Source organism: Zootoca vivipara, chromosome 13 (genome assembly GCF_963506605.1).
Source record: "Zootoca vivipara chromosome 13, rZooViv1.1, whole genome shotgun sequence".
In the NCBI taxonomy this organism is placed as follows: Eukaryota; Metazoa; Chordata; class Lepidosauria; order Squamata; family Lacertidae; genus Zootoca; species Zootoca vivipara.
The window spans coordinates 53,763,198-53,824,145 of NC_083288.1; the positions used below are offsets into that span (position 1 = coordinate 53,763,198).

Below are 60,948 nucleotides of genomic sequence, written 5' to 3' on the forward strand. Positions count from 1 at the left end.
AGAGGTGTGTTCGGGGACCCGCCTTAGAGACCCCTCTGGGCTTCCTCCAGTCCCACGGCCGCCGGGGGCCAAATGAGACCCTGATCAGGGCCATTCTCCCACACTTTTGCTTTGCTGACTAGCAGCTCCACACACAGAGTGCAGGATCCTTGAAGACACAGAAGTTTTCACTCTTTCCTCCAATGTCCTTTTCCTGATCCAAATACCCCCCTCCCAAATTCTGCAAGGAGGCCAAACAGTTATAGCCTCCTTGACTTTTTTTTCCTTTTGGGGAAGAGGGATTAAGTACTTGCAAATGGGAACTTAGGTGCTCTTCCTCAGCCTTCCTCCCGATTGGTGCTGCTAATTAGCAAAACCATCTCCTTGGGGGCAGCTCATTGCAGAACCTCCCTGGCCTCCCCCTTAGCCAAGGCTTCATTTCCAGAAAAAGAGCAGCTGGGACCCAATTCTGCTCACGCAAAGCTATCTCATCTGCAAGCTCTTCCCCTGCTCCAGTTCTTGCTGTGGCTTCTCAGGGGTGCTGAGAGAAGTGCACTCTGCACTTGCTCAGGGGCCCTTGAATCTTATCATTACATTTTAAAAAATAAATAAATTGGAAATGGGGGGGACCATGGAGAAAGACCACAGTACAAAACAGGGAAAGTGAAGAGGCCTCTAAACAAGCAGCACAAATCATTTTTATTTGATTTTACAAATATGAATTTATAAACATACCAAATACACATCCATGTAGAGAGACCACTCTGAATCTCAGGTCTCCCCCTCCCCTTCATGCATCCTGTTGTCAACATTTTCAACTGCATATTATTCCGTAATCTCTATTTTATGTCTATCCATATTGTCCATAGTATTTGTTACATTAGAAGTGAGATTAAAATCCTGCCAATGTTTTCACCTGCTTACAGTGGTCTCCTAAATTAAATATTAATTTTCCCCATTCTTTCTTGAATTTCTTGTCTTCTTGGTCTCTGAGTTTTCCGGCCAATTTCGCCATTCTGGCGTAGTCTTAACAGCTTGGTTTGCCATTCCTCTGGGACTCTTCCTTCTTTCCATCTCTGGGCTAGTAGCATCCATGCTGCTATTGTCGCATATATAAAGAGTCTTTTCCGTTGCTTTGGGATGTCAATACCTATAGTTCCTAATAGAAAGGCCTCTTGGGGTTTTTCCCCCCACGAACGTTATTTTAAACATTTTTTTTCCAGTTCATGATATATCATTTCCCAGAAAGCCTTTATTCCCTTACATGACCACCACAGGCATCTAAACAAACCAGCACCTCTAATTCTACAAATGGACACAGACCCTCCAAGTGTCCCAGTTTTCCAGGGACAGTCCCAGAATTACAAAACCCATTCCAGCTTCTGATGCGATTCCAGAATGTCCCTATTTCCTTGCAATAGTCTCCCAAACAGAGATAGTAATCTAAACTTCAGTTAAATACCCCTCCAAGAAGACAGAGAACAGGTTGACGACACTTTATTCTGACAGTTTTGTTTTCTCACTTGGTGAACGGAGAAGAAATTTCATGACTTCTGGTTTGCCGTGGACTGCATTGTAGTGCGGGTGTAGTCCTCCAGGAAAGACCCGATCTTCTGAAGGCTATAGGCCGGGGGGGGATGCAAGGGCGCTATGTACCCCTGTAAAAGGCTCAAAAGGATATTTTGAGCCCCTAGATCTGGCTGCTGTAGTCAGCAGACTCTCCCAGCCTGAACCACACTGCAAAGAGTGGAGGAGAGGTGGGATTGAGTCGCGAGCCCTGGGATCTGCTTGCTTCCCTCGGAAGAGAAGCCTCAAGCTTCGAGTGGATAAAGCAGCAAATTTTCCATGAAATATGTAAAAATGCTGAAGGAACTATTGGAAATTTGGATTACAATTTGGACTAAAATTGGCGTTGAAGACAGGATGAATAAAGGAAGTCCGTCCCGGCTGTGGTGAGCTTTAAATTGCATTGGGACATTCTACAAGTGCTAACGGTTCTTTTCCTTTTTTTTCTTTTGACTTTGCCTACGCTGCCAAATAACTTATCCTATACATGGTGAATTAAGGGATGTGAACCTCTCACCTGTGCATTGGGGGGGGGGCACCCATTTGGGAATCAACCCACCAATTGCACTGTGCATCCAACCTGTGATTCATCTCAGAAGGCAATGCTGTGGGTACAGGTGTGTGGCATCGTGGGGCATCCTTGATGGCACATGTCACAGGCGGTGGTTGCGACTACTCTAGAGTAACGACTCTCCAGACCTTTGCCTTTTCATGCTTTTATTGAGTGCAGGCTATTTACAGTGCTAGAGCTATGCAAGGTACATCCGCTCAGTCTTGCTCAGAACCCTGGAATGGCGCGCTCCGCGTCCTCTTCCAACATAAGAGTTGGGGCACCCCAAATCTCCTCCCGCGTTTCCTCCTGCGTAATTCCGGAACCGGAGGGGAAAAGGGTCTCTTTTCCATGTTTTCCTTCTCCCCCTCTTCCCCCTCTCTCTCTTCCTGTCCCACGTGTAGCAGGGGCTCTCCTATGCTGCTAGAGCCCCGTCTCCTCCTTCCTCCTTCCTCACTGGACTCTTCCCCCTCCCCGCTGACGCTACTGCTGGTGGAAGAGCTACTCCTCAGGATGGGGGGGGCTCTCTGTACCCTTTCCCCCTCACAGTACAGGTGTATCTGGGGCTGGGATGGAAGGGGATGGGGGAGCAGTAGGTTTGTACCAAGAGAAGGAAAAGCCAAGTGGGAGCAGGTTGGGGTTGGGGGGAGGAATCCAGAGCCAAACTGGAGAGAGGCAAAGGGGAAATAAATAGGTTGGTACAGAAAGGGAGAAAGCGATTTCTCCAAAAGTGCTAGCCATGGCCCCCGACCTGCAGAGGCAGGCTCCTCTTGCACCAGCTGGCCTTGGCATCCAGGCAGTCGTCAAAGGCCCCTCGCTTAGGGATGTGATTGTGCAAGTTCAGCCTCAATGGGCAATGCGAATCCTCGGGGGCAGAAGCCCAAATACCCACATGGGCCCTGTTCCTCCTCCACAGCCTCCTTCCAGCATCACCACAAAGAGGCGCCGGCATTCAAGGGGGCAGCAGCACCCCACTCCTGAAGCGTGAGAGTAAGCAGGAAGGCAGCACCGGCATGTCCTGTGGCCCCGTGGCTTCTTCACAGCTGTGCCAAGTGGGGCCGAGCAATCCGTGTCTGCAGCCACAGTACGCAGGGAGAGAAGGAGAAAGCAGGAGGGTGAGGCAGGGTCAGTGGAAATGACATGCACTTTTTGGGAAGAGCCCTACTCAGAGCTAAGGTCCACCTGCAGCAGCATCCGGGTTCCAGCCAGATGCCCAGAAGAAAAGCCCACAAGCAGGAAATGGAGCCAACACCCCTTCCTTGCTGCTGAGGCGGATCCCCTGCCAGCTCCCTGAGCAACTGGCACCCAAAGGTAGACTGCTTCTGATCCTGGAGGCTCCATTTCACTATTCTAACTGGTAGCTTTTAATTGATGGACTTTAGGTCTGCCAAGAATTTGGTCCACCTCTCATGCCACACACATGGTGCCTTTAAAGGTCTCCAGAGGAAGCAGCCTCTGCCCCCTCTTGTGGCAGGGCGTTCCATACGTCAATCATGGCACCAGTGTGAAGAAAGACTCTTTTTCCATTCTGAACCTCCTGCCCTTTGGCTTTGTGGAATGACTTCGTATCATGAGAGGTAAACCTCCTCTTGTCCATTGTCTGCATACCACCCATAATGTTATAAACCGCTCATGCGCTTTTCTTCGTAATTCAAAAAGTCCCTTATTTTCTTTGGGAAAGGGTTTGGCTCTACCCCTGGATTGTTCTGGCTGTGCTTTTCTGCACCGCTTCTAATCCCTGCCTTGTCTCTCAGCTGTGACACACACACCAAACCCTCTTTTCTCCTACCTGCAAGGACGTATCCACTGTGTCCAGGCGTGGTCGGAAGGAGCTGCCGCTGTCACCAGCAAAGGGGTCTTCTGTGCAAAGGGCGAAGGAGGCGGAGGGGAGGGGGAGGGAGCATGTCAGTCATTTTTTTAGATTTGAGCTTCCCTTCGCCCCAGCCCAGCCTCTCCACTTGCCCACCCAGACCTCTTCCAAGAAGGGAGGGAGCCACAGAGCCAGCTAGAACCTGCTTTATTTTTACAAACTGCATTTTCAAAGCTCTGGCAAGCAAAGTGGTCTTCCCTGTTGTGATAATGCAGCCCGTAATCAGGGCTGACGCTCATCCTCCCGCTCAGGTGCCTAGCGCTCCCTTCCAGAATACATGAGACCCCCACATCTTATTTATTTCTATTCCCCCCCCCGCACCTCCTGGATCAGGGCAGGGTGGGGCAGCAGGGCATGGAAAGCCCTTCTGTCTGATTGCAGCTTGGGGACATGCCTGTGTTTGGCCTCCCCTGTTACTCATCACTTCCAATTTCCTATTGCCTTATTTCTGCATGCGTTTCTGTGCAACTTGACCCCCATCTGCAACCCTAGACCGTCTATAATTCCATTGACATATTTTCTTTCATGCATTAACCCGCAGGGCAAGGGAAGAAGGATACTTTGGGGGCCAGCAGTTGACAGGGACACCAAGGCATGCCACCCCCCCACCAAGGCCTCTCCTCCCTGGCCTAGACCTTGCCCCACCCACATACCTCCTGTGGAAGTTGCTGGGGAACTCGGAGCAGAGCGTTCAGGGTGGGACACCCAGTAGGGCCCATTTTCGTACTGCTTCTCATCATCGGGAGGCAAATGCATCAGCCTGGGAGTGGGAGACCAAGAGAGGCCGTCAGGGCAAAGGTCTCTCCTTCAGCCCATTTCTATGGCAGCTTCCAGAGTCAGCGCCAGTTGAAAACAGCAGAGACTGACCTATGGGGGGTGAGGGGGGTGACCAAAATGTGCACCTGCAGCCCCACCACCAGCAGCTGGAAATAGGGCAGAGAATGAGACAGGATAGAGCAGGGCCTCTGAGGTGCTCCATCCGGACACAAACAGCTCGGCTATCCTTTCTGCAATGTGGTTATTATTATTATTAGTAGTAGTAGTAGATCTCAGGGCAATTCACAGAGAATGCCTTTCCAATGCCATAGCACTTTCCCCCCAAGGTGGTCATTGAGAGAAGATGCAAAGCAGGGCAGGTCGGGACATGGAGCTGACCGAGTTGACAAGACTTTGAGTGTGGGCTCAAAGTCTCCTCCTACCTGTGTCCTTTCTCCTTCCAGCAACAGCGCCTCCAGCAGAGAAGCACGACCAAGACCAGGATGATCAGCAGCAGCGCCGCCAGGCCCAGGGCCACCCCCACGGCCACCCCCACCTTGCTGATGCCTTGCTCACAGCGGTGGCCCACGAACCAGTAGGACTCCGACTGCTCACAGCTGTGGGAGGAAAGGCAGCGTCAAAAACCTGCAAGGAGGCAGGTAATGGGGCCCAGGATGCCTGGGTTCTTTACGGGGTGGGGAGCAGGGGGTGTTTCTGATGCTGCGTTACGGGGGGTGGCTGAGGGCCTTAATTCAAGGTGACTGGTGCCCACGGGGAATTGCACCAATTTTCATTCCCCTGTGCCACAGCCCCAGATCCTTTGCCACTACCCACTTCACCCCCTGGCATGCTACTCACTAGCAACTGGGCCCCCCAGGGGTGACATAGCAGTTTCCGTTCACACAGCTGAAGGGGTCGGGGTGCCAAACACTGCAGTTAGAGACACACTGGAGGTTGCCACTGACGTTTCGTGCCGTGTAAAATCGCTGGATGTTTTGTGCCACCACGGAGGAGTTCTTGCATTCTTTTGACAGATCTGGAAAGGGAAAGGGAGGAAGCAGAGTCAGAAATGAGAGAAGAGGAGGCTGCTGCAGGATTAGGTCCAAGGCCCCAAGGGTTCAGTATCCCAGAATGCTCAGCCACTTGTCTCTGGGAAAGGCACCAGCAGAAACACTCTCTGGCTCTGCTTCTCCCAGCAACTTATACTCAGAGTTAGGCTGACCCTGAATATGGAGGTAGTATACAGCCACAAGGAAGCCATGAAATCCTTTTCTCTCATCCTCCTTTGAAGCCATCCAAACTTGTGGCAGAGAATCCCACAGGTTAATTGCACTTGATGGGACAAAGGATTAGCCTCTGTGCATCTCAGTTGTGACTGCACTTGCAGAATCCTGGCAACACCTGCAGTGTCCACACCAGCAATGCAATTTGTTTGCATGTGGTGGTCATGTTTTCTTCCTCATACGGCTCCACCGCCTCCATCCAGACAGCCCACTGCAGCTCTTCAACATTAGGAATGTGTTATGCCACACACCGACCCCCCACCACCACCACCTCAGTCCTCACCTTCAGGGCTCAGGGGCACTGCGGTCACACGAGATGCTCCTTCAGTAAAGCAGAGCTGATCTAAAGGAGACGGGGAAAGCAAAGTTGAGGCTTCTGAAAGGAAGAAATCACTAGGGGTGGAGGGGGGGGCATCCATGGGGAGGGACCTCTTCTTCTGCTCCCGCCCCCACCAGTCATCACTCCCTGCCACTATGCTTGAAGGAAACCCACCTCCTGAAGGAAACTGCCACCCCTCCTACGTTCAGCCAGCCCCCTGACATCTGTCTCTGTGTGCGCATGGCAGAAGCTGTTGGGGTTGGTTGATGTTCAAGGGGCCTGTTACTGGGTTAAGGGAGAGATGGCTTTGCAGCCTCCCCCCTCAGCAAGCAGGGATAACACCAGCTGGCCTCAGATCTGGCATGGATGAAGCTTGCTGCCTGTGAAATGGGCACACTAGGAAGACTACGTTTTTCGCCAGTAAGCTTCCTAGAGAAACAGCATGATTGTTTGGACCAGGGGAGAGGGGGGTGGGCTTGGGCTCAGTGAAGCTGCTCAGATTCTGCAGAGAGGTGGATCCCCATCTGTCTCACTGCTCCGATTGACAAGTAGAGAAGTGGACAAGCTCTTAAGTGCCACTGATGCTGGCAGGATTTACTCCCAAATAAGGAGGGGCCCCTTCATGGATCAATGCCTTGTCGTGGCGAAGGGGCTTGAATAACTCAGAGAAGCTATGAGCTATGCCATGCAGGGCCACCCAAGATGGACAGGTCATAGTGGAGAGTTTTGACTAAACGTGATCCACCTGGAGAAGGAACTGGCAAGCCACTCCAGTATCCCTGCCAAGAAAACTCCATGGACAAAGACAACAGGCATATAAAAGTTATGACGCTGGAAGATGAGCCCCTCAGGTCGGAAGGCGTCCAACATGCTACTGAGGAAGAGCGGAGGACAAGTACAAGTAGATTCAGAGCTGATGAAGCGGCTGGGCCAAAGCCGAAAGGACACTCAGTTGCGGATATGCCTGGAAGCGAAAGGAAAGTCCGATGCTGTAAAGAAGAATATTGCATAGGAACCTGGAATGTAAGAACCATGAGTGGAGGTAAGCTGGATGTGGTCAAAAACGAGATGACAAGAATAAATATCGACATCCTGGGCATCAGTGAACTAAAATGGAAGGGAATGGGCGAATTCAGTTCGGGTGACTATCATATCTACTACTGTGGGCAAGAATCCTGTAGCAGAAATGGAGTGGCCCTCATAGTCAACAAAAGAGTGGCAAAAGCTGTAATGGGATGCAATCTCAAAAATGACAGAATGATCTCGATACGAATCCAAGGCAGACCTTTTAACATCACAGTAATCCAAGTTTATGCACCAACTACCGGTGCTGAAGAAAGTGAAATTGACCAATTCTATGAAGACCTACAACACCTTCTAGAAATGACACCAAAGAAGGATGTTCTTCTCATTACAGGGGATTGGAATGCTAAAGTAGGGAATCAAGAGATAAAAGGAACAACTGGCAAGTTTGGCCTTGGAGTTCAAAATGAAGCAGGGCAAAGGCTAATAGAGTTCTGTCAAGAGAACAAGCTGGTCATCACAAACACTCTCTTCCAACAACACAAGAGACGACTCTACACATGGATATCACCAAATGGGCAGCATCGAAATCAGATTGATTATATTCTCTGCAGCCAAAGATGGAGAAGCTCTATACAGTCAGCAAAAACAAGACCTGGAGCTGACTGTAACTCAGATCATCAGCTTCTTATAGCAAAATTCCAGCTTAAACTGAAGAAAGTAGGAAAAACCACTGGGCCAGTAAGATACAATCTGAATCAAATCCCTTATGAATACACAGTGGAAGTGAGGAACAGGTTTAAGGATTTAGATTTGGTGGACAGAGTGCCTGAAGAACTATGGATGGAGGCTCGTAACATTATACAGGAGGCAGCAACGAAAACCATCCCAAGGAAAAGGAAATGCAAGAAAGCAAAATGGCTATCCAACGAGGCCTTACAAATAGCGGAGGAGAGGAGGCAAGCAAAATGCAAGGGAGATAGGGAAAGATACAGGAAACTGAATGCAGATTTCCAAAAAACAGCAAGGAGAGACAAGAGGGTCTTCTTAAATGAGCAATGCAAAGAAATAGAGGAAAACAATAGAATGGGGAAAACCAGAGATCTGTTCAAGAAAATTGGAGATATGAAAGGAACATTTCGTACAAAGATTACCATAATCAAGGACAAAAGTGGTAAGGACCTAACAGAAGCAGAAGACATCAAGAAGAGGTGGCAAGAATACACAGAGGAATTATACCAGAAAGATATGGAGGTCTCATACACCCCAGGTAGTGTGGTTGCTGACCTTGAGCCAGACATCTTGGAGAGTGAAGTCAAATGGGCCTTAGAAAGCATTGCTAATAACAAGGCCAGTGGAAGTGATGATATTCCAGCTGAACTATTTAAAATTTTAAAAGATGATGCTGTTAAGGTGCTACACCCAATATGCCAGCAAGTTTGGAAAACTCAGCAATGGCCAGAGGATTGGAGAAGATCAGTCTACATCCCAATTCCAAAGAAGGGCAGTGCCAAAGAATGCTCCAACTACCGCACAATTGCGCTCATTTCACACGCTAGCAAGGTTATGCTTAAAATTCTACAAGGCAGGCTTAGGCAGTATGTGGACCGAGAACTCCCAGAAGTGCAAGCTGGATTTCGAAAGGGCAGAGGAACCAGAGACCAAATAGCAAACATGCGCTGGATTATGGAGAAAGCTAGAGAGTTCCAGAAAAACGTCTACTTCTGCTTCATTGACTATGCAAAAGCCTTTGACTGTGTCGACCACAGCAAACTATGGCAAGTTCTTAAAGAAATGGGAGTGCCTGATCACCTCATCTGTCTCCTGAGAAATCTCTATGTGGGACAAGAAGCTACAGTTAGAACTGGATATGGAACAACTGATTGGTTCAAAATTGGGAAAGGAGTACGACAAGGTTGTATATTGTCTCCCTGCTTATTTAACTTATATGCAGAATTCATCATGCGAAAGGCTGGACTAGATGAATCCCAAGCCGGAATTAAGATTGCCGGAAGAAATATCAACAACCTCAGATATGCAGATGACACAACCTTGATGGCAGAAAGCGAGGAGGAATTAAAGAACCTTTTAATGAGGGTGAAAGAGGAGAGCGCAAAATATGGTCTGAAGCTCAACATCAAAAAAACCAAGATCATGGCCACTGGTCCCATCACCTCCTGGCAAATAGAAGGGGAAGAAATGGAGGCAGTGAGAGATTTTACTTTCTTGGGCTCCTTGATCACTGCAGATGGTGACAGCAGTCACGAAATTAAAAGACGCCTGCTTCTTGGGAGAAAAGCAATGACAAACCTAGACAGCATCTTAAAAAGCAGAGACATCACTTTGCCGACAAAGGTCCGTATAGTTAAAGCTATGGTTTTCCCAGTAGTGATGTATGGAAGTGAGAGCTGGACCATAAAGAAGGCTGATCGTCGAAGAATTGATGCTTTTGAATTATGGTGCTGGAGGAGACTCTTGAGAGTCCCATGGACTGCTAGAAGATCAAACCTATCCATTCTTAAGGAAATCAGCCCTGAGTGCTCCCTGGAAGGACAGATCGTGAAGCTGAGGCTCCAATACTTTGGCCACCTCATGAGAAGAGAAGAATCCTTGGAAAAGACCCTGATGTTGGGAAAGAGTGAGGGCACTAGGAGAAGGGGACGACAGAGGACAAGATGGCTGGACAGTGTTCTCGAAGCTACGAACATGAGTTTGACCAAACTGCGGGAGGCAGTGCAAGACAGGAGTGCCTGGCGTGCTATGGTCCATGGGGTCACGAAGAGTCGGACACGACTAAACGACTAAACAACAACAACAAGGAGGGGCAGGATTGCTGCCCTTGGTTGGCAATCTGCTTCCTCGTGACATCTGATCTGGAGACGTCTTGTAAGGAACCTTTTCCTTGCACTCCATAAGCCAGATATGGAACAGGAATGTAGTGGCAAGAGCTGCCCCCGGCGTGGCATGCAAGCAAAGGAAGCCTAATGCCCAGTGGCATGCAAGCAAGGGGAGCCTTTTCGCTCATGTAGCTGTCAGCCAGCCAGTGGTAGCTGCTGCCTCACCTGTTCCATTGAAAGTGCAATTGTTTTGCAGGACCCGGTTAATGTCCCTGAAGGATGCATCATAAGAACCATTGAAGTTCGAGAACGGCTCACGCAGACACACCTCATGGTCCACGATGACACTGCCTTGTCTGGAAGCAAGAAGGACAAATCATTTAGCCCCAGCTGTGAAGGAGCCCCCAGTTCGCCTGTTGTGAGGTGGGTTGACATGGCCTGTTCAGGGAGTGTGGTGTTTTACATCGGGGTCCAAGGAATTTGGTGGAACCCAAAACCACCCTCTCTCCAATGCTTGGTCACCAAACTTATCTATTCTTTGCCTCACCTCAGCCTAATCACATGTACGCTCTGGTACCCAAAAATGCCCGCATAGAAGATGTCCATCTGCAGAGAGAGAGAGAGAAAATCTTAGCTCCGCTGCAGTGACAATGGAATGTGAGGAGCAGCAATGAAGAGCAGGGTCAGGCCAGGAGCAGCAGAGTGACTGCCACTTGGCAGCATCTACAGCCGCCTCCATCAGCTTAGAAGGTGTCCGTGTGAGCAATCCTGCTGGTGCTTACAACACAACGTAATGCTTACAAAAAGGCAATACCAAAAATCAGAAACAACAAAATACTCTACATTTACAAGACACTAGTTTGTTGATCTGAGAAATACCAAACCCCCAATCCCAGCAGATTCTTGGTCCCACTGAGTGCTGAGCAGGGCATCTCTATCCTGCTCTGCTCCTTTAACTCCTCCATACCTTCCAACACACCTTTGGGGTATCTCCTGTGCTGGGCATGGCTAGTCGGCGGCCCCCAGCAGGCAGAATGGGATGATTATAAAGGCTGGAAGATGACCTTTGTCGCTTTAACACTCGTCTTTCAAAAGTGACAATTAGGAAAACGGTTCCTGATGTGTGTATTAGGGTATAAACGATCCGTTCCGAGCTACATATTACAGAAACAGCTTTCTATACTCATCTGAAAGCTCCATTTCCAGGTATTCCAAATGAGGGAAACCTGACTGTGTTTCCAGACTTGCTGTGAATGAGCTTCACCACTGAGAAATGGAGCATGAATGAGGTCTGGACTCAGAAGAGACCATAGTGTTCTGGTGTGAGAATTTCTGGGGGTGTCATCTCTCTGTGCACTCACCTGTTCCACAAAGATCTTCACAAATGTCTTGAAGGCAGAGGAGCCGTAAATCGCCATCTCTGGGCTGAAGTTCCGATTCTTCACTGTTACAGAGACATGGATTGTGGCCTCAACAGTCACTGTGATCAGAAAGCACAGGAGTCATTAAACATGAAGGTACAGCCACAGTTTCAGAGTCCATTTGTGAGGATGAGCACTTCAGGTGTTCATTGAGTCGTAGGAGAATTGCAAGGATCATGGAAACAACAGGAATCACCTATGGATCCACACCAAAGTGTGCAGAGAAAGGGCACTGGTATAGGGTGTGAAATACACTGGAATGTGCGTGTATCAGCTCAGTGTAGTCTACTTTTGCTGACACAAACTCTCCAAGTCCTGAGGCAGGTGACATTCTTGTCCATCTGCTGCTGCTGCTGCTATCAGAAGCTTTTTAAACTGAAGGTGGCAGGGTGGTGCCACAGAAGCAACACACCATTTTGAAGCAAGCAACTTGACCATCTTTCCTTGCAAACCAATTGAGGGCTCATCCACACTGCCCATCCACACCAGTTGAGGGCTCTGCACTTTCCTGCAGAAAGCGGTTTTGTGCTGAATAGGAACAAATGGCAATTGGTTTTTCCACAAAGAGCAGGATTCCCAGGGGAAAACTGTGTAGTAAAGGCAGACCTGCTCAGACCTAGTAAGCATGCCTAGTAAGCACAGGTGAAGAGGAAAACCCCACAGACCCAGGCTTTCTAGGCATGTGGGGGGAAAGCCTGAGTAGATTGTATCTACTCAGTTACAACCAGTTTTATACATGGTTGGTATGGAAGTCATCTGCATCCAGAAAAGGCAACGTTCTACATCAAACCATGTCCAGGGGTGGCTGAAATATTTCACTTCTTTCTCAGTATTCATAGAAGCTTTCAGTCTCTTCATGGGCCGACTTCCCTACACAAGAGTGACAGTGCAGGCAAGGGGAGGTCAGAGGGGTTCCCCAAGTTGGTGCCCTTCAGGTGTTGTTGGGCCAGAATTACAAATCCTCCCTGCCAATTGGCCACACTCACTGAGACAGTGTTCTCGAAGCTACAAACATGAGTTTGACCAAACTGCGGGAGGCAGTGCAAGACAGGAGTGCCTGGCGTGCTCTGGTCCATGGGGTCACGAAGTCGGACACGACTAAACGACTAAACAACAACAACACTGAGACAGATGGGAGGACAACCATTTCTGGAGAGCACAAGGTTAGGGAAGGCTGGCTTGGGTACTCCTGTCTCAAGACTTCAACAGAGGAACATCTAGGTCATCAAAGAAGCAAGATCACGCACAGCAATGTGAAACAAGGTTTTAAGCTGCAAGACCACAAATATCGCCCACCTAGGAAATTACTATACATACCTGGACATTCCTGAGCTTTTGTTTTCAAAGGAAGAGGGGGGGGGGAAGGCTAGTACTAATAATGCTCAGACTTACCCACTTGGACTTCATTCTTTGCCTCTTCGCAACGCTGCCCAATATAGGGAGACGGACAGTGACAACGACCCCCGACTAACACTCCTCCATTAAGGCACCCGAGAGGGACAACTGTGGTGGAAGAAGCTGGATAAGAGGAAGAAAACAGAACATTAACAACATTTAAGAGCAAGCTGACAAAAGAGCCTTCATATATGATGACGATAATACAATAATTTATATGTTGTACACCTTCTAAGTTTATAGTGAGGGTGAAAGAGCAATACATAAAATCAATAAGAATTAATCAGATCTTTAGCTGCTTGCTGAAATCAACAAAGCCTACGCCAAGGGCCTGGAATTCAATAAAGGACGGGCCTCAGCCTGGAAGGAGTTACATGGTGGCTGTAAGTCGTGTGCCTTGACTCATAGAACAACTCCCACAAAGACAGTACTGCTCAAAGAGGAATATAACACATTAATAGGAATTGAATATATTCTGGACTCAAGTATATTAAGGGCATATAAATTAATGCAAGAACTTTGTACTTTGCCAAGAAGCATGATTGCAACAAGTGCAAACCATTAAGTGCTGCATAGGGTGTGCAAGAAGATAAACATCATTTCCATATGAAAAAATAGACCCCTAACAGAGGAATTTAAAGTTCAGAAGGCGTCAAAGTGTGTGAATGGGTAATGGTGTAAGGTGAATATTTTCATACCGGTAGACGTAGATGCAGTTGATATGCTTGTTTCAGGACGCTCTTCTGTGGAACTGGAAGAGGTGGTAGATGGACTGAGCTTTTCAGTCGCACTAGTTGTGCTTAGGATGGCTGTAGTACCCTCACTAAAAGGTGCAGGCAACATGGACAGAGAAGATGTCCCTGCGGTAGAGGGTTCCTCCGAGGTGGAAGAAGCGTAGGACACTGCCTGCGGAGTAGTGTTGTCTGCTGCTGTACTCTGAGTTGAGGATTCAGTCGCAGAGGTCACAGTGGAAGAGGGAGGCAAGGTTGACAGAGGAGAAGATCCTGCGGTGGATGATTCCTCAGAGGTAGAAGAAGCTGAGGTTACTGCCTTCGAGGTATTGGTATCTCCTGCTGTACTCTGAGTTGAGGATTTAGTTGCAGTGGTCACAGTGGAAGAGGGAGGCAAGGTTGAAAGAGGAGAAGATCCTGCGGTGGATGATTCCTCAGAGGTAGAAGAAGGTGATGTCACTCCCTGCGGAGTAGTGGTTTCTCCTGCTGTACTCTGAGTTGAGGATTCAGTCGCAGTGGTCACAGTGGAAGAGGGAGGCAACGTTGACAGAGGAGAAGATCCTGCGGTGGATGATTCCTCAGAGGTAGAAGAAGCTGAGGTTACTGCCTTCGAGGTATTGGTATCTCCTGCTGTACTCTGAGTTGAGGATTTAGTTGCAGTGGTCACAGTGGAAGAGGGAGGCAAGGTTGAAAGAGGAGAAGATCCTGCGGTGGATGATTCCTCAGAGGTAGAAGAAGGTGATGTCACTCCCTGCGGAGTAGTGGTTTCTCCTGCTGTACTCTGAGTTGAGGATTCAGTCGCAGTGGTCACAGTGGAAGAGGGAGGCAAGGTTGACAGAGGAGAAGATCCTGCGGTGGATGATTCCTCAGAGGTAGAAGAAGGTGATGTCACTGCCTGCAGAGTAGTGGTTTCTCCTGCTGTACTCTGAGTTGAGGATTCAGTCGCAGTGGTCACAGTGGAAGAGGGAGGCAAGGTTGACAGAGGAGAAGATCCTGCGGTGGATGATTCCTCAGAGGTAGAAGAAGGTGACGTCACTGCCTGCGGGGCAGTGGTATCTCCTGCTGTACTCTGAGTTGAGGATTTAGTTGCAGTGCTCACAGTGGAAGAGGGAGGCAAGGTTGACAGAGGAGATGTCCCTGTGGTGGAGTGTTGCTCAGAGGTAGAAGACGCGGAGGTCACTCCCTGCGGAGTAGTGGTATCTCCTGCTGTACTCTGAGTTGAGGATTCAGTCGCAGTGGTCACAGTGGAAGAGGGAGGCAAGGTTGACAGAGGAGAAGATCCTGCGGTGGATAATTCCTCAGAGGTAGAAGAAGCTGAGGTCACTGCCTGCAGAGTAGTAGTGTCTGCTGCTGTACTCTGAGTTGAGGATTCAGTTGCAGTGGTCACAGTGGAAGAGGGAGGCAAGGTTGACAGAGGAGAAGATCCTGCGGTGGATGATTCCTCAGAGGTAGAAGAAGGTGACGTCACTGCCTGCAGAGTAGTGGTTTCTCCTGCTGTACTCTGAGTTGAGGATTCAGTCGCAGTGGTCACAGTGGAAGAGGGAGGCAACGTTGACAGAGGAGAAGATCCTGCGGTGGATGATTCCTCAGAGGTAGAAGAAGCTGAGGTTACTGCCTTCGAGGTAGTGGTATCTCCTGCTGTACTCTGAGTTGAGGATTTAGTTGCAGTGGTCACAGTGGAAGAGGGAGGCAAGGTTGAAAGAGGAGAAGATCCTGCGGTGGATGATTCCTCAGAGGTAGAAGAAGGTGACGTCACTCCCTGCGGAGTAGTGGTTTCTCCTGCTGTACTCTGAGTTGAGGATTCAGTTGCAGTGGTCACAGTGGAAGAGGGAGGCAACGTTGACAAAGAAGATGTCCCTGTGGTGGAGTGTTCCTCAGAGGTAGAAGACGCGGAGGTCACTCCCTGCGGAGTAGTGTTGTCTCCTGCTGTACTCTGAGTTGAGGATTCAGTCGCAGTGGTCACAGTGGAAGAGGGAGGCAAGGTTGACAGAGGAGAAGATTCTGCGGTGGATGATTCCTCAGAGGTAGAAGAAGGTGACGTCACTGCCTGCAGAGTAGTGGTTTCTCCTGCTGTACTCTGAGTTGAGGATTCAGTCGCAGTGGTCACAGTGGAAGAGGGAGGCAAGGTTGACAGAGGAGAAGATCCTGCGGTGGATGATTCCTCAGAGGTAGAAGAAGGTGACGTCACTGCCTGCAGAGTAGTGGTTTCTCCTGCTGTACTCTGAGTTGAGGATTCAGTCGCAGTGGTCACAGTGGAAGAGGGAGGCAACGTTGACAGAGGAGAAGATCCTGCGGTGGATGATTCCTCAGAGGTAGAAGAAGCTGAGGTTACTGCCTTCGAGGTAGTGGTATCTCCTGCTGTACTCTGAGTTGAGGATTTAGTTGCAGTGGTCACAGTGGAAGAGGGAGGCAAGGTTGAAAGAGGAGAAGATCCTGCGGTGGATGATTCCTCAGAGGTAGAAGAAGGTGACGTCACTCCCTGCGGAGTAGTGGTTTCTCCTGCTGTACTCTGAGTTGAGGATTCAGTTGCAGTGGTCACAGTGGAAGAGGGAGGCAACGTTGACAAAGAAGATGTCCCTGTGGTGGAGTGTTCCTCAGAGGTAGAAGACGCGGAGGTCACTCCCTGCGGAGTAGTGTTGTCTCCTGCTGTACTCTGAGTTGAGGATTCAGTCGCAGTGGTCACAGTGGAAGAGGGAGGCAAGGTTGACAGAGGAGAAGATTCTGCGGTGGATGATTCCTCAGAGGTAGAAGAAGCTGAGGTCACTGCCTGCGGAGTAGTGGTTTCTCCTGCTGTACTCTGAGTTGAGGATTCAGTCGCAGTGGTCACAGTGGAAGAGGGAGGCAACGTTGACAGAGGAGAAGATCTTGCGGTGGAGTGTTGCTCAGAGGTAGAAGACGCGGAGGTCACTCCCTGCGGAGTAGTGGTATCTCCTGCTGTACTCTGAGTTGAGGATTCAGTCGCAGTGGTCACAGTGGAAGAGGGAGGCAACGTTGACAGAGGAGAAGATCCTGCGGTGGATAATTCCTCAGAGGTAGAAGAAGCTGAGGTCACTGCCTGCAGAGTAGTAGTGTCTGCTGCTGTACTCTGAGTTGAGGATTCAGTTGCAGTGGTCACAGTGGAAGAGGGAGGCAAGGTTGACAGAGGAGAAGATCCTGCGGTGGATGATTCCTCAGAGGTAGAAGAAGGTGACGTCACTGCCTGCAGAGTAGTGGTTTCTCCTGCTGTACTCTGAGTTGAGGATTCAGTCGCAGTGGTCACAGTGGAAGAGGGAGGCAAGGTTGACAGAGGAGAAGATCCTGCGGTGGATGATTCCTCAGAGGTAGAAGAAGCTGAGGTCACTGCCTGCGGAGTAGTGGTATCTCCTGCTGTACTCTGAGTTGAGGATTCAGTCGCAGTGGTCACAGTGGAAGAGGGAGGCAACGTTGACAGAGGAGAAGATCCTGCGGTGGATGATTCCTCAGAGGTAGAAGAAGCTGAGGTCACTGCCTGCAGAGTAGTGGTTTCTCCTGCTGTACTCTGAGTTGAGGATTCAGTCGCAGTGGTCACAGTGGAAGAGGGAGGCAAGGTTGACAGAGGAGAAGATCCTGCGGTGTATGATTCCTCAGAGGTAGAAGAAGCTGAGGTCACTGCCTGCGGGGTAGTGGTATCTCCTGCTGTACTCTGAGTTGAGGATTCAGTCGCAGTGGTCGCAGTGGAAGAGGGAGGCAACGTTGACAGAGGAGAAGATCCTGCGGTGGATGATTCCTCAGAGGTAGAAGAAGCTGAGGTCACTGCCTGCAGAGTAGTGGTTTCTCCTGCTGTACTCTGAGTTGAGGATTCAGTCGCAGTGGTCACAGTGGAAGAGGGAGGCAAGGTTGACAGAGGAGAAGATCCTGCGGTGTATGATTCCTCAGAGGTAGAAGAAGCTGAGGTCACTGCCTGCGGGGTAGTGGTATCTCCTGCTGTACTCTGAGTTGAGGATTCAGTCGCAGTGGTCACAGTGGAAGAGGGAGGCAACGTTGACAGAGGAGAAGATCCTGCGGTGGATAATTCCTCAGAGGTAGAAGAAGCTGAAGTCACTGCCTGCGGGGTAGTGGTATCTCCTGCTGTACTCTGAGTTGAGGGTTCACTTCCAGTGGTCACAGTGGAGGAGGCAGACAACGTTGACGGGGAAGATGTTCCTGCGCTGGATGATTCCTCAGAGGTAGAAGAAGCTGAGGTCACTGCCTGCGGAGTAGTAGTGTCTGCTGCTGTACTCTGAGTTGAGGATTCAGTTGCAGTGGTCACAGTGGAAGAGGGAGGCAAGGTTGACAGAGGAGAAGATCCTGCGGTGGATGATTCCTCAGAGGTAGAAGAAGCTGAGGTCGCTGCCTTCGAGGTAGTGGTATCTCCTGCTGTACTCTGAGTTGAGGATTTAGTTGCAGTGGTCACAGTGGAAGAGGGAGGCAACGTTGACAGAGGAGAAGATCCTGCGGTGGATGATTCCTCAGAGGTAGAAGAAGCTGAGGTCGCTGCCTTCGAGGTAGTGGTATCTCCTGCTGTACTCTGAGTTGAGGATTTAGTTGCAGTGGTCACAGTGGAAGAGGGAGGTAAGGTTGACAGAGGAGAAGATCCTGCGGTGGATGATTCCTCAGAGGTAGAAGAAGCTGAGGTTACTGCCTTCGAGGTAGTGGTATCTCCTGCTGTACTCTGAGTTGAGGATTTAGTTGCAGTGGTCACAGTGGAAGAGGGAGGCAAGGTTGAAAGAGGAGAAGATCCTGCGGTGGATGATTCCTCAGAGGTAGAAGAAGGTGACGTCACTCCCTGCGGAGTAGTGGTTTCTCCTGCTGTACTCTGAGTTGAGGATTCAGTTGCAGTGGTCACAGTGGAAGAGGGAGGCAACGTTGACAAAGAAGATGTCCCTGTGGTGGAGTGTTCCTCAGAGGTAGAAGACGCGGAGGTCACTCCCTGCGGAGTAGTGTTGTCTCCTGCTGTACTCTGAGTTGAGGATTCAGTCGCAGTGGTCACAGTGGAAGAGGGAGGCAAGGTTGACAGAGGAGAAGATCCTGCGGTGGATGATTCCTCAGAGGTAGAAGAAGGTGACGTCACTGCCTGCAGAGTAGTGGTTTCTCCTGCTGTACTCTGAGTTGAGGATTCAGTCGCAGTGGTCACAGTGGAAGAGGGAGGCAACGTTGACAGAGGAGAAGATTCTGCGGTGGATGATTCCTCAGAGGTAGAAGAAGCTGAGGTCGCTGCCTGCGGGGCAGTGGTATCTCCTGCTGTACTCTGAGTTGAGGATTTAGTCGCACTGGTCACAGTGGAAGAGGGAGGCAACGTTGACAGAGGAGAAGATCTTGCGGTGGAGTGTTGCTCAGAGGTAGAAGACGCGGAGGTCACTCCCTGCGGAGTAGTGGTATCTCCTGCTGTACTCTGAGTTGAGGATTCAGTCGCAGTGGTCACAGTGGAAGAGGGAGGCAACGTTGACAGAGGAGAAGATCCTGCGGTGGATGATTCCTCAGAGGTAGAAGAAGCTGAGGTCACTGCCTGCGGAGTAGTAGTGTCTGCTGCTGTACTCTGAGTTGAGGATTCAGTTGCAGTGGTCACAGTGGAAGAGGGAGGCAAGGTTGACAGAGGAGAAGATCCTGCGGTGGATGATTCCTCAGAGGTAGAAGAAGGTGACGTCACTGCCTGCAGAGTAGTAGTGTCTGCTGCTGTACTCTGAGTTGAGGATTCAGTCGCAGTGGTCACAGTGGAAGAGGGAGGCAACGTTGACAGAGGAGAAGATCCTGCGGTGGATGATTCCTCAGAGGTAGAAGAAGCTGAGGTTACTGCCTTCGAGGTAGTGGTATCTCCTGCTGTACTCTGAGTTGAGGATTTAGTTGCAGTGGTCACAGTGGAAGAGGGAGGCAAGGTTGAAAGAGGAGAAGATCCTGCGGTGGATGATTCCTCAGAGGTAGAAGAAGGTGACGTCACTCCCTGCGGAGTAGTGGTATCTCCTGCTGTAATCTGAGTTGAGGATTCAGTCGCAGTGGTCACAGTGGAAGAGGGAGGCAATGTTGACAGAGGAGAAGATCCTGCGGTGGATGATTCCTCAGAGGTAGAAGAAGGTGACGTCACTCCCTGCGGAGTAGTGGTTTCTCCTGCTGTACTCTGAGTTGAGGATTCAGTCGCAGTGGTCACAGTGGAAGAGGGAGGCAACGTTGACAAAGAAGATGTCCCTGTGGTGGAGTGTTCCTCAGAGGTAGAAGACGCGGAGGTCACTCCCTGCGGAGTAGTGTTGTCTCCTGCTGTACTCTGAGTTGAGGATTCAGTCACAGTGGTCACAGTGGAAGAGGGAGGCAAGGTTGACAGAGGAGAAGATCCTGCGGTGGATGGTTCCTCAGAGGTAGAAGAAGGTGACGTCACTGCCTGCAGAGTAGTGGTTTCTCCTGCTGTACTCTGAGTTGAGGATTCCGTCGCAGTGGTCACAGTGGAAGAGGGAGGCAACGTTGACAGAGGAGAAGATTCTGCGGTGGATGATTCCTCAGAGGTAGAAGAAGCTGAGGTCGCTGCCTGCGGGGCAGTGGTATCTCCTGCTGTACTCTGAGTTGAGGATTCAGTCGCAGTGGTCACAGTGGAAGAGGGAGGCAACGTTGACAGAGGAGAAGATCTTGCGGTGGAGTGTTGCTCAGAGGTAGAAGACGCGGAGGTCACTCCCTGCGGAGTAGTGGTATCTCCTGCTGTACTCTGAGTTGAGGATTCAGTCGCAGTGGTCACAGTGGAAGAGGGAGGCAACGTTGACAGAGGAGAAGATCCTGCGGTGGATGATTCCTCAGAGGTAGAAGAAGCTGAGGTCACTGCCTGCGGAGTAGTAGTGTCTGCTGCTGTACTCTGAGTTGAGGATTCAGTTGCAGTGGTCACAGTGGAAGAGGGAGGCAACGTTGACCGAGGAGAAGATCCTGCGGTGGATGATTTCTCAGAGGTAGAAGAAGGTGACGTCACTGCCTGCGGGGTAGTGGTATCTCCTGGTGTACTCTGAGTTGAGGATTCAGTCGCAGTGGTCACAGTGGAAGAGGGAGGCAACGTTGACAGAGGAGAAGATCCTGCGGTGGATGATTCCTCAGAGGTAGAAGAAGCTGAGGTCACTGCCTGCGGAGTAGTGGTATCTCCTGCTGTACTCTGAGTTGAGGATTCAGTCGCAGTGGTCACAGTGGAAGAGGGAGGCAAGGTTGACAGAGGAGAAGATCCTGCGGTGGATGATTCCTCAGAGGTAGAAGAAGGTGACGTCACTGCCTGCAGAGTAGTGGTTTCTCCTGCTGTACTCTGAGTTGAGGATTCAGTCGCAGTGGTCACAGTGGAAGAGGGAGGCAACGTTGACAGAGGAGAAGATCCTGCGGTGGATGATTCCTCAGAGGTAGAAGAAGCTGAGGTCACTCCCTGCGGAGTAGTGGTTTCTCCTGCTGTACTCTGAGTTGAGGATTCAGTCGCAGTGGTCACAGTGGAAGAGGGAGGCAAGGTTGACAGAGGAGAAGATTCTGCGGTGGATGATTCCTCAGAGGTAGAAGAAGGTGACGTCACTCCCTGCGGAGTAGTGGTTTCTCCTGCTGTACTCTGAGTTGAGGATTCAGTTGCAGTGGTCACAGTGGAAGAGGGAGGCAACGTTGACAAAGAAGATGTCCCTGTGGTGGAGTGTTCCTCAGAGGTAGAAGACGCGGAGGTCACTCCCTGCGGAGTAGTGTTGTCTCCTGCTGTACTCTGAGTTGAGGATTCAGTCGCAGTGGTCACAGTGGAAGAGGGAGGCAAGGTTGACAGAGGAGAAGATTCTGCGGTGGATGATTCCTCAGAGGTAGAAGAAGGTGACGTCACTGCCTGCAGAGTAGTGGTTTCTCCTGCTGTACTCTGAGTTGAGGATTCAGTCGCAGTGGTCACAGTGGAAGAGGGAGGCAAGGTTGACAGAGGAGAAGATCCTGCGGTGGATGATTCCTCAGAGGTAGAAGAAGGTGACGTCACTGCCTGCAGAGTAGTGGTTTCTCCTGCTGTACTCTGAGTTGAGGATTCAGTCGCAGTGGTCACAGTGGAAGAGGGAGGCAACGTTGACAGAGGAGAAGATCCTGCGGTGGATGATTCCTCAGAGGTAGAAGAAGCTGAGGTTACTGCCTTCGAGGTAGTGGTATCTCCTGCTGTACTCTGAGTTGAGGATTTAGTTGCAGTGGTCACAGTGGAAGAGGGAGGCAAGGTTGAAAGAGGAGAAGATCCTGCGGTGGATGATTCCTCAGAGGTAGAAGAAGGTGACGTCACTCCCTGCGGAGTAGTGGTTTCTCCTGCTGTACTCTGAGTTGAGGATTCAGTTGCAGTGGTCACAGTGGAAGAGGGAGGCAACGTTGACAAAGAAGATGTCCCTGTGGTGGAGTGTTCCTCAGAGGTAGAAGACGCGGAGGTCACTCCCTGCGGAGTAGTGTTGTCTCCTGCTGTACTCTGAGTTGAGGATTCAGTCGCAGTGGTCACAGTGGAAGAGGGAGGCAAGGTTGACAGAGGAGAAGATTCTGCGGTGGATGATTCCTCAGAGGTAGAAGAAGCTGAGGTCACTGCCTGCGGAGTAGTGGTTTCTCCTGCTGTACTCTGAGTTGAGGATTCAGTCGCAGTGGTCACAGTGGAAGAGGGAGGCAACGTTGACAGAGGAGAAGATCTTGCGGTGGAGTGTTGCTCAGAGGTAGAAGACGCGGAGGTCACTCCCTGCGGAGTAGTGGTATCTCCTGCTGTACTCTGAGTTGAGGATTCAGTCGCAGTGGTCACAGTGGAAGAGGGAGGCAACGTTGACAGAGGAGAAGATCCTGCGGTGGATAATTCCTCAGAGGTAGAAGAAGCTGAGGTCACTGCCTGCAGAGTAGTAGTGTCTGCTGCTGTACTCTGAGTTGAGGATTCAGTTGCAGTGGTCACAGTGGAAGAGGGAGGCAAGGTTGACAGAGGAGAAGATCCTGCGGTGGATGATTCCTCAGAGGTAGAAGAAGGTGACGTCACTGCCTGCAGAGTAGTGGTTTCTCCTGCTGTACTCTGAGTTGAGGATTCAGTCGCAGTGGTCACAGTGGAAGAGGGAGGCAAGGTTGACAGAGGAGAAGATCCTGCGGTGGATGATTCCTCAGAGGTAGAAGAAGCTGAGGTCACTGCCTGCGGAGTAGTGGTATCTCCTGCTGTACTCTGAGTTGAGGATTCAGTCGCAGTGGTCACAGTGGAAGAGGGAGGCAACGTTGACAGAGGAGAAGATCCTGCGGTGGATGATTCCTCAGAGGTAGAAGAAGCTGAGGTCACTGCCTGCAGAGTAGTGGTTTCTCCTGCTGTACTCTGAGTTGAGGATTCAGTCGCAGTGGTCACAGTGGAAGAGGGAGGCAAGGTTGACAGAGGAGAAGATCCTGCGGTGTATGATTCCTCAGAGGTAGAAGAAGCTGAGGTCACTGCCTGCGGGGTAGTGGTATCTCCTGCTGTACTCTGAGTTGAGGATTCAGTCGCAGTGGTCGCAGTGGAAGAGGGAGGCAACGTTGACAGAGGAGAAGATCCTGCGGTGGATGATTCCTCAGAGGTAGAAGAAGCTGAGGTCACTGCCTGCAGAGTAGTGGTTTCTCCTGCTGTACTCTGAGTTGAGGATTCAGTCGCAGTGGTCACAGTGGAAGAGGGAGGCAAGGTTGACAGAGGAGAAGATCCTGCGGTGTATGATTCCTCAGAGGTAGAAGAAGCTGAGGTCACTGCCTGCGGGGTAGTGGTATCTCCTGCTGTACTCTGAGTTGAGGATTCAGTCGCAGTGGTCACAGTGGAAGAGGGAGGCAACGTTGACAGAGGAGAAGATCCTGCGGTGGATAATTCCTCAGAGGTAGAAGAAGCTGAGGTCACTGCCTGCGGGGTAGTGGTATCTCCTGCTGTACTCTGAGTTGAGGGTTCACTTCCAGTGGTCACAGTGGAGGAGGCAGACAACGTTGACGGGGAAGATGTTCCTGCGCTGGATGATTCCTCAGAGGTAGAAGAAGCTGAGGTCACTGCCTGCGGAGTAGTAGTGTCTGCTGCTGTACTCTGAGTTGAGGATTCAGTTGCAGTGGTCACAGTGGAAGAGGGAGGCAAGGTTGACAGAGGAGAAGATCCTGCGGTGGATGATTCCTCAGAGGTAGAAGAAGCTGAGGTCGCTGCCTTCGAGGTAGTGGTATCTCCTGCTGTACTCTGAGTTGAGGATTTAGTTGCAGTGGTCACAGTGGAAGAGGGAGGCAACGTTGACAGAGGAGAAGATCCTGCGGTGGATGATTCCTCAGAGGTAGAAGAAGCTGAGGTCGCTGCCTTCGAGGTAGTGGTATCTCCTGCTGTACTCTGAGTTGAGGATTTAGTTGCAGTGGTCACAGTGGAAGAGGGAGGTAAGGTTGACAGAGGAGAAGATCCTGCGGTGGATGATTCCTCAGAGGTAGAAGAAGCTGAGGTTACTGCCTTCGAGGTAGTGGTATCTCCTGCTGTACTCTGAGTTGAGGATTTAGTTGCAGTGGTCACAGTGGAAGAGGGAGGCAAGGTTGAAAGAGGAGAAGATCCTGCGGTGGATGATTCCTCAGAGGTAGAAGAAGGTGACGTCACTCCCTGCGGAGTAGTGGTTTCTCCTGCTGTACTCTGAGTTGAGGATTCAGTTGCAGTGGTCACAGTGGAAGAGGGAGGCAACGTTGACAAAGAAGATGTCCCTGTGGTGGAGTGTTCCTCAGAGGTAGAAGACGCGGAGGTCACTCCCTGCGGAGTAGTGTTGTCTCCTGCTGTACTCTGAGTTGAGGATTCAGTCGCAGTGGTCACAGTGGAAGAGGGAGGCAAGGTTGACAGAGGAGAAGATTCTGCGGTGGATGATTCCTCAGAGGTAGAAGAAGGTGACGTCACTGCCTGCAGAGTAGTGGTTTCTCCTGCTGTACTCTGAGTTGAGGATTCAGTCGCAGTGGTCACAGTGGAAGAGGGAGGCAAGGTTGACAGAGGAGAAGATCCTGCGGTGGATGATTCCTCAGAGGTAGAAGAAGGTGACGTCACTGCCTGCAGAGTAGTGGTTTCTCCTGCTGTACTCTGAGTTGAGGATTCAGTCGCAGTGGTCACAGTGGAAGAGGGAGGCAACGTTGACAGAGGAGAAGATTCTGCGGTGGATGATTCCTCAGAGGTAGAAGAAGCTGAGGTCGCTGCCTGCGGGGCAGTGGTATCTCCTGCTGTACTCTGAGTTGAGGATTTAGTCGCACTGGTCACAGTGGAAGAGGGAGGCAACGTTGACAGAGGAGAAGATCTTGCGGTGGAGTGTTGCTCAGAGGTAGAAGACGCGGAGGTCACTCCCTGCGGAGTAGTGGTATCTCCTGCTGTACTCTGAGTTGAGGATTCAGTCGCAGTGGTCACAGTGGAAGAGGGAGGCAACGTTGACAGAGGAGAAGATCCTGCGGTGGATGATTCCTCAGAGGTAGAAGAAGCTGAGGTCACTGCCTGCGGAGTAGTAGTGTCTGCTGCTGTACTCTGAGTTGAGGATTCAGTTGCAGTGGTCACAGTGGAAGAGGGAGGCAAGGTTGACAGAGGAGAAGATCCTGCGGTGGATGATTCCTCAGAGGTAGAAGAAGGTGACGTCACTGCCTGCAGAGTAGTAGTGTCTGCTGCTGTACTCTGAGTTGAGGATTCAGTCGCAGTGGTCACAGTGGAAGAGGGAGGCAACGTTGACAGAGGAGAAGATCCTGCGGTGGATGATTCCTCAGAGGTAGAAGAAGCTGAGGTTACTGCCTTCGAGGTAGTGGTATCTCCTGCTGTACTCTGAGTTGAGGATTTAGTTGCAGTGGTCACAGTGGAAGAGGGAGGCAAGGTTGAAAGAGGAGAAGATCCTGCGGTGGATGATTCCTCAGAGGTAGAAGAAGGTGACGTCACTCCCTGCGGAGTAGTGGTATCTCCTGCTGTAATCTGAGTTGAGGATTCAGTCGCAGTGGTCACAGTGGAAGAGGGAGGCAATGTTGACAGAGGAGAAGATCCTGCGGTGGATGATTCCTCAGAGGTAGAAGAAGGTGACGTCACTCCCTGCGGAGTAGTGGTTTCTCCTGCTGTACTCTGAGTTGAGGATTCAGTCGCAGTGGTCACAGTGGAAGAGGGAGGCAACGTTGACAAAGAAGATGTCCCTGTGGTGGAGTGTTCCTCAGAGGTAGAAGACGCGGAGGTCACTCCCTGCGGAGTAGTGTTGTCTCCTGCTGTACTCTGAGTTGAGGATTCAGTCACAGTGGTCACAGTGGAAGAGGGAGGCAAGGTTGACAGAGGAGAAGATCCTGCGGTGGATGGTTCCTCAGAGGTAGAAGAAGGTGACGTCACTGCCTGCAGAGTAGTGGTTTCTCCTGCTGTACTCTGAGTTGAGGATTCCGTCGCAGTGGTCACAGTGGAAGAGGGAGGCAACGTTGACAGAGGAGAAGATTCTGCGGTGGATGATTCCTCAGAGGTAGAAGAAGCTGAGGTCGCTGCCTGCGGGGCAGTGGTATCTCCTGCTGTACTCTGAGTTGAGGATTCAGTCGCAGTGGTCACAGTGGAAGAGGGAGGCAACGTTGACAGAGGAGAAGATCTTGCGGTGGAGTGTTGCTCAGAGGTAGAAGACGCGGAGGTCACTCCCTGCGGAGTAGTGGTATCTCCTGCTGTACTCTGAGTTGAGGATTCAGTCGCAGTGGTCACAGTGGAAGAGGGAGGCAACGTTGACAGAGGAGAAGATCCTGCGGTGGATGATTCCTCAGAGGTAGAAGAAGCTGAGGTCACTGCCTGCGGAGTAGTAGTGTCTGCTGCTGTACTCTGAGTTGAGGATTCAGTTGCAGTGGTCACAGTGGAAGAGGGAGGCAACGTTGACCGAGGAGAAGATCCTGCGGTGGATGATTTCTCAGAGGTAGAAGAAGGTGACGTCACTGCCTGCGGGGTAGTGGTATCTCCTGGTGTACTCTGAGTTGAGGATTCAGTCGCAGTGGTCACAGTGGAAGAGGGAGGCAACGTTGACAGAGGAGAAGATCCTGCGGTGGATGATTCCTCAGAGGTAGAAGAAGCTGAGGTCACTGCCTGCGGAGTAGTGGTATCTCCTGCTGTACTCTGAGTTGAGGATTCAGTCGCAGTGGTCACAGTGGAAGAGGGAGGCAAGGTTGACAGAGGAGAAGATCCTGCGGTGGATGATTCCTCAGAGGTAGAAGAAGGTGACGTCACTGCCTGCAGAGTAGTGGTTTCTCCTGCTGTACTCTGAGTTGAGGATTCAGTCGCAGTGGTCACAGTGGAAGAGGGAGGCAACGTTGACAGAGGAGAAGATCCTGCGGTGGATGATTCCTCAGAGGTAGAAGAAGCTGAGGTCACTCCCTGCGGAGTAGTGGTTTCTCCTGCTGTACTCTGAGTTGAGGATTCAGTCGCAGTGGTCACAGTGGAAGAGGGAGGCAAGGTTGACAGAGGAGAAGATTCTGCGGTGGATGATTCCTCAGAGGTAGAAGAAGCTGAGGTCGCTGCCTGCGGGGCAGTGGTATCTCCTGCTGTACTCTGAGTTGAGGATTCAGTCGCAGTGGTCACAGTGGAAGAGGGAGGCAAGTTTGACAGAGGAGAAGATCCTGCAGTGGATGATTCCTCAGAGGTAGAAGAAGCTGAGGTCACTGCCTGCGGAGTAGTAGTGTCTGCTGCTGTACTCTGAGTTGAGGATTCAGTTGCAGTGGTCACAGTGGAAGAGGGAGGCAACGTTGACAGAGGAGAAGATCCTGCGGTGGATGATTCCTCAGAGGTAGAAGAAGGTGACGTCACTGCCTGCAGAGTAGTGGTTTCTCCTGCTGTACTCTGAGTTGAGGATTCAGTCGCAGTGGTCACAGTGGAATCTCCTGCTGTACTCTGAGTTGAGGATTTAGTTGCAGTGGTCACAGTGGAAGAGGGAGGCAAGGTTGACAGAGGAGATGTCCCTGTGGTGGAGTGTTGCTCAGAGGTAGAAGACGCGGAGGTCACTCCCTGCGGAGTAGTGGTATCTCCTGCTGTACTCTGAGTTGAGGATTCAGTCGCAGTGGTCACAGTGGAAGAGGGAGGCAAGGTTGACAGAGGAGAAGATCCTGCGGTGGATAATTCCTCAGAGGTAGAAGAAGCTGAGGTCACTGCCTGCAGAGTAGTAGTGTCTGCTGCTGTACTCTGAGTTGAGGATTCAGTCGCAGTGGTCACAGTGGAAGAGGGAGGCAACGTTGACAGAGGAGAAGATCCTGCGGTGGATGATTCCTCAGAGGTAGAAGAAGCTGAGGTCACTGCCTGCGGGGTAGTGGTATCTCCTGCTGTACTCTGAGTTGAGGGTTCACTTCCAGTGGTCACAGTGGAGGAGGCAGACAACGTTGACGGGGAAGATGTTCCTGCGCTGGATGATTCCTCAGATTTGGAAGAACTAGTCCTACTAGTTGGGCTTGTTTCCGTTGATGTGACTGCAATTTAAAAATATTCAAATCAGTTACAGAAAGAACAAACAAGGAATCCATAAACAATGTGTTTTTTCATAAACACAATGTCATCATAAGTATTTATTTTTCAGAGCATACAGTTTTGTGCTCTTTTATTGCAGTTAGAGTGTTAAGAATTAGCAAGCATTTAATAAGTTCTTTAAAGAATATATATATATATATAAACCCCGTGACCAATTTTTAGTTTTCCAGTTTTCCCTTGCTGGCCAACTTTAACCTTTGCAGAACCAGGTGATTCTGAGACGGGCAGCTCCTCTTTGGGTCACATACATATTAAGATTCAGTTCAACACATTCCCTTTAGCATTTCAACAGGCTGCCTTTAGTCTGACCAAACTGCGGGAGGCAGTGGAAGACAGGAGTGCCAGGCGTGCTCTGATCCATGGGGTCACGACGAGTCAGACTAAACGACTAAACAAGAACAACATTTTCCTTTGGCCTGTGCTTAATGTTCTGGCATTAAAACAGTTGAGAGCACACTACCTCAAGGAGTGACTAGACTCAAATGGACCTGAAGCTGTTAAGATTTGCGTCTGCGGCTTTGGTCTCTGCTACACCTGTGAAAGTGGTTGGGAAGGTGAGTCTCACTTCTATTATAATTTTCTTTTTTACTCATAAAGCACTGTTTTCTCCAAGGAGCTCAAGGTGATATACGTGGTTCTCTCCTCCTTTCCTCCTCATAACAACCCTGTGAGGGAGGTTTGTCTTAGAGACATCGAATGGTCGCCCGGTAAGGTTCATTGCTAAGCATGGAATGGAGCCCTTGTGTCCCAGCTCCTTGCCCAAAACTCTGACCACTACAGTGGCATGGAGGAGAATTGAAAGTAATAATAATATTACTATAGTATAATAATTTATTATTTCTATCCCACTCATCTGGCTGGGCGGCTTCCAACAAATGATTAAACATACATTAAAACATCAGTCAGTAAAAACTTCCCCAAACAGGGCTGCTTTCCGATGCATTGTATACCTGGCCTTCTTTGTAAGGAGTTCTCTGTTTGGAGTGTGTCTCTGAAAAGGGTCACAATGTATAGATGGATTCCTTCAGTAGGACCTTAAAGACCAACTAAGTTTTTATTTTGGTCTGAGCTTTTGTGTGCATGCACACTTCGTCAGATACACTGAAACAGAAGTCACCAGACCCTTATGTATATTCAGAGGGTGGGGGTGATGGGAATGGGTGATGGGCTGATAGGAGTGGTAAAACTGTTGATGACTGTTAACGACTGTTAATGACTGCAATTGGTCTTGCGGGGGGGGGGGAATGTATAGATGGATATTCTTTCAGATGCATCAATATCAGTATCATCAGAACAATCTGAAACAAGGTTTTCCTAACTGCTTTCTGGCTTCATTGACAAGTGTGCATATTATGTGTTTACTCTCCATTTGTAAAAATCCAGCACGTTAAATGGGGCAAGAATATCAGTACAGCCTGTGCCAGCACTGAAACAATTCTATTAATTTCTCCTTTAATGCTTTTCAACATGCGTGCATTCTTGGATTTTACAGATGATGATGATTATTATTATTATTATTATTATTATTATTATTATTATTATTTTGTAATTAGGATTGTGGCATATGCTGAGTAATTTTCCCCCAGAAGGTTTTTCTCCATAAGAATTCCAGATATCTTTAGTGCAAACATGCTCTTTATTCACCACTGCCTCTCTGAAGATGTTTTTTTTTCATAATCATTTTTATTGTTTTATCTTTGCATACATCATCAGAAATCGGAAAGTAACATTTCAATACAGAAAAAGTTAAATAAAAAATATACAAATTCCAAAATATGTCTTATCGTGTTTTTTAACTAAACTGAGAATTGCTACAATTTATCAACTTCATCTTGTGACTTATTTGTTTCTGTTCCCTTTCTTGTTTCTATATATGTTTTTCTTCTGCTCCTCTTGTGGTCGACTTCCTCCTCTCTCTCTTTCAGACTTATTCTTCCATTTAATCAGTTTTGCGCTCCCTAAAATTATACCCGTCACAAATTATCTTACAAATTAAACATAAGTTTTTGACTTAGGTTACTATTCAGCTGTTGCATTTTGTAATGTTAACCTACCGGCGTTTCATGTCTTACCATGCTCCTTCAAGTACTCTATAAATTTTTCCCATTCCTTTTGGAACTTTTGCTCCTTTTGATCCCTTATTCTTCCCGTCAGCCTCGCCAATTGCAGATATTCTAGCATTTTTTCTCTCCAGTCCTCTATAGTTGGTATTTCAGTCGTTCTCCACCTCTGGGCCAAGATAACTCTCGCGGCGGTGGTAGCATACATGAAGAGTTTATGGTCCTCTTTTTTTATATTCCTGCTCAATATCCCTAGTAACATTTCCTCCGCTCTTTTTGGGAAGGTATATCTTAATACTCTTTTCAATTCATTATATATTTGCTCCCAATAAACTTTAACCTTTTCGCAAAGCCACCATTGATGATAATAGTCCCCCTCTTTAACATTACACTTCCAACATTTTTTGTTATTGGATTTGTTAATTTTGGCTAATTTAACAGGCGTTAAATGCCATCTAAACATCATTTTCATGATGTTTTCTTTTAGAAGGGTACAGGCCGTAAATTTAATCTGGTGTTTCCATAGATTTTGCCATTGATCGATATTAATATCATGGCCCAAATCTATTGCCCATTTAATCATACATTCTTTGGTGATTTCGTCCTTTGTGTTCCATTCCAGCAGGAGGTCGTACATCTTTGTTAGTAGTTTGTCTTTACCTTCCACGATTTCCAATTGGAATTTAGATTTGTTGGTCTCGAATCCGTGATTTTTATTTTCTTTTTTGAACATGTCCTGAATTTGATAATATTGGAGCCAGCCTATTCCCCTCTCTTTCAATTGCTCATATGTTTTAATCTTCCACCCCTCTTCCGATTCGACAAGGATATCCTCGTAAGTTAACCAATTCAATTCCATATTAGTTTTTTTTATAGTCAAAACTTCTGTTGGTGACAACCACCTTGGGGTTTTTCTTTCAAGTATACTTTTATTTCTGGTCCACACTTCGTACAGTGGTTTCCTAATCACATGGGATAGGAAGCCTCTGTGCGATTTAACTTTGTCTTGCCACAGATAGCTATGCCAAGTGAATCTATTGTTAAATCCTTCAAGATCTAGAAGGTCCGGGTCTTTTAGCAAGATCCACTCTTTTAGCCACACCATACAGGAGGCCTCATAATACAATTTGAGGTCTGGCAACGCGAAGCCCCCTCTTTCCTTTTTGTCCGTTAGTATCTTAAACCTGATCCGTGGTGTTTTTCTCTGCCATATATATCTCGAGATTTCCTTCCTCCACTCCTCAAATATACCAACACCTTTTAGTACTGGTATCATTTGGAACAGAAATAAGAGTCTAGGAAGTATATTCATTTTCACTGTGGCTATCCTCCCCCACAGTGAAAGATATAGTTTTTTCCATGTTTCTAGGTCTTTTCTTATATCGTTCCAGGTTTTGATATAATTATCATTATATAAATTTATATTCCTTTCTGACAGCCAAATTCCAAGATACTTTACCCTCTTTACCATTTCAATCCCATATTTCTCCTGAAGCTCTTCCCTTTCCTTTTTTGTCATATTTTTAATAATCATTTTGGTCTTTTTCTTGTTCAGCCTGAATCCTGCTAGAGTTCCAAATTTGTTCATTTCTTTCAGTAATTCCTCTAGACTCGTATCGGGATCTTCCAATGTTAGGACCAAGTCGTCGGCAAAGGCCTTCTGTTTATATTCCCTGCGACCAACTCTTATCCCCTTTATCTCTTTGTTGTTCCTAATCCTGTCCAATAGGACTTCCAGAACCAAAATAAATAACAGGGGTGATAAAGGACACCCCTGCCTTGTTCCTTTAGAGATGTTTAACTCTTCCGTTAAATTATTATTAATTATTAATTTGGCTCTCTGCCTTGTATAAATTGCCTCGATACATTTTTTAAATCTTTCCCCCATACCTCTTTTTTCTATTAATCTTTTCATGAATTCCCATGATATATTGTCGAACGCCTTTTCGGCGTCGACAAATATCAGTGCTGCTTTTTTATCTATTTTCCACTCCAGCAATTCAATAATATCAATCACATTTCTGATGTTACTTCTCATTTGGCGTCCTGGTAAAAATCCGGCCTGGTCCTTATGTATTATATCAGATAGAACTTTTTTGAGTCTAGTTCCCATAATGTCCGCAAATAGTTTGTAATCTAAGTTCAAGAGGGAAATAGGTCTATAATTTTTCACGTCCAGCAGGTCTGAGTTTTCCTTTGGGATTAGGGTAATAAAAGCTTCCTCCCATGACTTTGGGATCTGTCCTCCCTCCAGGATTTGGTTCATTAATTTCGTTAATACCGGTGTAATTTGTTCTTGTAATTCCTTATAGTATTTGGCTGAGAGCCCGTCTGGGCCTGGTGCCTTCCCCATTTTCATCTTTCTGATTCCCTCCTGTACCTCCTCTGTTGTAATTTGTGCGTTTAGTGTGTTGACCTGTTCTAAATTTATTTTCCCCACTCCACAGTTCTCTAAAAACCTTTCTATTTCTTCTCCCTCTTCCATCCCCTTCTGATAGAGCTCTTTATAGAAGTTCTGGAAAGCAATTCTTATATCTTTTGGGGTTTTTATCACCTTGCCCTCTTTTTGGATTTGGCTTATATGGTTCTGCTTTTGCCTTTTTTTAAGCTGCCAGGCTAACAGCTTTCCACATTTATTTGCATGTTCAAAATTCTTTTGTTTTATCCGTCTTAACTTCCACTCTATCTCCAAGCTAACCAACGTTGAATACTCCGCTTTTAACGTATTTACTTTTTGTTTTATTCCTTTGTCTGACGGGTTTTTCCCCAGCCGTTTTTCATTCTCTGACAGATCTTTCAATGTTTGCTCTATCTTCCTTTCCCTCTCCTTTTTTTTAATACTGTTTTGTTTTATTAGAAAGCCCCTCATGAAGGCTTTTCCCGCGTCCCAGACCCAATTAATTCCCGACCCCTCTTTTAAATTTAGATCTAAATATTCCTTAAATGTTTCTCGGGCCTTGTCCACAATTTTTTGGTCAAAAAATAGCCCTTCGTTCATTCTCCAACGGAAGGGTGAGGGTTGCTCTTCCGACAATTCTAAATATGTCGGATTATGATCCGAGAGGGTCCTTGGTGGGATGTCAGTTTTGCTTATTTTAGGTCCCAATTCCCTTGATACCCAAATATAATCTATCCTTCCAGAGCTCTGATTGGGCTCTGAAAAGAATGTGTATTGCTTAGAGGTGGGATTTTTGTACCTCCAACTGTCAATTAGGTCTAACCTTTCTACCATGTTGAAGAAGGACTTTGGTAACTTGCAGTCTTTATTAGATTTCCTCGTCCCCGATCTATCCAACATTGGGTTAACCACCCCATTAAGATCTCCCAAAAGGAGCATTTTTTCATCTATAAATTCTAATAGTCTTTTCTCTAATTTTTTATAAAATGTTGCTTTTCTCTGGTTTGGGGCATACACTCCTACTACCAGCAGTTTTTCCCCTTGCACCATAACTCTAACTGCAATTACCCTGCCCTCTTCATCTTTAAAAGCCAATTCCGGTTTAAACTTCTCTTTTATGTAGAAAACCACGCCCCTTTTCTTTTCGTCACTTGAGGTGGAAAATTCTAAGCCTAATTTTTTATTCATCAAAATCCTTTCGTGTTTTTTTACAATGTGGGTCTCCTGTAAGCAAATCAGGTCTAATTTTTCTTTTGTTAGTACATATTCAAATTTGTTTCTTTTGCTTTTGCTATTTAATCCATTCACGTTCCAAGATTTTATTTTCAATGCCATAGTTTTTTATTTCTATTAAATATATTTTATTTGTTTTTCGTAGGAATACACTATATTCACTTTTTTTATGTACGTTCCTCCTTATCTATATCAGTATCTGAGTTTTCTCCTTCTCCTTCACCCATGCTTTTCTCTTCCCCCTCTTCTGGTAGTTCCTCCTCTTTCTCTTCCCCTCCCACCGCTCCCTCTTCTTCACTCTTTTCCATTCCTAAGATCTGTCCATACCTTCTCCCAAATTTGTCGATGTCACCTTGGTTTTTAAACGTAAATCTCATACCCTTGAAATGAAAAGTAATTCCATTCGGAATTTCCCATCTGAAACCGATATCGTTTTTTCTCAACACCTTGATAAACTCCCGGAATTTCTCTCTTTTGCGTAGTACTCTTGTGGGCACTTCTTTAAATATGATTATCTCCCTCCCGTCAATTACAAATTTGTTTGAAAAGCTTAGTTTTAGAATTTCATTTCTTATGTACATCGAATTGAAAATAACTAAACAGTCCCCAGGGACCTTTTTTGTCCTTGGTTTTACCGGTTTCATCCTAATCCTAAACGCATTCATAATTGCGGCCTCAATTTCTCCTTTGTCTATGCCCATCCACTTTGCTAACTCCACCGAGAGTTTCTCCTTTATGTTCTCATCCCGTTCTTCCGGCAGGCCCCTGAACTTCAAATTCTGTTGTCTTTGTCTATATTCCATAAGGGCCATATTATCCAACATTTCTTCTTTCTCTTTTTTTAATTTGTTTATCTCTTCCCTTAAGCTTTCGGTTTCCTTTTTGACCTCTTTCACGTCTTTTTGCACCTTTTTAGCACCCTCTTCCAAACCCTTGGTTTTCCCTGCCACCTCTCTGATTTCTTGGGTTAGCTCCCCCACCACCTTTTCAAATTTTTGGTCAATTGAATTCTGTATATCTACTAATTTTTTTTCAATGTTTTGCTCACTTTGTTTGATTTCTTTTTTTATCTCACTTAGGAGTCCTTCCCAGTCTTTACCGTCCTCTTGTCTAGAGGGGCGTCTGTCTGATGGGGTTGCTATCGATTTTGCACCTCTTTTTTTCCCCATTTTCTTATTTTCACTTAATCGTCCCTTTTTATATTTCCTGCTCTTTCCCTCCCCAATTTCCCTCCCCCCCCTCCTTTGCAGGAACAACCCTTGCCTTTTCCTTACGCTGTTGAGAGTTCTAAAGGGTAATTGTTACTTGGCCAACAAAGTCTCTTAGGAGGCGGTGGTCCAGTTCCCCCTCCCCCCCAAGTCTATTTCCCCACTTATCACCGGTTAGGTGAACCAGGTATGTTAAATGTCTTTCTCTCAACAGGAGATAGTTCCGTACAGAGAGGAAAAAACTCACAGTCCCTCCTCTTAGATGTTCACTGTTGTCCTCCTTCGTGGCCCAATCTCTTAGAATTCAAATGGCCCTCCGTCAGTTCCAAAACAATAGGTCAAAGTGAGGTGGGGGTCCCAAATATATCCATATATATTCGGGTAGGTCTGTTGGTCCACCAGGTTTGATGGTAGAACAGTCTATGCAGACCCGGGTGACTCACAAAAGGTCAGTAAGTAACGCCAAACTAACTTCAGGGTCTTAAAAATAACTCCGTTTTTCTTTCTAAGTCCGCGCCTCTAAGCGTTTCTTCCCTCCGTTCTGAAGCATGGGAGTGGCTGGGGCGGGAATCACTTCTGCGGGGGTTCGCGTTATTTGTCGAGATTGTCTTTAAGTAAATTAACTTAAAATGCCCCCAGAGGGGAAACTTCGGATGCTTAAAGTAACTTAAAATATTTTAGTCCAGGAGAGTCACCCCCTTCAGCATACCTCTTTATTCCGCTGGCTTCTGCACGCCGGGAAGAATATTGTTCGTTTTGTTTATGTTTTTTGTCACTCTACACCGCGGAGGTCTCAGAGACGAATCTAGTTGTATGATTCTCAAAATAGTTTTACCCTCACTTTCCCCCGCCTTTCTCTGGTGGGGGGGAGGAGGCTCCTCAGTCACTCTTTCGTTGAGACTCCGCTGGTAACACACTCCTCCGCGGCCGGTGAGTAATTTATCCGCCGGTTACTAATTTTGGTCGGCGTTTTCTTGCGACCTTTAGTCAAGCGCCATCTTTAACTCCAAGTAGAGAGAGAAGTCCATTCCAAATTCAGATTAACCCCTCTGAAGCCCGGCAAACTCCACACAGAAATTTTTCCATTCAAATCATTGAAATGCCTACCGGGGCTGCAGATAAATATCCTGGAGGCAGGCTGCTTACCACGGGAGCCTGAGGCTGCGTGAGATGCGGTTGGCGGTGCTTCCCCCTCGCGTCCACCACTCAATCCCCCCCTGAGGCCACTAATTGGGGCCCCGAAAGAGGGGAGAATGGCTTAAGGACGCCGCTGGGTAGCCTATTTTTCAAGGTAACTCCCCTTGAATCTCGGGTCTGTTAAGCCCTGCAGAACCCGGTAAACTCCCCCGTCTCAACCGAAGCGACCACAGCGCGGTCACTTCGCGCTCCCTTCCGTGTCCGCAGCTCACCGGAAGGACCTCAGTCTCTCTGAAGATGTTTTAAAGGGGTTGGAGTCCCCTTTTATGCAGAATCCAAGACCACCCCAGAAATAGTAGAACATAAATATTTTTTGCACACAAGTCTCTGGCTATATATGTAATGGTAAAGGGACCCCTGACTGTTAAGTCCAGTCGCAGACAACTCTGGGGTTTACTGGCTGAGGGAGCCAGCGTTTGTCCACAGACAGCTTCCGGGTCATGTGGCCAGCATGATTAAGCCGCTTCTGGCGAACCAGAGCAGCGCACGGAAACGCCATTTACCTTCCCACCAGAGCAGTACCTATTTATCTACTTGCACTCTGACGTGCTTTCGAACTGCTAGGTTGGCAGGAGCAGGGACCGAGCAACGGGAGCTCACAACCATCACGGGGATTTGAACTGCCGACCTTCTGATCGGCAAGCCCTAGGCTTTGTGGTTTAGACCACCTGTGTCCCTTGGCTATACATGTACTAATTCACAAATACAAGGTTAAAATACAAACATTCATGGGGAAATTATGAAAAAAAGGCTTAATTGTATAAATTCGCAATACAGCCCTGTATTGGGAAGTCTGGAGAGCCACTACTGGTCAGTGTAGAGCAGGAGTCGGCAACATGCAGCCCATGGGCCGGATGTGGCCCACGAAGACCGTTTTACCTGCCCATGAACAGCCCCCTAACCGAGCCACCTACTCGGCCAGCCCCCCGCACGCTGCGGTAAACCGGTGTGGGGACTTGCCGACTCCGAGTGGCGCCAGAAATTGTGTCTGCATACGCGCAGATTTTGGGCATGCGCAGAAGCAATGTTCGGCACTGCAGACATGTGCAGATGCAATTTCCACCGTCACGCTGCGCCAGTCCAGCCCACGGACGATCTCCATGGCAGTGATCTGGCCCATGGACAGTAAACCTTGCCGACCCCTGGTGTAGACGCGGATGCAGAGGCCAAGGGACCCATGGCCTGATTCAGTATAAAGGAGACTGGGATTCTAAACAAAGGGCTCCCTGGCCCAACGCAGCTAACAACAAGCTCACTCAGCCCTTCACAAAGCCAAGGAGACAGCGAACCAATCTGAGTTGATCGAAATCCAGAGCAAGCAGCAAAAACAACATGGAAATTGGCATATCCACTCCACAAAACAACAAAACATGAGAAGCAGAATCCATTTCAAAAGCTGCAGATTCATTCCCCAACCTCGGCAATAGGAGGAGGATAGAAAGCGCGGGGGAAAGAGAACAGAGGAAATCATGAGATGTGGGAATTATGAGATGTGCCTGAGAGAGGGGCAGCCCAGCCAGAGGAGCGCAGCAGCACCAGAAGCATTTTGTCATGGCAACATGCAGATGGTACAGGAAGTGATCACAGCAGTGAATGGCTTTCGGGCTGATCCAGCTGCTAGACACACATTGACAAGGAACATGGCACAGTTTTGTAGGTGGGAAAAGACTCTCCTAAAGAGTTCAGCCTTCCATTCTGACTGCAAGCTGCCCAGAACCCAAACAGGGCTGTCAAATAAGAGTGAGACACTCAAGACAGAGAAACAATCAGAATTAGAATCATAGAGTTGGAAGGAAACCTGAGAATTGTCTAGTCCGCAGGAATATGCAACGGGGGATCGAACCTGCAACCTTAGCGTTATCAGCACCACACTCCAGCCAACTGAGCTTCATGCAGTGCTTGTGGAACTCACTCCCACGGGGAGGATACTAATCGCGTTGGCCATGTATGAGGATCAGAGGGGGGGTCTGCCACAGGAGACTCATCACCAGTGGGGAGAAAGTCATCAGGAGAGGGCTGCTGCCCTGGCTTGTGGGCTTCTCACTGGGGCATCCAGTCAGCCACTGTGGGGAATGGACTAGAGAGAACTCTGGTCTGATCCAAGAGCAATTTGGCTCCCCTGATGTTCCTTGTCTGACTGAGGTTAAGTTTCTCTGTGAGGAGGGAATGGGACTCTGCACATGCTCCAGGAAAGTCTCTTTAATAAAAATAATTTAGGTATTTTGTGGATGAGCGACAGCTTCTGGGCTTGGGCTGCAAGGAGCCTTGGCATGCGTTGAGCCCTGGCAAGGGGGCTGGCGACTCTCCTGTGGCTCCACCCCTTCCCCAAACGCCCCCACCACACAGCTGGTTGCCCAAGCAGCAGAGTTCCCCACCCACCGCGTCCAGAAGGCTCCTGTGTTCCCAAATACTTACCCGTTGTGGAGGCCATAATGAGCCCCGTCCAGAGGCAGAGAGCAAAGAGGCTCACCCCCATCCTCCAGTCATTGGGTCTCATGGGTTGAGGCCCCAGTGGCCACTGGCAAAGGTGAGGGGGGCAGCAGGTGCCAGGGGGTTTCCCAGGCAGAGGTCAAGGAGTGCACCTTCCTCCGACCAGCACCAAAGCTGGATTGAAGCTCAAGGCTCCAGAGAGAGAGCTTTTAGAGGGAGGAGGAGGAAGAGGAAGAAGGGGTGTCTAGCCAAACCATATTTAAAGATGCTTCTGATAAGGGCAGGGACAAGTCACATTCAGGGAGAGGCATCCAGACAGAAAGAGAGAATGAGGAAAAGGAAAGAAGGCATGGGGAGTCTGAGAAGAAATAAAAGGTTTAGGGTGTGGGGAGATTAGAGGCAGAGAACAACCGTGCTGATGCGAAGGCCACAAAAATCCAGCACTGAATTTTGGGTGACCCTGGCTTCAGGAGGTTGAGAATATCTGGCCTTCCATCTCAGACCCCTCTGATCCTCGCTGCAGCTCTGATGCTCCTTTGGTCTGCAAGACCTCCTGGAGGCCTTTCTTCACTGTGGCCTCCGTGTTCACCTTCCACAATCACCGTGCAAGTGATAAGCTTCAGTATCTGCACACAACTGGACTTGTGAGCCTGAGCAGGTTCCAGTGAGAGACTTTGCTGCTGAGTGCAGATCCATTGGAGGAGGGCAAATGTTGTCCCTATTTTCAAAAGGGGGGAAAGAGAGGACCCAAACAATTACCGCCCAGTCAGCCTGACATCAATACCAGGAAAGATTCTAGAGCAGATCATTAAGCAAACAGTCTGTGAGCACCTAGAAAGAAACGCTGTGATCAATAAAAGTCAACATGGGTTTCTGAAAAATAAGTCATGCCAGACTAATCTGATCTCTTTTTTTGACAGAATTACAAGCCTGGTAGATGAAGGGAATGCTGTGGATATAGCCTATCCTGATTTCAGCAAGGCCTTTGACAAGGTGCCCCATGATGTTCTTGTAAAGAAGCTGATAAAATGCGGGCTAGACAATGCTACCATTCAGTGGATTTGTAACTGGCTGACTGACCGAATCCAAAGGGTGCTCGTCAATGGCTCCTCCTCCTCCTGGAGAGTAGTGACTAGTGGGGTGCCACAGGGTTCTGTCTTGGGCCCAGTCTTATTCAACATCTTTATCTTATATAACATCTGTATCTGAAGAAGTGTGCATGCACACGAAAGCTCATACCAAAATATAAACTTAGTTGGTCTTTAAGGTGCTACTGAAGGAATTTTTTTATCTTTATCAGTGACTTGGATGATGGGCTTGAGGGCATCCTGAGCAAGTTTGCAGATGACACCGAAATTGGGAGGGGTGGCTAATACCCCAGAGGACAGGATCACACTTCAAAATGACCTAAATAGATTAGACAACTGGGCCAAAGCAAACAAGATGAATTTTAACAAGGAGAAATGTAAAGTACTACACTTGGGCAAAAAAAAAAATATGAAAGGCACAAATACAGGATGGGAGACACCTGGCTTGAGAGCAGTACATGTGAAAAGGATCTAGGAGTCCTGGTAGACCACAAACTTGACATGAGTCAACAGTGCGATGCAGCAGCTAAAAAAGCCAATGCAATTCTGGGCTGCATCAATAGGAGTATAGCGTCTAGATCAAGGGAAGTAATAGTACCACTGTATTCTGCTGTGGTCAGACCTCACCTGGAGTACTGTGTCCAGTTCTGGGTACCACAGTTCAAGAAGGATACTGACAAGCTGGAACGTGTCCAGAGGAGGGCAACCAAAATGGTCAAAGGCCTGGAAACGATGCCTTATGAGGAATGGCTTAGGGAGCTGGGTATGTTTAGCCTGGAGAAGAGAAGGTTAAGGGGTGATATGATAGCCATGTTCAAATATATAAAAGGATGTCATATACCGGTAGAGGAGGGTGAAAGGTTGTTTTCTGCTGCTCCAGAAAAGCGGACACGGAGCAATGGATTGAAACTACAAGAAAGAAGATTCCACCTAAACATTAGGAAGAACTTCCTGACAGTAAGAGCTGTTTGGCAGTGGAATTTGCTGCCAAGGAGTGTGGTGGAGTCTCCTTCTTTGGAGGTCTTTAAGCAGAGGCTTGACAGGCATATGTCAGGAATGCTTTGATGGTGTTTCCTGCTTGGCAGGGGGTTGGACTGGATGGCCCTTGTGGTCTCTTCCAACTCTATGATTCTATGATTGTTACTGCGGTTTGTCATCCTGCAAGGCGCCTAGGAAAGTTTCCCTAGGGAAGCTTGAGGGGAACAATCTGAGCCCCAGAATCTGCCGCTTGGCCCTTGAAGGGTATGTGTCTCTGGGCGAGAGAGAGGCTGAAAGAGAGACAGAGAGACTTCTGAAGGCAGCCCTGTTTAGGGAAGTTTTTAATGATTGATGTTTTAATGTATTTTTACTCTTTTGTTGGAAGCCACCCAGAATGGCTGCGGAAACCTGTGGGTGAGTGGCTGAATCCTGGTTCCACGGGCTCACGTCTCTCTCCCTCTGTCTTCTTTAAATTTATGAGTAGCAGGAAACACCCTAGCGAGGTGGTTGGACCCACTGAAGGATAAGGAAATGGGGCAGAGAGGCTGAATGAATCATTGGCATCTGTCTTCACCGTGGAAGATTTAGAGCAGAGCTCAGTACCTCAACTAGCTTTCGCAGGAGGAACTGGGGCAGATCGAGGGCTTGAGAGCTGAGGTTCTAGGCCTGGAAGGCAACATAAAAACCGACAAATCACCAGATTGGGATGGCTGATCCAGACGGCCTTCTGTGCCAACTTTTAAGCGTCTGCTGAAAACTTTTATATTCCGCAAGGCCCAAGCAGCCAATTAAGGATACACCCCCCCCCCACAACGCCCTATGAATGTTTGTTTTTATTTTTGCTTTCAAACATTTTTAACGTTTTATGATTTTTTTAGTTTGGTTTTATGTTTTTATATTGTTGTAAACCACAGTGGTATATTTTTTATGATACAGTAGTATAGAAATGTTTTTATAAACAAACAACAAAAAAATTGTCACTTGTTCCTCAGCTCAGCCTCCACACCTGCAGACAGGAAAGTATCCAGTGTAACACCAATTTTTGAAAAGGATCCAGGGGCGATCCTGGTGGAAAGTATTGTTAAAGATAAAATAACCAGGCATGTAGAAGAACAAGACTTAGGGCTCATCCACCCTTCCTTTCGTGCCCTGCTTTCTAGGCACAGCCCCAGGATTACTTCTAGGGAAGTAATAGTACTTCTGCTGCTCCAGAGAAGTGGACACGGAGCAATGGATTCAAACTACAAGAAAGAAGATTCCACCTAAACATTAGGAAGAACTTCCTGACAGTAAGAGCTGTTCGGCAGTGGAATTTGCTACCAAGGAGTGTGGTGGAGTCTCCTTCTTTGGAGGTCTTTAAGCAGAGGCTTGACAGGCATATGCCAAGAATGCTTTGATGGTGTTTCCTGCTTGGCATGGTATTATTTTTGCTCTCACGCTTCCCCTGGGAACACCTGCATTTTACTGCCCGATCAGAGCAAACAGCAATCTTTGGGAATCCCAATTGCCATTTCCTCCAATTCAGTGGTAAAATGCAGGTTTTTCCAGGGAAAGTGTCCTGAGAGGAAAGAACCCACTCAGATACAGACCTGGAAATACCAGACCTGTGCCTAGAAATGCGGCACAAAAGAAGGATTTGTTCACACTTCCCTTTACTCCAGGTTTTCTAGGTACTGTCCATGCTTTAAAGCTCTGTGTCTGAGCTTAAGGCTTCTGCAAGGACAAGTCCTGGCTCATGAACCTATTAGGGTTCTATGAGGGTGTCAACAAGCATCTTGATAGAGCTGATCAAGTTGACATCATACATCTGGGCTTCCAAAAAAGCTTTTGATAAGGTACCACGTCAAAGACTGTTGAGTAAACCTAGCTAACATGGAGTAAGATAATAACAGTAATAATAATAATTTATTATACACTGCCCATCTGGCTGGGTTTCCCCAGGCGCTCTGGGCAGCTTCCAAAAGGAGATGAAAAATACATCTCCCGGAGAGGGGGAGATGCGTTCTCATTTGCATATGCCCATTCAACTCGGTCCCAAATTCAGGAGGAAGGGGGGCTGGGGGGCACTGGATGGAAAGCCCCTGAGGTAGCCCAGATCTCCCGGACGCTGTCCCCGCGAGCACCGTCAAGTTCCATGATTTAAGATGAAAAATTGGATTTAAATTATGGACATGCTTCAGACGAGGAGGGAGGAATTATTCTGCCAAAAAACCCAGCCACTGAGGAGATAAAGAAGAATTGAAGAAACATTGCATCAGAGACAGAGTGGTATATCGGACGGAACGGAAAGGGGGGGGGCGAGACTCTTTTTTAAAAAATATTATTATTCCTTAGTATTTTACTTAACAAAAAACCCCTAGAAGAACCATTTCTAACATCCATAACAAACGAGAATGGAAAGTTCGAGAATGGAAAGTTGGGAATCTGTTGACATAATATGGCTTTTAAAATATAAACTGTGTGGAAATGAAACTATATACAATTAAGGCTTTTATTTTCTGATTTGCTTGGAAGATGATCAAAGGTTCCCTAAATTATGGACGGAAGCAGATCTCATCAGCAGCTGGAACTTGTTGAAATTCTTTGTGGACTGTTTGCAAGAAGATTTGTGGGATGTGACACAGTCTTAATTGGGGAATCCACCATGTTGAAGTTAAGACCGGGTTATAGAAGAGTCATAGGGCGAGGGAGCTATAAATATGTTATTAGATGTGTGCTTTCAGCTTTGACCTGTCAACCTCTCCTGGAAAGACTATAATTTGTACCGGTTTTGAGAAATTAAAGAGCAGACACTTGGACTTGATTTATTGGAACTATCTGAAGATGGCGGCTGCCAGCAGTGATAAGACTCTTGGATTGATTTGGCCAAAATTCCAGCACATGAGGAGATATTGCAAACCTATGGAAGGGAATCATAGGCATAAAATCCACACAGAGACAGATATTGCTTGGTTAAACTCGCTTGTGGGAAAAACTCAGAGGTTGTGAGAAGATTGAAGGATAACAACAGAATTATTGGTAATTATTTGGACTATATTGATTAGAAATGCAGGAATTTATGAGATGATCAGAACCCTCCGAATCTGAAGCATGGGAAGTAAAAAAAAAAAAAATTGGCAGAATATTTCGATTAATTGATATGTATTTGTATAATGGTTTTCCCAGTAGTGATGTATGGAAGTGAGAGCTGGACCATAAAGAAGGCTGATCGCCGAAGAATTGATGCTTTTGAATTATGGTGCTGGAGGAGACTCTTGAGAGTCCCATGGACTGCAAGAAGATCAAACCTATCCATTCTTAAGGAAATCAGCCCTGAGTGCTCACTGGAAGGACAGATCGTGAAGCTGAGGCTCCAATACTTTGGCGACCTCATGAGAAGAGAAGAATCCTTGGGAAAGACCTTGATGTTGGGAAAGATGGAGGGCACTAAGAGAAGGGGACGACAGAGGACGAGATGGTTGGACAGTGTTCTCGAAGCTACGAACATGAGTTTGACCAAACTGCGGGAGGCAGTGCAAGACAGGAGTGCCTGGCGTGCTATGGTCCATGGGGTCACGAAGAGTCGGACACGACTAAACGACTAAACGGCAACAATTTGTATAATATGGATTATTTAATGTGATATGATTGGATGGTTGAAGTGGAAAATTTAAATAAAGTGGAAAATTTAATAAAACTTCCCTAAACAGAGCTGTCTTCAGATGTCTTCTAAAAGTCAGGTAGTTGTTTATGTCTTTGACATCTGATAGGAGGGCATTCCACAGGGCAGGCGCCACTACCGAGAAGGCCCTCTGCCTGCTTCCCTGTAACCTCACTTCTCACAGGGAGGGAACTACCAGAAGGCCCTCGGAGCTGGACCTCAGTGTCCGGGCTGAATGATGGGGGTGGAGACGCTCCTTCAGGTCTACTGGGCCTTTGAGACTGTTTAGGGGACCTCTTGTGGATCAGGAATTGGTTAAGTAGCAGGAAGCGGAGAGCAGGAATAAACAGACAGCTCTCCAAATGGAGAGATGTAGAAGGTCGAGTCCCCCAGGGTTCCGTATTGGGAGCTGTGAGGTGGCCAAGTTTGCTGATGATACTAAATTGTTCAGGACCGTTAAAACAAAAATAGATTGCAAAGAGCCTCCTAAGGACCTTTCGAAACTGGGTGAGCGGGCGGCAAAATGGCAAATGCAATTGAATGCAAAGAAATGCATTGCAGGGGGTTGGACTAGATGATCCTCAGGGTCCCTTCCAACTCTATGATTCTAAGTATAAAGTGATGCCTAGTGATGCAAGAAATCTTCCTTTCACATATACGGTCATGGCGTCTGAACTGGAGGTGATAGACCAGGAGTCATAACAGATCGCTTGATGAAGACGTCAACCCAGCATGAAAAGGACAATTTCCACTCTAGGGATCACTGGGAAAGGAACTGAAAATAAAACTGCTCATATAATAAAGCCGCTCTACACACCTGTGATGTGACTGCATTTGGAATACTGTGTACAGATCTGGTTGCTTCTAGCCATGATGGCTCGGCTCTGCCTTCCACGGCTGGAGGCATCAGAGCTTCTGATCCAGGAGGCTCTTATGCTCCCATAATCCCATCTGATGATGTTTCTGGAGCCCCAGGAAAAGAAAGCAATCTCTGTTTGAGTCCAGGTGTTATTGCAAATATATCTCTAGCGCCCTGTTTGCACTGGAGCGAAAGCAAAACTCGTGTGCACTGGCTCCGTGGGGTTTGGAGCTCTGGGGCATGACCCCAGGTCCTGGTTCCCGGCGGGAGCAAGCGCGTCGTGTTTGTCTCCGCTGTATCGCTTTCTGATAAATTCAGATTGTTGTCAGACAGTGCCCATTTTGGCTGCTTGCCTAAAATGGGGTGTGTTACCAGCCCAGGTGAAAGGGCTCTGAGCACCAACCTCCCCAAGAAGCTGTTTATCCAAGAGGAGCAGCCACAAAACAAGGGCTATAAATAGCTTTCCTTGTTTAGGTCAACAAAAGCCCAAGGGGTGCCAAGTGCAAGGACCCAGCACATGGCAGAAGGTTGCCTGCAGGGGGAATTAGCCACAGGGCAAATTCAGACAAAACTTGATAAAAGACCAGGCGTGTTGGTGGTGGGGTTAATAACAGAGGAGAGAAAGCACCGGTCTTCTGCGCAGATCCTTCACAGGAAGTCCAAGATCCCCTTTTGGGGATGGCAGGAGGACTCTGAGGGCTGCTGGGTATGTGAACACAGCACTATTGTGCAGTTCCCTCCCCAATCCCTACATAAGACTCTAAGCAGGTTTTCTTCAACTCCAAATTGTTCATCTAAGATTACATTGATGGGCCATGATCGGTTGGAATACTGTGTACAAAGGCCTGGAAACGATGCCTTATGAGGAACGGCTTAGGGAGCTGGGTATGTTTAGCCTGGAGAAGAGAAGGTTAAGGGGTGATATGATAGCCATGTTCAAATATATCAAAGGATGTCATATAGAGGAGGGAGAAAGGTTGTTTTCTGCTGCTCCAGAGAAGTGGACACGGAGCAATGGATTCAAACTACAAGAAAGAAGATTCCACCTAAACATTAGGAAGAGCTTCCTGACAGTAAGAGCTGTTTGGCAGTGGAACTTGCTGCCAAGGAGTGTGGTGGAGTCTCCTTCTTTGGAGGTCTTTAAGCAGAGGCTTGACAGGCATATGCCAAGAATGCTTTGATGGTGTTTCCTGCTTGGCAGGGGGTTGGACTGGATGGCCCTTGTGGTCTCTTCCAACTCTAGGATTCTATGATTCTATGGTTGCACAGGGTTTGGCAAGGGGGATCTCGAGGTGGAAGGGGGAACAGAAATGCACAGGCGCCTCCTCCTCCTCCCCTGGTCACACTCTTCCTCTGAGGCCACTTTCCCCCCAGAGGAAGATCCAGCTGACCACGCAGTCACAGCGTGCCCCTCAGTGGGACAGCCCAGAATTACAGAAGCCATCCCAGCTTTTGATTGGATCCTAGAATGTCCCATTTTTTGGTTTGGTGCTCTGGCCCAAGAAAGCTGACTCACGCCAGAGGGCTGACCAAAGGATGCTGGTTTTTTGATGTCGTGCTTTCATGCAAACCAGCTGGTTACCAAGAGAGATCAGGACCAAAATACAAGCATCCCAATTTTGATCAGTGGGATTTTGGAGTGTATGTATTGGCCTGGAGAAGGTGGGGAGGCCACAAAGATGGGGAGGGGGCACCCTGAGTCTTCCAGGAAGAGGGGAGGGGACACACAGCAGGCCGGTCCAGCCCCCAGGGCAGGACATTTGGGGTGAACAGCAGCCAGAGTCGGGAAGGGGCCTGCCCTTAAAAGTGATCCAGGTTGTGGCTTAGTGTGCAAAGGAGGCTCTTTCTCCATTAAAGTAAGGGAGGGGTGGAATTGGAAAGGTTTCTGTATTTAATGTTTGATGGATTTCTGTATTTTAGAATTTCTGTTTTGTTGGAAGCCGCCCAGAGTGGCTGGGGGAACCCGGCCAGATGGGCGGGGTATAAATAATAAATTATTATTATTATTATTATTATTATTATTATTATTATTTGGAAAGGGGACAGGACTCTCAGGTCCCTGTGAGCCACAATGGAGTGATTTAGCTGGGAGGGGGGCAATTAGAGAAGAGGAAGAGGAAGAGGTGGAGGGCAGGGCAGGGCAGGCTTGGCAATGGGCCTCAGGCCTCACAGGACAGGGTGCCAGCCAGGACTCCTGGGTTCTCAAGGAATTTGATGGCAGGGAGTGGCACTGAAGTGAGTGAGGTGGCTTCCAATCGGTGCAGCTGAGTCATCCTGTGACCTCCAGGTCTGGCCCTTTCCCTCTGAGCCAGTAGCAACTGGCACGCACGGGGGGGGGGGGGGGGAGTGTGTGTGACTATGTGTTTGCCTCCTCTCCCTCCTGCTGTTGACATGGCATGACTGGCAGGAAGAACTGGATGGCCCTCACCTGTATTCTTGTGGGGATGGGAAGCTGGCAAGGAGCAGTGGAGGGCAGGGAGCAGCATTTGCCCACCTGGAGCCTCAATTTGTTCTTAGATTGGAAACAAAAGACGAGCTTGTCAAAGCCTCTACATGACACACTAGGCAATAGATATAGGTCATACCGTATTTTTCCATGTATAAGACTAGGTTTTTCACCTTAAAAATTAAGTAAAAAATTAGGGGGTGTCTTATACACCCCATTTTCTTAAATCTGGATCCCCCAAAATAGGGAGCGTCTTATACAAGGGGGCGTCTTATAGACAGGAAAATACGGTGATATAGATTTTAACCTCTGGGGAAAACTCTGGAGGAGAGATCTAAAGTTTACAGCTTGTTATTCCTTGAAGGAGAACTACTTGAAAAAGACTGAATCAGATAAGTGCTGGAGAAGCAAAGAGGTGGAGGGCACGTTCTTGCATATGTGGTGGACCTGTAAAAGGGTAAAAGAGTATTGGGAAATAATTTAAAATGAATTGGGGAAAAATGTTTAAAAGTACTTTTCTTAAAAAACCAGATGGGGGGGATAGTTCAATTGGAAAGGTGTCAAAAAAGATTATTTATGTATGCCACTACGGCGGCCCGTGTTTTGTTCGTCCAAAAATGGAAAACGAGTGAGGTCCCAACCAAAGAAGAATGGCAACTTAAGCTGATGGAATATGCGCAGCTTGCAGACCTAACATATAGAATAAGATGGTTACAGGTAGGTAGCCGTGTTGGTCTGGGTCGAAGTAAAATAAAAAAATTCCTTCAGTAGCACCTTAAAGACCAACTAAGTTTTTATTTTGGTATGAGCTTTCGTGTGCATGCACACTTCTCCTATTTCACTGTATCTGAAGAAGTGTGCATGCACACGAAAGCTCATACCAAAATAAAAACTTAGTTGGTCTTTAAGGTGCTACTGAAGGAATTTATTGATTTTATATAGAATAAGAGAACAAGAACATTTGTTTAAAGAAGACTGGAAAATGTTTATTGAATATAGAGGGGGGTTGTGTCACTGGCAAACGACAGCATTAAGATAAATTCAACATTGGAAATAAGTTTTGATGGAAGTAGTAATGGGATGGTTTACACAACAGAACAGTGGCATAGCGTTGTGGGGGCGACAGGAGCGCAAAATTGTTAGAGGCACAAAATTTCAGTCCTGGGTGCTGCCTCAAGTGCAGCTGTGTGTTTCCGTCGCTGGGCTCCCTTGAAAACGGCTTCTCCATGCGAACCTCATGGCACCAGGCAGACACCTTCCCTGCACTCTTTTTGGCACCTGCTAAAAACATTACTGTTTAGACAAGCCTGTCCAGAGGTTTGGAAATCTGGTGTGAATCTTAATCTGTGTTTAGTCTCTTGCCATTTCAACTTTTGGAATTGTCGATTTGATTGCTTTATCTTTTGTGTAAACCACTTTGAGGTTTTTTAAACTATCCCTAGTGGTGTACAAATTCTAAAACAAGCCCGCTGTGGGCTGTTGCAAACCTAACAGCAGACGATTGCAAACCTACCGGTAACAGTAAAACTTCAACCCTCCAGTGTTTGCCATCTTCCGCCTTGCGGCAGCCACTCCTCATTCCCAACTAATCCTGCTTTGGCCTGGGTCTCTTTGTCTCTGCCCTGCTTCACTTCTTCTCGGCTCTCAACGAGGCCCTCTCCTCCCACGTCACAAATCTTTCCCACCGAAATTCAGATTTAAAAACTTCCCGCTTCCTCTTTCTGACGAAACCTATCGCACAATGCTGTGCTTTGTCGAGCAGAATTGGCCCGCGCTAGCCAGAGAGGGGCTACCTTTGAGCTGAGGTTTAACTTGCAGGCTGTGCCTCAGTACCAAAGTATGTGAGGTAAACACTGAGAATTGCATCTGGGAGGAGTGCTACTCCCTCTCTGCTTCACACACAGCCAAGGCAAAGAGGAAGAGCTTTGCTTCCTTCTCAAGACAAGAAACAAAGGTGAGCATAATCCCCCTTTGGCCACCTAGGGAAACTGAGGCACACAACCCCTACTTCACCTCCAGATGGGTGCTGGGGCTCAGCAGCCTCCCTGCCCCCCAATCTCAGTGGGAGACTCTTCCTGGCGACTTGTGTTGGTGCAGGGCAGAAGGCACTCTGTGCATGGTCTCGGGAACAGTGTGTGAACACTCTGCTTTTCTTAAAGCACATTTCTCTCCCCCGCCAAAGAGTTCTGGGTGCTGGTAGTTTGTTAGGGGCTGCTGTGGGAATTGCCATGGGGGAAAGCACAGGGCCTGGGATTATTTGAAGAGAGAAAGAATACACCTTAAATGCACTGAGAGTACACGGCCTTATTACACAGCCTTGGGGTTGTGTCCAATCAACAAGAGGGTTGGGCTAGATGACCCTCTGGCTCCCATCCGAGTCTGCAATTCTACGATTCTGTAAGTAAGGAAGCAACAAAGGCTTCTCTTCTTAAACAAGCCTGAACAGGTGTTTTCCCAGCCTAGAAATTCCTCGTTGCCACTTCCGACCTTTGCGCATGGGCTGAATCCCTCCGGCTGCCTTAAGACTCCCAGAGAAACTCCGCATTAAATCGCCACATTCAGCTGCTCCTGAGCTTCACCCAATGCTGCCCAGTCAGGAAAAGGGCCCCCTCCCTGGCTCCGAAAGGGGGGGGCAAGCAGCCTTTGCCTATTCCTTATTTCCCCTGAGCTCTCAAAGCAAGACAAAGCCACATTCGCCTCCCTGCCCCAAAGGCCTTTGCAAAGATGCTCAGACAAACCTGGAGGAGCAACTTGGGGGCACCAAAGACACCCACAAACCATTGGTGGTGCTGTGATTATTTTGTACGTTTTTATTTCCCTGACTCTTGAGTGAGGTGGGAGTCAGAGCGTCCCAGCTGAAGACCAAAAGGTCTCCCTCCACCCTGGGCTAACAGGTGATGTGCAAAGTGGTGTAGCCCACTCAAGACCACCCCCCTCATTTTTGCATCGGGTGCTGATCAAGCCTCCTCCTCTCCCTCTTCTTGGTGGGATCCAGACAAGCCAGTTTCACATCTTAAAGGGGGCATTGACCACCTGCGCTAGGGAGCCCCCAGTGGACCAGAACCCCCAGATCTGGCCACACAGTTCACTCTGAAATGGAGCTGCAGAACTCTGCTTATTACACGCCTCACCTGTGAATGTGGCCGGAGTCACAGCGCCACATGGAGGCAAAGTCTTCAGGCACATTGCAGGGGGTTGGATTGGATGACCCTTTGAGTCCCTTCCAACTCTACAATCTGCGATTCTATAATAATGGGAAGAGGAGGAGGCAGCCTTGGATGTGTACACGTGAATGTTTTAAAGCACATGCAAAGCGCGCACACACCAAAGAATTCTGGGCATGGTAGTTTGCTAACAGTTCACAGCTGGTTGGACTAGATGACCCTATTGGGTCCCCCTTCCAACTCTACAATTCAATGATTTGAAGAGTTGCCGAGGATTGTAACCCTGTGGGGCGTGCTTCAAAGGCATCGTGTGAACTCAGCTTTAGAGTCACCTCCTCTGCTCCGACCGAAAAGAGGGTCTGCTCGTGTGGACGCTGCCGGCGCGGGGGGGGGGGGGAACCGACGCGCTGCTGCCACCTGCTGGCCGTCGGAGGTACTGTTTGCAGATTCAGTCCCCTGGGACGTGTGAACTGGCTGGATGGTGGGGGTGGGGGAGAGACGTGGGGGTTGTTTACGCGCGTGCATGTGCCAGCCGCGCGAGCCCGCTTTGCAAGCCCCGCGCCTCCCCGTAACCGGATCTTTCTCCCTTCCCTCCCTCCTGCCGGATTCCAGGCATCGCTGGCCAAAAATACCCCCGGGGTCCATCTCTGCCGCCTTCCGGCCCTTTGTGGGGCCCCGCTCGGCACCCACAGCCAGCAGCGCTTCCCTCCCGGCGTCGTCGTGAAGGGGATCCCGGCCAGGCCGAGTCCAGGCCAGGCTTCCGATGGGGGAGGGGAGTGACGTCAACGCAGCGCTGTCCACCCGGCGGAGGTGCTGGAGAGGGAGAGCCGGAACTCCTGGGTTCTTTCCTGATGGGGCGGGGGGCGGAGATAGAATCATAGAATGAAAGAATATAGAGTTGGAAGAGACCACAAGGGCCATCCAGTCCAACCCCCTCCCAAGCAGGAAACACCATCAAAACATTCTTGACATATGCCTGTAAGCCTCTGCTTAAAGACCTCCAAAGAAGGAGACTCCACCACACTCCTTGGTAGCAAATTCCACTGCCGAACAGCTCTTACTGTCAGGAAGTTCTTCCTAATGTTTAGGTGAAATCTTCTTTCTTGTAGTTTGAATCCATTGCTCCATGTCCGCTTCTCTGGAGCAGCAGAAAACAATCTTTCTCCCTCCTCCATATGGCATCCTTTCATATATTTGAACATGGCTATCATATCACCCCTTAACCTTCTCTTCTCCAGGCTAAACATACCCAGCTCCCTAAGCCGTTCATCATAAGGCATCGTTTCCAGGACTTTGACCATTTTGGTTGCCCTCCTCTGGACACGTTCTAGCTTGGATGCTCCGAAGGAGAGGGGGCGGGGGCTCTAGGCTGGTGGCCGGAAGGCACTTTGCACGCGCTCAGGGGCACGCTCTTCCTCCTCCCCTGGAGCTGGCGCGAGGAAGGCCTTGCCGAGGGAGGGGGCCGAGGGGGTATGTGAGGTCAGAAGGAGAATTGGGGTGCGTGGATGGGCGGAATTTGGAGTGCCCGGACTGTCGGGGATAAAAATCGGGCCTCATCCCTGCGAGGAACCGGCAGCCCCCTCCCCGCTGGACCGGATCCTCGAGGGTTGTGGTGCCGCCACCCCCAAATCTTCGCTTGGCGGGCGGCTGCTGAGCACTCCTGGAATTCGCATCCCAAAGAGGCCGACGATTCCCGGGTTCTCGGGGTTTGCCGTCGGGGTCCCGGGGGTTCACACGTGCTGTCTTTGTAAAACAATACAAAACCATCGCGAGGCATCCTTTGCAATACGCCCCGGGAACTTTTACCGGGGTGGGAGAAGGTCGGTGATTCCCCTCCAAGGAACCCAAGGCTAAATGGGTGGTCCCAATTCTGAGATCTTCAGAAGAAGGGGATTTGGAGGGGGGGTCCTCGGGCGAAGCTTCAGAAGGCTGGCGTTGCGCACAAGTTCTTCAACCAGACGCACCTTTAGGGGGCTGGCCGGGGGTCTCCCGTCGGAAGCGGCGCCTGAGAGTCCCAGCACCCCGATCCCCGACGGGGAGAACCCGCAACTTGCTCGACACGTGCCAAGCGAGGACAGGCTTGAAGACCCGCCCAGGCCCGTCTGCTTTGCTGGAGGGGGCGGGAGGAAAATAGACGGGGCGCCTCGGAGGGGCCCCTGGATTTTTGCCCCTTCCCCAGTGTGGGAACGCCCCGGCTTAGCCGCTGCCCCCACCTCCTCCACGGGGAGCCCAGGGCTGGCGGGGGGGGGAGGTGAGGCTCGCGAGATCTGCTGCCTTTGGCCGCCGCCCGGCGGGGTGGGGAGGCTGGGCCAGCCAGGCGGGGCTGGGGGGGCGCCTCTGCTGCTGCTGCTGCTGCTCCTCTCGCCCCCGCCGCCGCCAGCCCGGAGTCGGCAGAGGCAGCGGAGACAGAAACAGCGGCGCCCTCGTCCTCCTCCTCCTCCTCCTCCTCGGCCCAGGTAAGGGGCAGCTGCTCCCCGCGCCGGTAGGTGGAGGCTCCCCGGACACCCCGAAAGGGCTCCCTCCTCGGCCCATCAGCCTGGGCGCCTCTGACGCAGACGCCCCAGCATCCCTTCTCCACCCACAAATCGTGTTTCCCCAAATCTGATCATCTCTCTCTTCCGCAAAAAAGGCTCCCTTATCTCTGGCCGGGCTGGAAATGGGGAGGGGGGGCAGGTCTGAGAAATTACCGCACCCCTCTCCCCCCATATGGAGGTCGGAGGCGCCCGTGACAGGCTGGCACGTGCCGGGGAGGGGAGGGGAGCTTCTGACGCTCCCTCCCTGGCCGCTGTTTTCCAAAGTCTCCCCCCCCCCCGCGCGCGCCGCCCTCGAACGCGCAGCTCCCTCCGGCTCCAGCCCCATCTTTCCCGAGTCATCTTCTACCCCCACCCCGCCACCAGTTTCCTATTCCTTGTCTGCCCCCCCAGCGCCCCCCCATTCTCTATCCCTCTTTCTCCATCGCCCCTTGCCTGCTCCCCTTCCTCAGCACCTGGCTTGTGTTTGTGGGGGCTAGTATCGAGGATGTCCTGCCTGGGGGTTTTCCCAACCGGGGAGGCGGGTGGCTGAGCAAGGCCAGAATGTTTCGGGCGGGGGGGGGCTCATGCTTGGAGCAAACACCTCCGAGAGTGTGCAGAGTGCACCCCCACCCCCACCCCCCAAGCACTCCCCTGCAAAGATGTAGAGCGTGGAGCTGGACATGCAGGGGAGGGCCATGTTCTGATGGAAAATCATTAGCTGGGGAGGGATCCTGGCTTCTCCCAGGTGGGGTGAGGCTGTCGGGAGATCCGGCGGGGGGGGGGGGGCTGGGAACCTCCGTTGGTGCAAAGAGAGGCAGCAAAGGGAGTCCTCTGCCTGTGCGCCTGCGCACCCACGGGGCGGGGGTACTGTGAGGAGCAGCGGGTGGGTCGCAATCCAGCCAGGCGCTCATCCGGACCCAGATGCGGCCCTTAATGCGCTCAGCTGCACATGGCTGCTTCGGAGGTGAGGGGGTCCGGCCGGGCGCATCCCCCCCCCCGGTCACATCAAGGCTGTCTCTATGGACACCTCCCCCTTGTTTGCAAACAGAGCAGCTGCAGGAATCAAAGGGAGGAAGGAGGGGGAGGGGAGAGCTATTAAAAGCTTGGCCAGGGTGGATTGGGGGGGGGGGTGCGCTGGGTGTCCCAGAAGCATCCAGGCTAAATCTGCCCCTCTCCCAAATGCTTGGAAGGAGCCACAGCGGTGGGGAGGGGAAGGCATGTGCTCCCCCACCCAGGAGCATCTAAACACACCAGACTTGCCACCCCCAACCAGACATGCAGACACCGTCTCCAGCCCCCTCCCACCCCCTCCAACATTTCACCATGAAAATAGGGAAATCCTATTCCACATCCGGAAGCTTCTCCTACGTTTGATCTCATTGCACACATAGATGTCATTCACACTCAGACATCGGTCACCTTGAGCCAAGTGCAACCTCTGCACCTCACCCACCTTGCAGGATCGTTGTAAAGAAAAAATGTGTGAGGGGAAGGGATTGTGTGCAACACTTTCCACAGATGAACGGAAAGAAATACAAAATGTTAGCGTTAAGCTGCCTTGAGTTCCTGTCAGGGAAAAAGGTGAAATAATAATAATAATAATAATAATAATAATAATAATAATAATAATAATAAGGTGGTACTGGACAATTTTTTTAGTAATAGTAATAAACATTGTTGTTTAGTCGTGTCCGACTCTTCGTGACCCCATGGACCAGAGCAGGCCAGGCACTCCTTTCTTCCACTGCCTCCCGCAGTTTGGTCAAACTCATGTTCGTAGCTTCGCAGACACTGTCCAATCATCTCGCCCTCTGTCGTCCCCTTCTCCTAGTGCCCTCCATCTTTCCCAACATCAGAGTCTTTTCCAGGGAGTCTTCTCTTCTCATGAGGTGGCCAAAGTATTGGAGCCTCAGCTTCAGGATCTGTCCTTCCAGTGAGCACTCAGGGCTGATTTCCTTCAGAATGGATAGATTTGATCTTCTTGCAGTCCATGGGACTCTCAAGAGTCTCCCCCAGCATCATAATTCAAAAGCATCAATTCTTCGGCAATCAGCCTTCTTTATGGTCCAGCTCTCACTTCCATCCATCACTACTGGGAAAACCATAGCTTTAACTATACGGACCTTTGTCGGCAAGGTGATGTCCAAGCTTTTTAAGATGCTGTCTAGGTTTGTCATCGCTTTTCTCCCAGTGATAAACATAAAAATGGAAAGGACCCCTGACAGTTAAGTCCAGTCGCGAACGACTCGGGGGTTGTGGCCAAGGGAGCCAGCGTTTGTCCACAGACAGTTTTTCGGGTCATGTGGCCAGCATGACTAAGCCGTTTCTGGTGAAACCAGAGCACTACATGGAAATGCCATTTACCTTCCCGCTGGAGTGGTACCTATTTCTCTACTTGCACTTTGATGTGCTTTCGAACTGCTAGGTTGGCAGGAGCTGGGACCGAGCAACAGGGGATTCGAACCACCAACCTTCTGATTGGCAAGCCCTAGGCTCAGTGGTTTAGACCACAGCGCCACCCGTGTAATAAACATACCAGAGAGTAAATCCTAATGAACTAAGAAGGACTTACAGTTGTTGTTGTTGTTTAGTCGTTTAGTCGTGTCCGACTCTTCGTGACCCCATGGACCACAGCACGCCAGGCACTCCTGTCTTGCACTGCCTCCCGCAGTTTGGTCAAACTCATGTTCGTAGCTTCGAGAACACTGTCCAACCATCTTGTCCTCTGTCGTCCCCTTCTCCTAGTGCCCTCAATCTTTCCCAACATCAGGGTCTTTTCCAATGATTCTTCTCTTCTCATGAGGTGGCCAAAGTATTGGAGCCTCAGCTTCACGATCTGTCCTTCCAGGGAGCACTCAGGGCTGATTTCCTTCAGAATGGATAGGTTTGATCTTCTTGCAGTCCATGGGACTCTCAAGAGTCTCCTCCAGCACCATAATTCAAAAGCATCAATTCTTCGGCGATCAGCCTTCTTTATGGTCCAGCTCTCACTTCCATACATCACTACTGGGAAAACCATAGCTTTAACTATACGGACCTTTGTCGGCAAGGTGATGTCTCTGCTTTTTAAGATGCTGTCTAGGTTTGTCATTGCTTTTCTCCCAAGAAGCAGGCATCTTTTAATTTCGTGACTGCTGTCACCATCTGCAGTGATCAAGGAGCCCAAGAAAGTAAAATCCCTCACTGCCTCCATTTCTTCCCCTTCTATTTGCCAGGAGGTGATGGGACCAGTGGCCATGATCTTGGTTTTTTTGATGTTGAGCTTCAGACCATATTTTGCGCTCTCCTCTTTCACCCTCATTAAAAGGTTCTTTAATTCCTCCTCGCTTTCTGCCATCAAGGTTGTGTCATCTGCATATCTGAGGTTGTTGATATTTCTTCCAGCAATCTTAATTCCGGCTTGGGATTCATCTAGTCCAGCCTTTCGCATGATGAATTCTGCATATAAGTTAAATAAGCAGGGAGACAATATACAACCTTGTCGTACTCCTTTCCCAATTTTGAACCAATCAGTTGTTCCATATCCAGTTCTAACTGTAGCTTCTTGTCCCACATAGAGATTTCTCAGGAGACAGATGAGGTGATCAGGCACTCCCATTTCTTTAAGAACTTGCCATAGTTTGCTGTGGTCGACACAGTCAAAGGCTTTTGCATAGTCAATGAAGCAGAAGTAGACGTTTTTCTGGAACTCTCTAGCTTTCTCCATAATCCAGCGCATGTTTGCTATTTGGTCTCTGGTTCCTCTTCCCTTTCGGAATCCAGCTTGCACTTCTGGGAGTTCTCGGTCCACATACTGCCTAAGCCTGCCTTGTAGAATTTTAAGCATAACCTTGCTAGCGTGTGAAATGAGCGCAATTGTGCGGTAGTTGGAGCATTCTTTGGCACTGCCCTTCTTTGGAATTGGGATGTAGACTGATCTTCTCCAATCCTCTGGCCATTGCTGAGTTTTCCAAACTTGCTGGCATATTGGGTGTAGCAATATGCCAGCAAGTTTGGACTTACGGTACTTCTGAGTAAAAATGCTGAGGATTGCAGCATCAGGCTCAATTTACAATAAAGGAATAAACACTGCCTGTGTTTCCTAAGAAGTAGCTAGTTGCTTTTTTCCTTATTTTAATACCATTTTATTAATTTTCAAAAAATAACAAAAATAAAAACAATACAAAAACAAAACACAACACGAAGAAAAAAGAAAAGAAAAAAGATCATATGCAAATTTTTAAAACCATATTCTTTTTAGCCAACTTCCCTCCCCTCCCCTTCTTGGTCCCATTTCATTAAGCTTATTTATGCACATGCATGGAACCTTATATTCTTAACAATCCAATTTTAAAACCTTCTTCATCTTATTACAAGTTACTTCTAAAAGTTATACTAATGTAAATGTCTAAACACAAGCTTAATAGATATTCTTTGAACATCTGCACCTTTTTTAAACTCAAAGTCCTTCTTTCTTTGGAGTCAGATTAACTAAGTTGTCCTGCAGAGTTCAAAAGTTTATTTTGCCAATCTTCTTTATCTTATTTGGCGGAGGCTTCTGCCTTAGGTAGGAACTGGCTGGTCTTGGCCTGGTATTCTCTCTCAAGTACAGGAACAAAGTCTTTTGCTCAATGAGTCCATTGAGTCCTGTACATCTCAATATCATCATTCAATTTTTTAAAAAAACAATTAATCATCTCCCACATACTCTTCAAATCTTTATATGTCTTTTCCCAGGCCTTTAAAATAATTATAGATTGCCACCACAAATAGTAACCTCTTATGCATTTTGCCCTCCCTTCCTGCTGCTTTTCTATCACGGTCAAAGCTCCCAAATCTTTTCACATACACCGTAATACCATTTTTGTCTTGTACTACTCTTACTTTCCCTTGTATTTTCCTCAAACCTCATCTCCCTACCATTTCCACCTTGGTGGTTTGTGTATTCGCCTCTTTTAATTCTCCCACACCCTCTGCAAGTAAGTTATTATTTTTACAAATTTGAGAAGCTGCCTTATTAACACCTTTTATCTGATCAAACAATTCTCTTTTTCATGTTTGAAAGAAAACCATACAATTCATCTCTTCTAAAAGAACATAAGAAGTGGCTGGCTGCTGAGGCATCACAATTAAAGAATTTAAGGCAGGTTGGCAACATTTTCCTTCAAAATTATAGGAAAGGCTTCATATGCCAGCTTCACTATTTTCTTCATTTGGTGCAGGAGTTTTATTTTTAGTTCAAACAGGACTGTGCTATTGCATCTACACACCACATCCAATTGTCCTCTGAGATGAGGAGGGGAGGGGGAAAGGGACATTCCAGGATCAAATCCGGGATGACTTCTGTCATTTTGGGACTCTTCCTGGAAAGTCGGGAAACTTGGAGGGTATGTGATCCTGTGCCTTGCGTAGGAAGTAAACACCTCCCACCCTTGAGCTTGACCCCTCTTGCAGCAGCACAACGTCCGCACCCCAGGGACAGGCAGAGTCTATTTCCTGTTTTCCCCCACCCCCTAAGAGAGAGGATTTCCCCGCTGTGTTTACAGAAAGCCCTTCCTCTTCCACTCTTAGCCAGGGCTGAGATGGAGTTGCTCCAGGGATTTGTGCCAGAATCTCAATGCCTGGGATATGTATAGCAGTGCCAGGCTGCCTCTGGGCATGTGCAGAGCGCTTTGCCCTCAAGGAACAGGAGTCAGCCCCCACTCCACGCTCTTCTCTAGGCTGTAGGCAGGTTTGGTTTCCAAAGCTAAACTCTGTAGGAGTTCATTGGCTGGAGTGAGCGAATAATATAAGGGGATCCACCTGGTTAGGCTCATCTCTGGAAGACAAGCGGGTGGGTGGCTTTCTGTAAATCTCAAAGGAACTGAAACACTGCCTTGGTTGTAAGAAAGATCGTAAGCAGCGCTGGATCAGGCCAAAGGAGGCCCACCTAGTCCTGTTCTCACAGTGGGAATCTAGATAAACTGCCTCTGGACCTGGAGGTTCCAAGGGAACATAAGAAGAGACTCTTGGATCAGACCAAAAGGGACCCATCAAGTCCAGTATTCTGTCCTCACAGTGGGAGAAGGAGATGCCCCAAGACAACACAGGAGCCATCTTTGGCTGGGGCCCCATAGCAAGTGACATTTGGGGCATGGTGCCCCCAATACGGGAGGCAGTACATAGTCATGGTGGCTAATAGCTACCTATAGCCCTTCCCTCCATGAATTTCCTCCATCTACTCTTAAACTGACAGACAACACTATATTAGGAAGAACTTTCCGACAGCAAGAGCAATTTGATGGCGGAACAGACTCCTTGGGAAGGTGCTGGACTTTCTCCTTCATCAGAAGTTCTTAAGCAAAGGTCAGATAGTCGTTGATCGGAAATGGTTTAGCTGCATTGCAGGGGGTTGGGCTAGATGACCCTCGGGGTCCCTTCCAACCCTGCAGTCCTCTGATCTTCTGGAGTTCCATCATTTTCATGACATGCTGCAGAGAGAAGGCCCTTCCTTTGATCTGTCCTCCATCCCCCAGATTCTGCTCAACCCACACATGAAAGGGCCTCTTTCACGCACCCAATTCTAAAAATTCCAGCCTCGTCAGGAATGCCAGCAAACACTTTTGAAACTAAAGGAATGAGGGAAAGGCAAGCCTTGAGCATTCACATCCCTGCTCCCTTCCCACATTTCACAAACACACATCCATGCTCCAAAGTCGGATCATTTTTCCCCTATTGCCTTTTGATGCTGGGACTTTGGTGAAGTCCCAGTGAGGGAGGAGCTGCAGACATGTGAGACAGCTCCCAAGAAGGCCTCATCCTGCACACCGGGTGTCCTTAATGTGGCACAGAGGTGGCGTGTGGCCAAAATGGAACCCATCAGAGAACGGCCACGAGAGACAAGAAGGCGTTGTGCAAATCAAATGAAAGCAACACACTCTGGAACCTGCCTTGGGGCCAGGCGGCTTGGAAGAGCCTGTCTACGAATCTGCCCTAGGTGCTAAGACCCTCAGGGAACACCTTCTGTCGGTCCCACCAACATCAGAGTCACGGCCGGTGGTGGAAGGAGACAGGGAGAGCCTTTTCTGGCAAGTCCCAGATTGTGGCATTCCCTCCCAAGAAACACCAGACTGGCTCCCTCCTTCATTTCCTTTGGAAACTAAGGTGCACTGCACTGTTATCAGCGTTAATTGCTGGTTCTAAATGTCTGGCGTGCTAGGGTCCATGGCGTGCAATGGTCCATGGGGTTACGAAGAGTCGGACATGACTAAACGACTAAACAACAACAAATGTGCTTTGGTGTATTTCAATTCCTATTTTTAACTACCTTGTTTTCACAACTTTGATCCTCCATTTGAAGAAGAAAAAATTGGCAATACAGTCAAACCTCGGCTCCGGAACACCTCTCCTGAACGCTGAAAACCCAGAAGTAACTGCTCCGGTGTCAGGGGGACTACTTACAGGGAGCCTCTCCCCCCTCCCCCATCATCGGAGGAGGGAATGAGGAATGGAGCGGTTTGGAGAGAGGGCTAAGTGAGGTGTCTGAGCCCTGGCACCGCTCTGGTCGAAGGTTAGCGGATGAGGGACTCAGCGAGACGTCGGAGCCCAGGCGCCACCCCAGCGCCCG

General features: G+C 48.7%; 1 protein-coding gene across 1 annotated transcript; it reads right to left on the reverse strand.

Moving 5' to 3' along the window:
* Positions 1-14,736: 14,736 nt before the first annotated feature.
* Positions 14,737-59,511, reverse strand: LOC132593026 (mucin-2-like; the record flags this gene model as incomplete). Its single annotated transcript, XM_060281403.1, has 15 exons — positions 59,399-59,511; positions 54,219-54,416; positions 52,815-52,960; positions 51,483-51,698; positions 27,940-28,091; positions 23,569-23,727; positions 22,675-22,731; positions 20,641-20,709; positions 20,344-20,427; positions 20,083-20,130; positions 19,345-19,419; positions 18,787-18,843; positions 17,791-17,967; positions 15,569-15,819; positions 14,737-14,824 (listed from the first exon to the last, which is right to left on the reverse strand). Coding segments are annotated over exons 1-15 (1,890 nt in total), but the record flags the coding sequence as incomplete, so codon positions are not given.
* Positions 59,512-60,948: the final 1,437 nt, after the last annotated feature.